This window comes from Lolium rigidum, chromosome 5 (assembly GCF_022539505.1).
Source record: "Lolium rigidum isolate FL_2022 chromosome 5, APGP_CSIRO_Lrig_0.1, whole genome shotgun sequence".
In the NCBI taxonomy this organism is placed as follows: Eukaryota; Viridiplantae; Streptophyta; class Magnoliopsida; order Poales; family Poaceae; genus Lolium; species Lolium rigidum.
The window spans coordinates 20,867,367-20,933,409 of NC_061512.1; the positions used below are offsets into that span (position 1 = coordinate 20,867,367).

Consider the following 66,043-nt stretch of genomic DNA (forward strand, 5'->3'; position numbering starts at 1 on the left):
GTGTGTGGGCGTTAGGATGGGAAGCAAGGCCCCGGTCGCGGATTTCCAATCCGAACCACGGGCGATGGTTTTTCCATTTTCGGGAGTGCCGGAAGGGCTTTTTTTGTGAAGCAGCTACATGGTGCGCATTTCGAGTATCGCGCGGGACCTCCGCGCAGCGGTAGGATACCTCCTACGCACCACCTATCACATGCCATATGCGCGCGAAGCCATCCAGGAATCCCACCCGCTTCCTGCGGTGCCCCGCCGGAATCCGCTGGAAGCCGGCCGGATTTGAACTGGGGCGACACTTTCCTTCGCTCAATAAATGGAGGAAAAATGTTTTTAGCTCTAGAACACGTCATTTTATGTGCTAAATGTTTTCCGTTTCGCGCGTTGGCGGACGGAGTGCAGCGCGCGCCCGTGCGGCCATACCGCATGTCCCGGCGGCCCCGTTTTGCACGATTGGCAAAGCAAACGGAGCCAAAAATTCGAGCGGAGCCGCGTGGCATCATTTTATGTGTCCTAGTAACCACTTGCAAAAGCGGAGCCGGGATACGGCAATTATCTTGGAAAACCCTTCACGAACGAGGGCTATCTCGTCCGGAGTTCTATGGCTTTTAGGGGAAATGAGTAGGAAACGGCCCGTTTCACCACATAGTTTGTCGGAACGAGGCCATATTTGGCACGTGCGTGGGCCTTAGGATGGGAAGCAAGGCCCCGGTCGCGGATTTCCAATCCGAACCACGGGCGATGGTTTTTCCATTTTCGGAGTGCTGGAAGGGCTTTTTTTGTGAAGCAGCTACATGGTGCGCATTTCGATATCGCGCGGGACCTCCGCGCGGTGGTAGGATACCTCCTACGCACCACCTATCACATGCCATATGCGTGCGGAAGCCATCGCGGGAATCCCACCCGCTTCTGCGGTGCCCGCCGAATCCGCTGGAAGCCGGCCGGATTTGAGCTGGGGCGACACTTTCCTTCGCTCAATAAATGGAGGGAAAAATGTTTTTAGCTCTAGGACGCGTCATTTTATCTGCTAAATGTTTTCCGTTTCGCGCGTTGGCGGACGGGTGCACGCGCGCGCCGGTGCGGCCATACCGCATGTCCCGCGGCCCCGTTTTGCACGGTTGGCAAAGCAAACGGAGCCAAAAATTCGAGCGGAGCCGCGTGGCGTCATTTTATGTGTCCTAGTAACCACTTGCAAAAGACAGAGCCGGGATACGGCAATTATCTTGGAAAACCCTTCACGAACGGGGCTATCTCGTCGGAGTTCTATGGCTTTTAGGGAAATGAGTAGGAAAGCGGCCCGTTTCACCACATAGTTTGTCGGAACGAGGCCATATTTGGCACGTGCGTGGGCCTTAGGATGGGAAGCAAGGCCCGATCGCGGATTTCCGATCCAAACCACGGGCGACGGTTTTTCCATTTTCGGGAGTGCTGGAAGGGCTTTTTTTGTGAAGCGGCTACATGGTGCGCATTTCGGTATCGTGCGGGACCTCCGCGCAGCGGTAGGATACCTCCTACGCACCATCTATCACATGCCATATGCGCGCGGAAGCCATGCGGGAATCCCACCCGCTTCTGCGGTGCTCCGCCGAATCATGTGAAGCCGGTCGGATTTGAGCCGGGCGACACTTTCCTTCGCTCAATAAATGGAGGGAAAAATGTTTTTAGCTCTAGGACGCGTCATTTTATGTGCTAAATGTTTTCCGTTTCGCGCGTTGGTGGACGGGTGCACGCGCGCGCCCGGTACGGCCATACCGCATGTCCCGGCGGCCCCGTTTTGCACAATTGGCAAAGCAAACGGAGCCAAAAATTCGAGCGGAGCCGCGTGGCGTCATTTTATGTGTCCTAGTAACCACTGCAAAGACGGAGCTGGGATACGGCAATTATCTTGGAAAACCCTTCACGAACAGGGCTATCTCGTCAGGAGTTCTATGGCTTTTAGGGGAAATGAGTAGGAAACGGCCCGTTTCACCACATAGTTTGTCGGAACGAGGCCATATTTGGCACGTGCGTGGGCCTTAGGATGGGAAGCAAGGCCCCGGTCGCGGATTTCCAATCCGAACCACGGGCGACGGTTTTCCATTTTCGGGGTGCCGGAAGGGCTTTTTTTGTGAAGCGAGATACATGGTGCACATTTCGGTATCGCGCGGGACCTCCGCGCAGCGGTAGGATACCTCCTACGCACCACCTATCACATGCCATATGCGCGCGGAAGCCATGCGGGAATCCCACCGCTTCTGCGGTGCCCCGCCGAATCCGCTGGACCCGGCCGGATTTGAGCCGGGGCGACACTTTCCTTCGCTCAATAAATGGAGGGAAAAATGTTTTTAGCTCTAGGACGCGTCATTTTATCTACTAAATGTTTTCCGTTTCGCGCGTTGGCGGACGGGTGCACGCGCGCGCCCGGTACGGCCATACCGCATGTCCGACGGCCCCGTTTTGCACGGTTGGCAAAGCAAACGGAGCCAAAAAGTCGAGCGGAGCCGCGTGGCGTCATTTTATGTGTCCTAGTAACCACTTGCAAAAGACGGAGCTGGGATACGGCAATTATCTTGGAAAACCCTTCACGAACGGGGCTATCTCGTCCGGGAGTTCTATGGCTTTTAGGGAAATGAGTAGGAAACGGCCCGTTTCACCACATAGTTTGTCGGAACGAGGCCATATTTGGCACGTGCGTGGGCCTTAGGATGGGAAGCAAGGCCCCGGTCGCGGATTTCCGATCCGAACCACGGGCGACGGTTTTTCCATTTTCGGGGTGCGGAATGGCTTTTTTGTGAAGCGGCTACATGGTGCACATTTCGGTATCGCGCGGGACCTCCGCGCAGCGGTAGGATACCTCCTACGCACCACCTATCACATGCCATATGCGCGCGGAAGCCATCCGGGAATCCCACCCGCTTCTGCGGTGCCCCGCCGAATCCGGTGAAGCCGACCGGATTTGAGCCGGGGCGACACTTTCCTTCGCTCAATAAATGGAGGGAAAAATGTTTTTAGCTCTAGGACGCGTCATTTTATGTGCTAAATGTTTTCCGTTTCGCGCGTTGGCGGACGGGTGCACGCGCGCGCCCGTGCGACCATACCGCATGTCCGGCGGCCCCGTTTTGCACAATTGGCAAAGCAAACGGAGCCAAAAATTCGAGCGGAGCCGCGTGGCGTCATTTTATGTGTCCTAGTAACCACTGCAAAAGACGGAGCCGGGATATGGCAATTATCTTGGAAAACCCTTCACGAAACGGGGCTATCTCGTCCGGAGTTCTATGGCTTTTAGGGGAAATGAGTAGGAAACGGCCCGTTTCACCACATAGTTTGTCGAACGAGGCCATATTTGGCACGTGCGTGGGCCTTAGGATGGGAAGCAAGGCCCCGGTCGCGGATTTCCAATCCGAACCACGGGCGACGGTTTTTCCATTTTCGGGGTGCCGGAAGGGCTTTTTTGTGACGCGACTACATGGTGCGCATTTCAGTATCGCGCGGGACCTTCGCGCAGCGGTAGGATACCTCCTACGCACCACCTATCACATGCCATATGCGCGCGGAAGCCATCTGGGAATCCCACCCGCTTCCTGCGGTGCCCCGCCGAATCCGCTGGAGCCGGCCGGATTTGAGCCGGGGCGACACTTTCCTTTGCTCAATAAATGGAGGGAAAAATGTTTTTAGCTCTAGGACGCATCATTTTATGTGCTAAATGTTTTCCGTTTCGCGCGTTGGCGAGACGGGTGCACGCGCGCGCCGATGCGGCCATATCGCATGTCCCGGCGGCCCCGTTTTGCACAGTTGGCAAAGCAAACGGAGCCAAAAATTCGAGCGGAGCCGCGTGGCGTCATTTTATGTGTCCTAGTAACCACTGCAAAAGACGGAACTGGGATACGGCAATTAGCTTGGAAAACCCTTCACGAACAGGGCTATCTCGTCCGGAGTTCTATGGCTTTTAGGGGAAATGAGTAGGAAACGGCCCGTTTCACCACATAGTTTGTCGGAACGAGGCCATATTTGGCACGTGCGTGGGCCTTAGGATGGGAAGCAAGGCCCCGGTCGCGGATTTCCGATCCGAACCACGGGCGACGGTTTTTCCATTTTCGGGGTGCTGGGAAGGGCTTTTTTTGTGAAGCGGCTACATGGTGCGCATTTCAGTATCGCGCGGGACCTCCGTGCAGCGGTAGGATACCTCCTACGCACCACCTATCACATGCCATATGCGCGCGGAAGCCATGCGGGAATCCCACCCGCTTCTGCGGTGCCCCGCCGAATCCGTGAAGCCGGCCGGATTTGAGCTGGGGCGACACTTTCCTTCGCTCAATAAATGGAGGGAAAAATGTTTTTAGGCTCTAGGACGCGTCATTTTATGTGCTAAATGTTTTCCGTTTCGCGCGTTGGCGGACGGGTGCACGCGCGCGCCCGGTACGGCCATACCGCATGTCCCGGCGACCCCGTTTTGCACAACTGGCAAAGCAAACGGAGCCAAAAATTCGAGCGGAGCCGCGTGGCGTCAGTTTATGTGTCCTAGTAACCACCGCAAAGACGGAGCTGGGATACGGCAATTATCTTGGAAAACCCTTCACGAACAGGGCTATCTCGTCCGGAGTTCTATGGCTTTTAGGGGAAATGAGTAGGAAACGGCCCGTTTCACCACATAGTTTGTCGGAACGAGGCCATATTTGGCACGTGCGTGGGCCTTAGGATGGGAAGCAAGGCCCGGGCGCGGATTCCGATCCGAACCACGGGCGACGGTTTTCCATTTTCGGGGTGCTTGGGAAGGGCTTTTTTGTGAAGCGGCTACATGGTGCGCATTTCGGTATCGCGCGGGACCTCCGCGCAGCGGTAGGATACCTCCTCACACCACCTATCACATGCCATATGCGCGCGGAAGCCATCCGGGAATCCCACCCGCTTCTGCGGTGTCCCGCCGAATCCAGCTGGAGCCGGCCGGATTTGAACTGGGACGACACTTTCCTTCGCTCAATAAATGGAGGGAAAAATGTTTTTAGCTCTAGGACGCGTCATTTTATGTGCTAAATATTTTCCGTTTCGCGCGTTGGCGGACGGGTGCACGCGCGCGCCCGGTACGGCCATACTGCATGTCCCGGCGGCCCCGTTTTGCACAATTGGCAAAGCAAACGGAGCCAAAAATTCGAGCGGAGCCACGTGGCGTCATTTTATGTGTCCTAGTAACCACTTCAAAAGACGGAACTGGGATACGGCAATTATCTTGGAAAACCCTTCACGAACAGGGCTATCTCGTCCGGAGTTCTATGGCTTTTAGGGAAATGAGTAGGAAACGGCCCGTTTCACCACATAGTTTGTCGGAACGAGGCCATATTTGGCACGTGCGTGGGCCTTAGGATGGGAAGCAAGGCCACGGTCGCGGATTTCCGATCCGAACCACGGGCGACGGTTTTTCCATTTTTGGGGTGCCGGAAGGGCTTTTTTGTGAAGCAGCTACATGGTGCGCATTTCAGTATCGCGCGGGACCTCCGCGCAGCGGTAGGATACCTCCTACGCACCACCTATCACATGCCATATGCGCGCGGAAGCCATCTGGGAATCCCACCCGCTTCCTGCGGTGCCCCGCCGAATCCGCTGGAAACTGACCGGATTTGAACTGGGGCGACACTTTCCTTCGCTCAATAAATGGAGGGAAAAATGTTTTTAGCTCTAGGACGCATCATTTTATGTGCTAAATATTTTCCGTTTCGCGCGTTGGCGGACGGGTGCACGCGCGCGCCCGGTACGGCCATACCGCATGTCCCGGCGGCCCCGTTTTGCACAATTGGCAAAGCAAACGGAGCCAAAAATTCGAGCGGAGCCGCGTGGCATCATTTTATGTGTCCTAGTAACCACTTCAAAAGACGGAACTGGGATATGGCAATTATCTTGGAAAACCCTTCACGAACAGGGGCTATCTCGTCCGGAGTTCTATGGGCTGGTAAATGGCCATGCCCGGTGTGCGAGCATCGACTTGAGTTCCTTTGGCTAAATAAGGGTCGCAAGTATGTTGGCGTTTGACACGAATCGGCGGTACCTCAAAGGGAGGCATCCGTTCGAGAGAAGACAAAAAGAACTTCAAGAAAGGCAAAGTTGTGCATGAAGTAACGAGAGGTGCCAAAGTTCGATGGTATAGGCTGTTGATCTTGCGAGCTATGTGCTCTCGTGCCCGGCGGCATCGGCAGGCGGCCCATCAATTTGAGGGATATGGTGTAACGCACAAGCTGGACTCACGAGGCAGCCTTAGCTGAAGCTCGAGTATTACAAGGACCTCGAACTTCCCCATAACATCGATGTGATGCACACCAGTAAAGAATGTCGCGGAGTCCTTATTTCACACGTGCCTAAACATTCCCGGGAAGTCAAAGGATAATGTCAAGGCTAGAGTCGATGTTGTAGAAGCTTCTGTGATAGGAAGAAATTACACATGCAACGTCCTACGGCGTCGAAAGAATTGGTTCAAGCCGCACGCCGACTTACTGCCTTGATTCCATCCAAAAGAAGGAGGCATTCAAGTGGCTAAAATACGTTGTGATGTTCCACCGATGGTTATTGTTCGAATATGAGCAAGGGAGTCAATCTTTCGACGGGAAAAGTCACCGGAGCTCAAGAGTCACGACTATCATATATGGATTGAGCGGCTGATGCCGGTGATGCTTCGAGGGTATCTGGGGAGGAGCTGGAGGTGGAGGTGGAGGTGGCTGGGGAGGACCGGACTTTGAGCCACCACCCTCGGCTTCAGGCGACGTTGCTTCCGGGTTCTTTTTGGAGGGGACGTCTAGAGAGGAGGCGGAGACGGAGTCTAGAGCCGAGGAGGACTCTAGCCGCGGGTTTGAGACTCCGGAGGAGGATGGGCGGCCGAAGCGCATCGAAGATTCGTGGGGAAGCGAGAGTCCCCGACGAGAGGAAGGAGCCTAAGACCCATGAGGCGAAGACCCTTATTATTCCTGCCGGCCCCGAGTAAGTGTACTAATTTGGCAATTTCGATTTTCATGTACTAATGTTTGATTTTCATGTGCTAATGTTTGATTTTCATGTGCAGCAATTGGACATTTCCTCCGGGGGTCAAGGGGCGCCCGCCTAGCGAGCATGATTGGAGCTTTGCTTAGGAAGTTCGGCCGGGCAAGTACTATCCCCTCGGCACTCGTCCCAGCTGGCGAGAAGAAGCTAGCCACTACTTGGACGGACTACGAGAGTGCCCCCGGCGTAGGCTTCCCGACGGCTGCTGAGGCCGTGATGAGAAAGTTTTGGGTAAGACATATTTTCTCGAGCTTCGTTCATATTTGATGACCCCAATGTTCTAACTCATGAATCTCACAATTGTTTTTTGCATGATTGAAGTGTTTTTATCGTGTGGCGCCCGAGGTTGAGGAGACGGCCGCGAACAGGACTTTGCGGGCGACTTGTGAGAGGTTGACACCGCAGGTGTGGTACAACCAAAGGATCACGTCCGCGGGTCACTTCGGGCGAGAGAGGCGAGAGGGTCCATAAGCTGGGACATTGTCGGTAAGAATGCTAAGGCCGAGTACGAGATGACGGTGGAGGACTACATGTCGGTGAGTAAAATGTCAATGAGATTCTACATTGCTACTAAGTTGCGATTGCATTAGATTGAGTTGAGTATTGCATTTTCAGGTTATCCCCGATTGGGCCGAGCCGCATGCCGAGGCATGGGAGGAGATGGTTAGGACGAGGTGGCTCAAGATGGACGAGGACTTTGCAGCCGTGGCGAGGCGGAACGCGGAGAACCGAGGCGACGGTGGCACACATTGTGGGGGAAACCTCAGCTACGAGCGCTACAAGGGGAAGACGGTATGTATACATTTTATTTTCCTTCAGGTTCAAAGTTGGTACTCACAACATTTCCTCTCGCGATGCAGAGGGCCGCGTTAGGACCCGAGGAGGAGATGTCGACCTCGAGATATACAACAAGATGCGGCTTAAGAAGCCCGATCTCTCGCAGCCTCAGCCCTCGCTCCCTGAGTACTTCGGCACCTACGCCGAGGACGTCGAGAACTACTGCGAGATGGTGAGGCATCGTCACCCGGAGGTGGATGACCCCATGAGCGCGGAGGTCGACGAGGAGTCGTTGGTCCTGTCGTCCGGAGGGTTGCCGCATGGCCGTCTCGCCATGATGAACAAGGCCGTCAAGCATACCCTCACCACGACCTTCACGCGTCTCAAGGCGGGACTCACCAAGGACAGCCCCCCTCTCCCGCCTCGTCGCCGGGCTCGGCAACCCGCATACGACGTAAGTTTCCCTCATTTCCATCCTCTTTCCGACTTTCGTTCATACATTGCTAAGTGCTAACGAGACATGAATTTGTGAAATTGTAGCCTGACTTCGAGGCGGCCTAGGTGGCCGCTCATCAAGAATATCAGGTGGCCTTCAACCAGCACCAGCAGCAGTTCATGGAGTACATGGCATATATACATGTAAGTTCCAACCTTTGTTTTCGCAAATGATGACAAGTCCCACTTTCCCCTAGTTTGATGCTTCATTTCTGCAAAGACCGACATGTAAACTATCTTGCGAGCGTCGTTTGTGGGCAATCAAACTGGACAGACAGACGGATTTAGGGCCGATGCCTCCCTTTCCGGGGCCGGCGCCAAACATGCCATCGAAGGAGAATTTCGCTGCGGAGTACTATGGGAGAACAACGGTAAGTTCTTCGCCAAACCGAATACTACGGCTTTCCTTTGCCTCGCAAATTGCTAACATCTCGGGAACATGTGTGTAGGGAACGGGATGTTCCGGAAACCGAGGGTGGTGGGAGGGACATGACACCGGTTCATCATGGTGGTCCTTCTCCCGGTGCTACACCCGGTACTTCTCCCGGTACTTCTCCCGGTCCTTCTCCCGGTGGTTCTTCCGCAGCTTCTACCGGAAGGAATCGGCCCGGGCCGGTGTTTAGCGGCGACGAGCTCCTCTAGTAGTCCCATAGTAGCTACTTATGTATCCGCACTATGACACTTGTACCTATGTTATGAGACTACGACTATGTATCCGCAACTATGTTATGAGACTTGAACTTCGTGTTATGTCTATTTGCACTTACTCTATTTCGTGTGAATTAATTTGTGATTTAATGTGCTGCTAATCCTGGGAAACAACCAAACCAGCAAAAAAAAGAAAAAATGGTCATCTCTACGCCGACGGGTTCCCCCTCGGGGTAGCGTCGACATGAACCATATGGCACCCTCTACGCCGACGGCTACCCCCTCGGGGTAGCGTCGAGTGAAACAGGGGCGCGACGCGTGGCAGTCTACGCCGACGGCCACCCGCTCGGCGTAGGATGCGCCACGGCCCGCCAGGACGCGCCGCGTGGCAGTGTACGCCGACGGCCGCGCCCCTCGGCGTAGACTGCAGCGCAGCTCGCCAGGACGCGCCGCGTGGCGGTGTACGCCGACGACCGCGCCCCTCGGCGTAGCGTGCAGCGCAGCTCGCCAGGATGCGACGCGTGGTGCTGTACGCCGACGGCTGCCCCCTCGGCGTAGCCGTAACGGCCGTCAGCACGACGGCGCCCGTTAGCGTGCTACGCCGAGCGCTAGTACGCCGACGGGTGGCCTGGCCCTCGGCCCTCTCTTTCTACGCCGACGGTCGCTGATACGCCGAGGGCCACGTGGCTTCTGCCGAGGCCAACCTTGCCCGAGGAGCTACGCCGAGGGTCCCCGTCGGCGTACCCTACGCCGAGGGCTAGGCTGTGGTACGCCGAGGGCCGGAGGCCGTCGGCATAGGTAGAGATTCCTGTAGTGATATGTTTTGATATTTTTTTAAAATGTGTTGTTATCACATTCAAAACTAAGCCCAACATTGAAAATTAGTAGAAATCCGACTTACTCCTACATACCTATTTAAATTTTACTAAAACCGATTAAATTACACCTCGTGTGTTATCTCCGATATGTAAAGTCTCCTATGAGTCGGTCATACACAAAAGGAGCACACACATCTAGAAAATCCACGATCTGGAATACTCCCTTTTGCGTGAAACACTTCTCGTGGGCAGCTGCTGGAATTGAAGACCATTTGATGCATCAACCAACAGATTTGTGTCAACTAGGGTTTAGGATTTAGGCTGATGGCTACTTACACCTATCAGCTGGAGTAGCCAGCTACAGTACATCTCATGGATCGATCATCAACGACTACCGAATCGATACAATCAATCCGGTCCCATTGATCAGTACCAACCGACGACGATGTGCTTGCTAAGCCAATGCCCACACTCCATCTAGCTACTATCTCGTCTTCCTGCTCGGACTCGGACCCCCCTATTTAAGCCCCTCCCATCGCTCGTACTCCTCACACTCACACTCGATAGTCGATCCTCGTCTGCAGCTATTCAGCTCACCGCAAGCTCTAGCTCGAGGGAAGAGATGGCGCAGATCGTGGTGGTTGCCATGGTGGCGTCGATGCTCCTATCGGTGCCATACGCCGCCAACGCTGCCATCACCTGTGAGCAGGTGAACTCTGCCTTTGGCGGCTGCGTGATGAACATGCGCGCTGGAGTGCCCCTGTCCACGGGCTGCTGCAACGGTTTGAAGAGTCTCGCCACCTCCCTGACGACCATTGCCGACAACCGTGCCACGTGCAGCTGCTTCAAGACCTTCGTCGCGAAGGCGAATGGGGTCAAGCTTAGCGACATTCTTGGCGTCCCGCGCATGTGCGGCATCAGCGCCAACACCACCTTCTCCACTATCCTCCGCAGGTGCTAGATCCACTAAATTAAGGATCGACTGATAGATGAACTACTCCTCGCCGGCGTTACATGCATTTAGACGTATATTATGTATACTGAATAAAGGCTACGAGTACTCCAGCCAGCTCTGCCATTGTATCGATCGGTGTTTGATGTGTTCCTTTTTCTACCTTTGAGAGGCACGTTGTGTATACCATACATACCCTCTGCCAATGTATGTCCCCGATTAGATATTCCACTCTGGTTGTGGAATTGCATCTCGATCACTGCGTATGTCTGGAATTAGTTTTTAAAAAACTAAGTGTTTCAAACTTTCGAATATAGCCATTCATTGAAACTCATATGAGTTGAAAAAAACGGCATCATCATTTCTATGTCATCTGAGAATGTTACTTGTCGGCCCGCCGAGTTGCAGATTTTCATGATCATAGTCCCACCAGAAATTTGATCGAGACTTTAGAAATCAGAATGTGTAAAAATGTGTGAATATCTCGCCTATATACCTTCGACTTATTAGCCTGATTATTTGGGGTGTGACTATTTCTCAGTCGACTGAAAACTAACTTCGTTCTCAGTCAGATGGTACCATCAAATCTCAGTTGCAAGTCATGTTGCAACTCATGACTAACCCGAATCACGATGCAAATCAAATGATGTAAAACTTGACTGAGCACGAAGCTAGTTCTCAAATTCCGATTATTTATGCAAGAAAATGTTAGGTGAGTACAAATAATGTCCCTAACGTTATCTTGTGTGCTTTTTTCCTTGATGGCTAAATATTGTTGTCCTTCAGAACCAGCCGATGAAGGATAGCCGAAAGAAGAGCGGACCCCATGGAGGATCCCATAGATGAATTAGCGGCCAGGAACGGAGAGTTTTAGTTGCCATACGTCCGATGCTGGCATGCTGTGATGCTCTCAATAGGTGACCAGATGAGATCGAAGATCACCTTTTTGTCTTTTTGAATTCGGTTGTCATTCCTCACTCATGTAGTTTTTCTTTTCCTTGGTTCTTTAGATGTATTCATCTCGTATGATGCTTCTCAATTACATTATTAGTACTTCTCTTGAGGATTGCTTTTCAGTCTGATTCACAAGGAGTCTTACGTACGGTGCATTTTGTGACTCACGTCAGGCTGCAATACAAGTAGCCACTGATTGATCGTAGGAGTAGTACACTCGGTAATAAAAGCTTTAGATACAGCAAATACTTCATCGTACCTAAACTTCTATTAAATACAAATAAAATGGTATTAAATTCACAAGATACAAACTTTAGACAGCCCTTAGCTGACGGCCACTTAGATTTATCATCGATGCACTTTTAGATCGATCAACTGGTGTAGGTACATTCGTTCTCTTTTTTTTTTCATTTTTCCATGTAAAGTGGTTTAAATAGTAGCGTTAACAGCATGCTCTAGCGTTTTCATCAATTTCTCGCTCAATGAAGTTCATGTACAATCATCCACTATAGCGTCATATAGCTTGCAATAGCGCGACGCTATATAGCGGATTTTATGGATTGCGCTACTTTTTTATAGCATGCTATTTTTTACTATAGTTGTACAACACACATAATTTCTTGTGTGTGGCATGCTCCTGGCCACACATGCCTAGACTCCGAGGGCCTCATGGGCGAACTCCATCTCTACATGTTTGAATCAAGTGTTGAAATTATGATATGTTTTCAACGGTAGCTAGCTGGGTTTCTCTTACAAACTTTTTAGAATGTCATTTGAGTATGTTTTGATATTTTAAAAAGAACTTTTGTGCTGTTATCACATTCCAAACTTGGCCCAACGGTGAAAACTGATACAATTCCGACATACAAGTTCAAAAGTTAGCGCATTTTGAATTTTACTGAACAGATAAATTACACGCCGTGTGTTCAACTCTAGTATGTGAAGCCTCGTATGCATTGGTTGTAGTACAAAAAAGGAGTAGGCATCTAGAAAATCCACTGTCTACCCCGGAATACTCCCTTGTGCCCACTCTTCGTGGGCGGCCACCGGAATTAAGGAGCATTTGATGCATCGATCCACGGATATGTGTTAATTAGGGTTTAGGCTGATGACTACTTGGATGTACCATCAATGCACTGTCGATCGATCAGCTGGAGTAGCTGGCTAATCCTGTTAGGAGCTGATACTGTTTAATGTAATTACACTTCATGCGAAAACTGCTACTCCTACGTAGCTAGTAGTACTCATCGATCGATCATCAACGGCTGCTGAATCGATAGACTTAATCCAGCCCCATCGATCAGCACCCACCGACCACGATTCATGCGCTTTGCTAAGCCAATGGCCGAACGCCATCGATCTCTTCCTCCTGCTCGGACCCGGACCCCCTATTTAAACAACCCCTCCCTTCCCTCGTATCTTCCTCACACTCGATCCTCGTCTCCAGCGCAATCCAGCTCACCGCTAGCTCTAGCTCTAGTGAAGAGATGGCGGGCGCTGCATCAGCTGCTCAGACCGCGGTGGTCGCCATGGTGGCGGTGGCGATGCTCCTGTCGGCCGCCAACGCCGCCGTCAACTGTGAACAGGTGAGCTCTGCCTTTGGCGGCTGCGTGAGGTACATCCGCGGCAAAGGCCCCCTGCTCCCGGGCTGCTGCGACGATGTGAGGAGCTTCGCCAACTCCCTCACGACCACTGAGGACAGGCGTGCCGCGTGCATCTGCGCCAAGAACATCGTCGGGCAGGCGCGTGAGATCAATACTGGGAACTATCTTGGCATCCCGCGAATGTGCGGCATCCCCTCCTTCACCGTTATCCTCGGAAGCTGCTAGAGATCCACTTTTAACTCATAAATAATGAAGCTCTCGTCTCCGTATGAGATCAAGAGGACTCAGCGGTCCAGCCAGCTCTGCCATTGTATCGGTGTTTCATTGTTCCTTTCTCTCCCTTTGAGGAGAGTTCATATATAATATTCTGTCAATGTTTGTCCATCCAGATTTATGATATCTGCTAAACAACATCTAGCTGTTTTTCAATTCGTGCACGCTCGTTTTTCTGGCCGTACGTCGCTGTCTTTTAGATTCACGTTTAGTCGTCTGCGCCTGTTAGTCTTTTCCGCTGGTCCTAATTTTTACAAAAATTAGAGTTGTGCCTCGTGTCTAGACGAGGAGGACTCTGAGCCGTGTCCGCCGGGAGTGATGCAGGCGCAGGAAGAGCAGACCGGCGCCTCGCCGCCTCCCACGACAGTAAATACAGAGGCGGCGAAGGAGGGTTGAGAAGAGTTCGCCGGGGACGGAGGTTTGTATGCGCTCCCTCGTCCCTCTCGTTCCGTGCGCCCCCCTATTGTTTTCTCGCCGTACGGCCGCGTTGTTGACATTCATCCGCGTTGAGGAGGGGTCTAGTGAATCGCATGGGGTCCAGGTTTGTGTTTCGCCTGACCCTCCCTGTCGTTCTACTTCCGCCTGCTACTGGTCTATATGCACGACCGCGCGCTGTGGATTTTTCAGTCTTGGGGTCAGTATGGTAGTTATTTGTAGGGAGAGGCGCACTGTTTTTATTCAAAGGGTCGCTTGATCTGATTTTAACTGCAGGTGCTAGGTTATGCAGGACTGGGGAAGCTGGATAGGTGGATCGTGGGAGCTATCGGATGTGCATTCAGTTCTCACGCAGTTTTTGATGTTGATGGCTTTGTACCAATGAAATTGCAACAGAAGAGGTACGGGAGGGAGGTGTTGTCTCGTGGAACCCATCGTTTTTGCCCATGGGTTCTTCACATGAATTAGCCATTCTTATCAATGTTTAGTATGCGCAATTTTTTATTTTCTTAGCAGTTTGTCAAGTGGATCGATAAGTTCCTATGCATAAGATGCATGCTGTTCTGAACTTTGGCTACTGTTTTTGTCTGAATGTTAGTTACATGAATTTAGTTGAGAGGAAACATTTGCCCCATAGTGTCAACTTTGTGTGTGTGTACTATTCTGTTCCGTCTATCTACCAGCAAGTGTCTATATGTTTCAGATTATAGTGTCAACTTTATTTGCAGATTCCTGCTTTATTGCATTTGTCATTTTTAGTATTTTATTTATTTTAATTCTCTTTTATTTTCCCACTAGTAATTTTTGATTTTCATTCCAATTTATTCGTGCACTAGTCATTTTCATTATCTTTTTCTTATCTTTCTTTAGTTATTCAGTTTTCTTTGTCATTCTCTAGCCGGTTCAGTCTTCTCTAGCTATAATTCTTCAGTCCTTTTTCTACGTATTCTTTGTATTTTCATTTTTCAATTTTATTTTTAGTATTTTTTATTTATTTTCATTCTCTTTTATTTCGCCACTAGTGATTTTTTATTTTCATTCCAATTTATTCGTGCACTTTTCATTTTCATTATCTTTTTTAAATATTTCTTTAGCTATTCAGTTGTCTTTGTCATTCTCCGGCCGATTCAGTCTTGTCTAGCTATAATTCTTCAGTCTTTTTCGAAGTATTCTTGGTCTTTTCATTTTTCATTTTTACTTTTAAATAGTTCTTGTTGTCTTTCTGTAAATTATTATTTTATTTATTCTCTAGGGCAAGCATGTTACATGGGTTTTCGTTTTCTTATTAATCAATTTTTTAGTCCTTAATTTATGTTTTTATCAGTCCCTCTTTATCCAGTCTCAATTCAGTTTCGTTGGTCATTCTCTTTCTTTTTCAGTGTTCAGCCTATCGTTCAGGCCATTACTACTGTTTCTTTTCATTAGTTCCTCTTCATTTAGTCATTTTGGGCATAGCATGTGCCATTTTGTCATATTTATTTGATTCCGATACTTATTTAACCTATGGTGAGTGTCACTCTCAGTCTTTTACTGAGTTAAGACCTTGTCATAATTGGGGGTTTGGCTTCCGGTTCGTTGCCTCTCTGGAAATATTTTGGCAGTTCCTATTTTACATGTCTTTCACTAGCAAGCTTATGGTTTAGTCATTCTTCTCATTTTATTTCTCAAGTCCTCATTCATAGTCTAAGTTTCTTGTCTTTCATAAGTTTTCAGTCATATCATTATTGTCATTCTTCGATTCTACTTTTTCGTACTTTAGTCCTTGTCCATGTTCATTTTTCTTTGTATAGTTATAGATTTTCACCATGTGTGCACCCGAAACCAATATTTTTATATGTTGTGGCACCATGTGTGCACCATGGTCCGCAATGCTCTAGCTCCGTTGTTGGCTCTCGCCGAGGAGGGGAAGGGGTGGGGGACGGCTAGCACATGGGGTGGGCGTCGTCGCCGGAGTGGCGGGCGGTAGGGGTGGGTTGGGTGGCGGTTGGTTCCGTAGTGGCTGCCTCGCACGGGAGGGGGCGCTCGCGCCCATGACCACAAGTTTGTAGTTTGCTTCACTTTCTTAGCCATGAAGTTTCTTTTTGCTCAGTTTTTAAAAATATATTCATGTACTTAGTATCTCAGTTATGCAAGGCAAAAAAAAAATCAATGTGTAGCATTTTAGTACGTGCATACCAGTTTTGTGTTTCGTTTGGTGTTTTTTTTTTCATGTTCTTTGTATCTCAATTATCTTCTTGAATCTTGGTGTCTTGTTCATGGTCTTTGCAAGGTCTAGCTGGTGGAAGAGAAAGGAGAAAGGTTTTGGATCAAGGCCTGGGAAAAACCAGAACAGAAATAAAGGAGCGTGTGGTCACAGACGGCCAACTGCTGCTGGAGCCCAGAATCACACGAGCTAAACTAGACCGTCAGTCTGCTGCGTTTTTTTTTTTTTTGAGGTGATGTTGTGTCTTTTGTTTTTAGTCTGGACCGTGAAATGCGAAACCGCAGGCTGCTTTATTCTGGTTCAGTCTGGATTAAAAATCACAGCCCATTAACTGACGTGGCCCAGGTTTCCGGTTTTGATCGGTGAGTTCGGGCGGAATGAAAAATGAAACCAAAGGAGGGTTTTGATTGGCTGAAAAAAGTGGCTGTGCACGAATTGAAAAACAGCTAGCTGTTTTTTAGACAGTCCCAGATTTATTCCACTATTGTTTGTCAAATTGCACCTCACTGTGTATGTCTGGATTATACAATGGTGACTAACTTCTATCTGGGTTTGAAAGAAGACGACCGTGAGAAATAGCGCCATTTATGAGTACTCCAGCCAGCTCTGCCATTTTAGCGGAGTTTGATTGTACATTTCTCTTCCTTTTTAGAAGACACTTCGATCCAGACTGTAGTCTGCATACCATGCACACTCCGCCAATGTATGTCCAGTTCAGTATTCCGCTCTTTTTGCCAAACTGCAACTCTCACTGTATATGTCTAGATTATGAATTCTACCTTTTTGAAACTTTTGAACAACACCAAAATTCTACGTTTTTGAACAACACCGAGAATTAGTAAGGAAACAAAAATAAAATAATGACAAAGAAAATAAAAAGGGAAGAAAATACAACCTTAAAAAAATACAGCCTTAAAAGGAAATAAAAAAAGTAACAAAACGGATAACAGAAAAAATGAAACTCGGTTTAATGGGCCGGCCCGTTAGCGTGAAAACCATGTGCATCAAATAGGAATAGGGTATGTGAGCATCAAGTAGGGTTTACCAGCTCTGTCTCGTCCTTTATGTATTCTTGGGCCGTCCGGTATCCAAATCAAGGGGGTCAACTAGCAAGGTATGAATGAATAAAACACCCGTGTTCACCGCCAAAAAAAAAAACTAGCAAGCTAAAGAGTTCTTAGTTTGTTGACCTCAAGAAACCTCTAACCCTAATTCGATAGAAATATAGTAATCTTTTATGCATAGAGAAAAGGAGGTGTGCCTCCATCGGATTAAGCAGTAATCGTAATCAGTAAATGAATGTCAACTTGATTATACTCCATAAATGGATTGTTGAGGTGTAGCAGTACTAATGCACATCATCATATATACAAAAAAAATCGATAAAGGGAATATATTAATATCAATAGATACCAAATACACCCAGCCTCTGCAACAACGCAATAACTAATGGTAATACAGATGCACACAACTAAACAAAACTAAGAAAAAGAAGTCCCACTATGGTAGTCTAGTCTTGGCAACAACAGTACAACCGCCACCAAGACAAAGACCTGAAATCTAGGCTCTTCACCAGCGACGCCTCTAAGAAGGGAACAGTGCACAAGCGTTATCGTTGCCGAATCATGGAGATAGTCCCCGCTTAAGGCCAAACCTTAGATTTTCATCCTGAAAGGGTAGGACCCTGAACTTCACTTGTGTTGCTGCCTCCACTTGCATATTATTGTTATGAGATCCAGAATACCAAGCAAATCCCTCAACAACGACTCAATCCTCCGCTGCTAGTCCTCCAATCCAGCCTTCAAAGATTCTCCGTCTCTGATACACCATGGACAAGAATGTCATATGCTGGCAACATAGAACATAGCTTCATGTCGCACCCTCTAGAACCAAACGGTTGGAATAAAAGTATGGGTGCGCACGACCGAATACCTCCCAAACTAGCAAACTCCAGGCACGAGCACTGTTACATTTGCCAGCGGAGCCTTTCGGAACTCAACATCCAGCCAAATCCAGACGGACATGCATAAGGAAGATCTTCGTCTTGGCGCGAGAGAGATCCGATGACCACCACCTTTATTCATGCCGATCGAGCAACCCGCGACCCGCCAGAAACCCGCAAGCCGCCGCTCCAAACCCTACCAACGGCCCAGAGGCAAGGCCAGAAGGGAAAGGAGATGGCAGTGCAGGGTCGATCCTCCACCGGAACCGGCCCAACGCGCAGTGGAGACCGAGATCGGGGGAGGGGGGGAGGGGCAGCCTAGGAGATATGCAGATCGATATCTGGGATCACCAGCACCCGCCGGCCTAGCATATTTACTCCATCCATGGCACCGGTGGGAAGAGATCTCCACCTCCACCCCGACCACGGGCGCCGCCCTAGACGCTGCATGGCGATGACCCGACCATACCCACCCTAGCGGCCATGGCGAGGATCCCCAGCGACCTCCACTCCCAACCACCTCCGGCGGCTGGGTTCGCCGCCACCGCGGTGAGGGCCGGCGGCAGCGGTGGCGAGAGGAGAGCGCGGAGAGGGCTTGGCGGCGGCGCGGCGAGATCAGCCCCGGAGTTACCCTAGGGAGCGACCCACGGGGGTCCGAGGATAGCCCAAGATAACACTACAAAATGGGAGTGTGAATTTTTATCCAATTTCCGTACAAAATGTACATTCTAATCAATGTTATTCTAAAGTTGTATGTGCCGCACACGGCTTCGGGTTTTCGACTTTTGGCGGTTAATTAATTCAGAAAACATTTTGGGTGCAACCTATAAAGGCATTACAGGATAACATATACTACTTCCATTCCAATAAACAAGATGTATAATTTAGTAAACCCTGAAAGCTTAGTATGTTGGACCAATACAGAAGAAAAACTTCAACATCTACAATATTAAATAAATATATGTTACGAAAATAAATTTTACGGTTAATCTATCGATATTAATTTAGTATTATTAAAAATCATATATTATATATGACATTGGTCAAACTTAGAAGATATTGATGTTTGACTAAATTTATACGTCTTATTCACTAAAACAAAAGGAGTATGTAAGTGATGTTGTGATGCTAACGTCGAAATATGGTGTATATGTTCATGAAAAAATCTAGAATAAATATATGTTATTGACATTACATTGATCCACGGTGCCATGAGAACCCAAAACAAAAATTTAAACACTTACTGAGGAAAAAAAAAAGTAACAACATGCTAAAAAAGAGATCATAACTACAAAAGAAAAGGAGAATATGTTACTCGTAAAAGTTTGAGTTGATGTAATTGCTTTATCCATTGAAAATTTATAAGATGGTTCCTTATATCTTGCCATGTCTAACTATAAATTTTGACGGTATTTTTTATAAATATATATTTTGACAATTTAAAAGATGCTTCCTATTGCAAAAGTTTTTTCTTCCAGAATACGCTATCGGAAGGAGTGTCATTTTCATAGAAAAAAAAAAGACCAAGCCAATATATTTTCCTAAGAAAAAGCAACATAAAGGAGGAGACTGCTTGTTTTTTTTTCAGTATTGATCGACTGCCGATTGGTGCAACCTATTAGGATAGATTTTATCCTACTAATGGCCCACTAGGTAACATGTGGATAAGCCAACTTTCCTGAAGTCCATAACCAGCCCAAATTGACGGCCAAACACTAACAGTCTGCGCTAGGAGATCAAACAGCCTGAAACAAGCACATACATGTGCTGCCTGCCATTGGACCATAGGAGCTGCTGCGATAAGGTAATATAAATCGTTGAACCAACGGGATGGAAAGTTCTGCTCTGGAATTAACAATGCACCAGCACATGCTCTCAACGCGCTAGTTGAAGGGTTCATTTGTTGCGAGGTGAACGCCACTTGTCACTATTCTCGACAAGTCTTGAAAGAGTTTTTTTGTAGGAAGGAGTCTTGGAATATTTCAGTGTGTGAATGCCACTGCAGGTGGAAAACCCTGATCAAGGAAGCAACATGATTTTGAACGCCAAGGCGCTCAACTTCTTCGCTCGTATATCTGTAAGACTAGTCATAATGCATGTATCATATGTATGATACTACTACATGTTACTGTATCCACAATATCATGTACTAGTATCATAATCTTCTTATTTTAATTGATTTGTAGAATCTCAATGCAGATCTATGTACAAGATGTATTTGACATTAAATTTTCTAGTACTACGCGCTATGATACGGTATCTACCTATGATACTACTACAATCCTCTCTCTTATCTTTAATTGCACTGCCACATCAGCTTTTTACATGCATGAGATGCATGATACTACCTATGATATTTCTATTGTGGATAGTCTAATAGGATAAACGAGGAGCTGACATAATGGGACCAAGTGAAAGACGCTCTCTGGATCGGTGGGGTGTAGCCTGCTAGATTATTAGTTAATTTTTGAAGCAGCATCATGGATACACTTGCATACTTATTCATACACATCGAACTAAGCATATCTAGGAGATTTAAATATGAAATAAGTACCAGCATAAAGTAAGAGATAATGGATGCGTACGTACATAGCGACCAGCAGCAGCGAAGCTAGAGTAGAGCGGACCATGGTGCACTCATGGAACCGCATCAGATAAAAATGTTTGTTTCCAGGTGCACACATGGTGAAATTCTGTAACTATACAAAGAAAAATAAATTTTCCCGGGGTCATGTGCACCCCCATGGCCCTATAGGGATCCACCGGTTGCGATTGGAAAGGCCACTTCAGCAGCATATCACCATAACCGTTGTTGATACCGTCCTTAGTATTGTCGGAGTCGTCGAGACTATTGATGAAGCAGCAAGCCAACAGGGAAGCAACGAGTGGTTGCGCCTAGACGCTCCCTAAAAAACCTTATCTCGCACGCAGTCCTGGAATAGAGATGACCAAAGAGCATCACAAAGAAAAGGAACCTCCACGAAGCAGGTTTCTAACTTGACACGCGACGGTCAATGTGGGCATAAAAACCGTGAAACCGAAAACCGAACCGAAGCCGAAACCGAACTAACCGAAATCTCGGTTTTTTCCATTAGCCGCTATTTTTTCGGTTTCCATTTCTACTAACCGAATTAAATTTGGTAGAATTCGGTTTTTAGCCCCACCAACCGAAGAAGACCGAATAGACCGAATTGAGTAACCTACCATCAATTTGTGCATAAACCGATCATTCAATAGAAGCCCAATTGTGTTTGATGTTCCAAAAATTGTTCATTTAACTAGCTTTTTCTGAATATAGCGTGAAGACTGCATAATAGAACACGTCGCTCGAAGTCTTAGCTACCCCTTTTAATCGCTCACGAGTGATGCACCTGTACCACGAGTGTCGCAGCCTATCAAATAGCATCCCTCAACGATTGGTGCTCATTTGTCGATTTCTTGCGCAGTTGATGCTTTTTTTTGTTGATATGTTAATCACTATTTGCTTTCTTCGGTGATGCCTACTATTTGTTCAAGTGAGTAGGTTCATTTGGTTTTAACCGAAAACCGAACCGAATTTGTCGGTTAACCGAATCTTCGCTTTCCTAAATTTTCATGCCAATTTCGGTTACTATTTTTTAAAACCGAATTTGTTCAAAAACCGCAAAAACCGAACCGAAATTTCGGTTAAAACCGAATGCCCACCCTAGCGCGACGGGCTAGGTGGACATGCGGCGGCAAATGAGAAGTGTGTTTGGAGTCCTCCTCTTCCTACTCACTTGCTGTAAATTTTTTTTTAAATGGAAGGCTCGATGAGCCCGACTTTGAGTTAACAAAGCCATCAACCGGCAAGAATTACAACCATTACAACGGAACCAACAGCAAAGCAAAAGAAAAAGGAAAACTGGGGTTGCCAGCTAGAGATACAAGCACAAGGGTGCACAGCTATAGCCTAACCAAGAAAAGATCGAGCGAGAGCGGAGCAAGGCTCCAAACTACGGGATCTACAAACACGCCCAAGACTACAACTAAGCACCGACAGCTCCGCTTCGAGAAACAAGCAACAAGCCGCCACTCCATGAAGCTGCCCCAAACTGAGGTACCACACTAAGCCGCCAAACGAGAGGACCATCGACACCCGGGGGGACTAGCTAACTGCGCTAGTGAACAAACGAGCCTCCGGAGTTCGAAGGGGAAACTTCACGACAACGCCTTCAGGAAGGGAAACGGCGCTCGCGAGCGTCGCCGTTGTCGGCACAGGGGAGCTGTGCAAAGCTTTCGCGGAAGCATCAACACCCACCCCACGGAAGACCTAAGTCAATGCACCTGCCATCAAGACAGTCACCAGCTATTGAGAGCCACCGGTGCCCCCCGTGCCACGACGCAAACTCCGACAGCCCACCCTAGGCTCGAGAGCGGCCGCGCAAAGCCGGAGGCACACCGTTTATATGAAGCTGGTCACAACGAGACACGGGGAATTGACGAGTAGAGATTCCGAGGAGGACCTCGGGGAACCCGCAAGTCGGCGAGAGATAGTGCACCGGGGCGACAACTAGCGGCAAGAAGTGCGTCATGGCCACGCCTCCAAGGAGGTGAACGGCATCCATAGATGTCATCGTCGCCGGCAGTGGCCGAAGCCTTGCGGTGCTTTCGCGGACACAACATCGAGCCGCCTAGCGTCCCTGCAGGCCAACCCCCGGGTAACCAAAACAGTCCTACGGGAGCAGCTACGTGACGCGCCGCCCCGCGGTCGTCACCACCGGCCGTAGGGAAACAAGCAAACGGCAGCGACAAGTCGCCACCAAGCCGGTGAAGCGCTGCCCTACCGGCCCGAGCTCAAGATCTCTCGGGTCGGAGCCAAACCCGAGAGAAGCCATGGTGTCCCCGCCCCTACCGAGACCACCGGACGCTTGTACCGGACCAAGGTGCCAAGGACCAGCCCGGGCCGCGTCACCGGAGCTGCCATGCGCCGGCCTCGACCGAACAAGCGGGGAACCGGCCCGCACCCTAGAAGGATCCAGCTCGAGATGCATCCGGCCGGTCCAGGGCCGAGACAGCCCGGATGCGGCCCAAACCTAGGCCCGCATGCCCGGATCTGGGCCCGCCGCCGCCCCCATGGCCACGGCCGCACCGGCTTCGGGACGCGCCGGCCACCGGCGACCAAGGCCACCGTGCCGAGCCGCCACTCCGCCGAGCTCCGACCGGCGCCTCCCACGCCGGCCGGAGGAGCGCACCGACGCCGGGAAGGGTCGCCCGCGAGACCCTTGCCAAGCGCGGGGAGGGACAGCCACCGCCGCCGGCACCACGCGGGCTTTGCCCGGCGGCTCTCGCCGGCGGCGGCAGCGAGGAGAGGTGGTGAGGACGGCCTGAGGGGGAGGGGAGGAGAGGGTCGCCCCTGTCGCCGCGGGGGCGACGCGGAGCGATCAGCTAGCTAGTTTCGGTCAGCTTGGGTACACATCCACTTGCTGTAAATCGAAACAACTGTCTCTATAAGCTGCTCCAATTGTCTCATAACTTTACTAGACTATAGCCCATATGATCCAACATAACCAAGCATTTCTTTAAATTGTGTTATTGTGTATAGGGTAAGAGCAAGTAGGCAAGTAGGGGAAAACCTATTCATCGCCCGTTAGCGGTCGTTAATACGCTTCGCCCGCTAGCCCGAGCCAGTAGCCTCGGGTTTTCATGTTTTTGTCGAGTTTTTTTCTGGTTTTTCTTGGGTTTCGGTTTTGTTTCAATTTTTACGATTTTTCTTTTTTCCTTTTTAACAAATTTTAAAGTTAACAAAATTTCAAATTCGAACAAATTTCAAAGTAAGCAAATTTTTAATCCGAGTAAATTTTAAATCTAAGCAATTTTCGAATATAAGAAAATTTCAATTCTGAGCAAATTTCAAATCTAAATAAATTTTGAATTTGGGAAATTTTGAAATAACCGAGCCATATGGGCCAAGCCTATTAACCGTTCCCTCCTTAGGGATGCCTATAAACCATTGCTAAGGAGCGATGGGTAGCTCCCTCGTCAAGTAGCCAGACTTTGTGTGTGGGTGTGTTTCTTTTTTGAGAGGCAAATTTTGTTGCTCTTGATGTTGTCAGCCCTACCGCTTTTCGTCACGAAAAAAATATTGTACTACCTCTGTCTATAAATAGATGTCTTAAGTTTATCAAAATTTAAATATATATAGACACTATTTAGTGTATAGATACATCTAAATTTAGATAACTCTAAAACATCTATTTATGCTTTTCGGCTGCTTGGGCGATTCACCCGCGGAGAGCAGCGATGAGATTCCGTCGCCACCAATTGGGGCAACGGATGGCCCAGGATAACCCAATCTCCCACTAGCTCCACATGGCCCGCACAAGAAACGTCCCATACCCCCATCACCCGCGAGGCCCAACACCAGTGCCAGTGGCACGACACCCCTATGGCCCTATCCACTGATCATCCGGTCCCACAGAAACTGCTGTAGACGCCGCCCACCTGGGCCCCACAGCGGCGGGGGTGCTCGCACTTGATTATAAACGGAAAGGCAGAGATCAGATCACGGGACGGAACGGGATCCATCCACATTGCTGTTCTGTTCGGTGCTCGGCTCGGCTGCCTTTGCGGCTACCCACGCGCGCCGCACGTGCGTTCGTGACTCGTCTTCCCCGACCGGCCACGATCGCCGCCTCCTAACTCGGCTCTCCCCCCGTTGCTCCTGCTGTTACAGACTTACAGTTAAGCTTAATTCGAGCTAAGCCCTGCCGCGGCCGTCCCGCCGTACGGCCACTGCTGACTATTCACAGTGAATGACAGGTGGGGTCCAGCGGTGGATGCCCCACTAGCCATTGTCCTGCACCTGCTCTGGCGGGCTGGTTAGTGACCAGGAATAACTAATCACATGGTTAAAGTGGAATTCTGCGGAGCCAGTCACTGGAATAAACTAATTATTACAAGCTGAGCCAGCCAGCGCCGGAGGGGTGGGGGAGAGGGAGCTCCGACTCCGAGCTCGACCTCGCTGCTGCTAATGGCGGAGAGCGACGGCGGCGAGGCGGACCCGGCCGCCGCTCGGCGGGCCGACGCCGCCGGCGACGGCGCCAGCCCCGACCCCGTCCCGCGCCCGCAGCGGCCGCAGCTCACCAAGTCGCGCACCATCTCCGTCTCCTCCCCCTCGGCCTCCTCCACCGCCGCCGACAGGCTGCGGGCCGGCGGCGGGCGGGAGGGCCTCCTCGCCCGCCGCTCCACCACGGGGCCGCTCCCGCCGGTGGACGCGCTCGCGCCGCGCCGGCTCACCGTCGCCGTCGACGACCCCTCCCACTCCGCCTCGCCCCCCAACGGCGGCGTGCTCGACCGCGACTGGTGCTACCCCTCCTTCCTCGGCGCGCACGTCACGCGACCGCGCGCGCCGCGCCAGCAGCAGCAGCAGCAGAACACGCCGCCGCCCAGCGTCAGGCGGAACCCTAGCAACCCCGCTCCGCCGCCCCGCGCCCGGCGGGAGGAGGAGAAGCGCCTGGCGTCCCTCGTCAAGCTGCCGCCGCTGCTGGGGGACAGGAGGCCGCTCTCGCCTCCGCCTCCGCCGCCGCAGCAGGCTCGGCGATTCGATCTCCCACCATACTACCTGCTACTCGTAAGTGTCACCGAAGCTAGCTTCTACTACTTCAACTGTACCATGTATGACTGACGATGCCATAAAAGCTCCCCAGCTTACCTGTAACAGCTGACTTGCTAGTTTGGGCCATTTCACATGAATTGATTGCTCTTGCAGTTGCTGGTCGTAACTGTCACGACCTCCGCCCTGGCTTTCTGGCAGTGGATCAAAGTGTTGAGCCTCCAGGTGATATATTTGCATCTGTCAACATTATCTGATTTACGTCGAAATTGGTTCCGCTGACAGTTCAGAACAACTTACCATTTCGCAGGAAAAGATCAGATCATGCGGTGGTGCCAATGCCGTGGACAGCGAGGATGAAACCTTGCTTCCCAGTGACCCTGCTTCCAGTTTTGCTAGCTCCACTAACTGGAACTTCGTTCCGATGCTTGCTCTGGCGATCCCCGCATTCCTCTTCAAATACGGCGACCAGCTCCGACGGCACAGAGCAAATTCCATCCGGACGAGAGGCACCGAGGAAGAAGTGCCGCTGGAGAAGAGGATTGCGTACAAGGTCGACGTGTTCTTCTCGGGGCATCCGTACGCCAAGCTCCTCGCCCTCCTGCTAGCCACCGTGATTCTCATCGCCTCGGGCGGGATCGCGCTGTTTGCTGTCAGCGGGAGCGGGTTCCTGGAGGCTCTTTGGCTTTCCTGGACTTTTGTGGCGGATTCAGGGAACCATGCTGACCAGGTTGGTCTGGGTCCTAGGATCGTGTCTGTGTCGATTAGCTCTGGCGGCATGCTGGTGTTTGCCACGATGCTCGGGCTTGTGTCGGATGCCATATCGGAGAAGGTGGATTCTTGGCGTAAGGGGAGAAGCGAGGTGATAGAGACAAACCATATACTGATCCTTGGATGGAGCGATAAGCTGGTAATGCTCTGGTAGAAAATTGCTTTAGTATGGATAGTAGTTCCCTTGATGAGATCATTTGGTTTTGCATCAGGTCCTGGTACCAAATAGAATCATTGCAAATTTCATAACGTTCAAACTGATCAAATCTTTACTAATAGATAACAAATCAGTCAGGCTGTACATAACTTAGTAAGCTTTGTTGTGATAGAACCTGATGACCGACCAGTAGTGCATTTCTGAAGTAGATTTGTAAGGAATGCTTGGTATGTGGATGTGTAGGATTTCACTTTCAAGGATTCAAAGCACATTAAACTCTCAATACTTAGTTCTGTATTTTAAATATTTTAAATAGAATCATTACAAATTTCATAACATTCAAATTGATCAAATCTTTAATTGATAACAAATCAGCCTGTTAGCATATAACTTAACGAGCTTTGTTGTGATAGAACATGATGACCCACCAGCAGTGCGTTTCTGAAGTAGACTTGTAAGGAATGTTATGATATGTGATATGTAGGATTTCACTTTTAAGGATTCAAAGCACATTAAGCTTTCAAGACTTAATTATGTATTCGTTTTAGACAAACCAATTTCGGAAGTTAAATGTTGGCCCTTTTCACCATATTTAGTCACTGTAACTCTATGCACTTCATTTTGTACTTTATCCTCCAAACTTACTGAAAGTAGTGCAGTGAGGACTGAAGTTTGTTTGCTTTGACATAATAGAGACCAAATCTATATTGGCTTACTGGTTTTTCACCATGTGGAGTAGGGCTCTCTTCTGAAGCAGCTAGCTATAGCAAATAAAAGTATTGGTGGCGGTGTAGTTGTTGTTCTCGCAGAAAGAGATAAGGAAGAGATGGAGATGGACATAGGAAAACTAGGATTCGACTTCATGGGGACATCTGTAATATGTAGAAGCGGCAGTCCTCTAATTCTAGCAGATCTGAAGAAGGTACTTACTCAAGCAATTCTTCTGATCTTCTTGTCCTACCACTATCAATGCACTACTTGTACTATGTCTTATGTAAGTACCTCTTATATTTTAGAACTTAATTTTCCTTCCCTCCCACAGGTTTCTGTTTCCAAAGCCCGTGCTATTATTGTGTTAGCATCTGATGAAAATGCAGACCAAGTTAGTATTTTCTTCTACCCACATTTACTATTATTTGTTTAGCATCTCGTACAATTATTTGCTCACGTTCATTTTCTCCACTCTCCCCCCAGAGTGACGCACGAGCTTTGCGTGTGGTACTAAGCCTGACTGGAGTAAAGGAGGGCTTAAGGGGGCATATTGTTGTAGAGATGAGTGACCTTGACAATGAACCTTTAGTGAAATTGGTTGGAGGTGAACTAATTGAAACAGTTGTTGCCCATGATGTGATTGGACGTTTGATGATACAGTGTGCACTCCAACCTGGCTTGGCACAGGTACATTTCAATGTAACACCTGTTCTCCAGGAGCTATCTCCATGATTGCTGACCCATGGTATACTTTCTGCAGATATGGGAGGATATTTTGGGATTTGAAAATGCAGAGTTCTATATTAAAAGATGGCCAGAATTGGATGGCATGCGGTTTGGGGATGTGTTAATCTCATTCCCTGATGCCGTGCCCTGTGGAGTGAAGCTTGCGTCAAAAGGTGGAAAGATATTAATGAACCCTGCTGATGATTATGTTTTAAGAGAAGGTGATGAGGTCCTTGTTATAGCAGAAGATGATGATACTTATGCTCCCGCCCCTCTAGCAGAGGTGATTTTTCTGAGTTCTACTTCAGGCTGTATAATATGTACTCTCTTTGTACCAACTATCATCAAGCAAGCAAGTCATACTGCCCAGGTCAAAATTTCTATTTCACCTCAATTTCTATCTGATCAATATAACTTTTTGGTAGGTGCATAAGGGTTTTCTACCTAATGTTCAAATCCCTCCGAAGTTTCCAGAGAAAATTTTGTTCTGTGGTTGGCGACGGGACATCCACGATATGATAATGGTAATTTAACCTGGACATTTTTGCCAGAATCAGTGTACATTTGAACACAATTTTTACATGAATGTTAGTGCTTCTGTGTAGGTTCTAGAAGCATTTCTGGCTCCAGGTTCTGAATTGTGGATGTTCAATGAGGTGCCAGAGAAAGAGAGGGAGAAAAAGCTGACTGACGGTGGTATGGATATTTTCGGACTAACAAACATTAAACTTGTACACAAAGAAGGGAATGCTGTCATCAGGCGGCACTTAGAAAGCTTGCCTCTTGAGACTTTTGATTCTGTGAGTGCTCTGAGTGTTTCTACTCAATCAACTATTCTATTTATGAAACAGCAAACGTGGGCCATAATAGTTTTAGACATCTTTATCATCTACATGTACATTTCCTACTCTAGATGTCAGTTTGCCTGTGCTGAAGACACCAATTGCTAACTTTGAAACCACAGATTTTAATTCTTGCAGATGAGTCAGTGGAGGACTCCATCGTACAGTCAGATTCACGATCCTTAGCTACACTTCTTCTAATCCGTGACGTTCAGGTGAGTAACAGGCAGCCTGGCTATATCTTATGACTGACAGTCCGCATCTAGATGACTTCTGCATTACTGATGTATATACCTTCTACTATAGTCCAAACGTCTTCCGTCAGAGGAGGTAAGATCACCTCTGCGTCAGAATGGCTTCTCTCACAGCTCCTGGATTCGGGAGATGCAGCAGGCATCAGACAAATCAATAATAATCAGTGAAATACTGGACTCGAGAACCAGAAACCTTGTATCTGTCTCCAAAATCAGCGATTACGTTCTATCGAATGAACTTGTCAGTATGGCGTTAGCAATGGTGGCAGAAGACAAGCAAATCAACAGAGTTCTTGAGGAGCTTTTCGCTGAGGAGGTACTATCCATAATGCAACATGATCTGGATTGTGCTTTAATTTTGTAGTAATATTTCTTTCCACGATCTTTATTTAACATTGAAGCAGATTATAGTTTCTAACTGTATGCTATCCAGTGACTTTCCTTGGATCTGATCGTTGCAATCCTCCTATGTTACAGGGCAACGAGATGTGCATAAGATCTGCTGAATTTTACCTGTACGAACAGGAGGAACTGAGTTTCCTGGACATAATGGTCAGGGCTCGTGAGAGAGATGAGATTGTGATCGGCTACCGGCTTGCCCAGACCGACGAGGCAATCATCAATCCAGAAGAGAAGTCCGAGATTAGGAAGTGGTCGCTAGATGATGTCTTTGTTGTGATCGCAAATGGTGACTAATCTGACAATGGCATCTCAACTTTTTTTGAAGTGCAGCCTATAGTCTAACTCTAGTAAAGGTGCTGATAGAAATGATACATGAAAGTACAGTCTAATCTTGTCGGAACCATTTAGTTCTGTACACATTGAGTTCTGTCATCTCAGTAGCGGTCGGTTGATCTCAACATGAGTAATTCCAGTGTCCACAGCTGAAATTTTTGTTAACCAGTAAATAAAATGTACAGTGGATGAGTGGATCAATGCACATGTCTTCAAGTTGTAATTTTCAAGTTAACACTGATTATTGAATCTATCCTACTGTAAGGACACACTATGCTATATGGTGTTCTCAGGGAGATGGCATGCAATATATTCTTTTTTGACTGTAACATGGAATATATTCTTACAAGGCTCCTGTAATGCTATCTAAACATTTTGATCTGTGCATCTTTTTGAGTAAATTCTAATTTTTACCGCTAGTTTGATATTGTGACAACAATTACCCATTTAACAACAATTTATCCTGCTTACTCCATTTAGTGTAAGTTGTGTCTGTTGTATCCCCTTTTCTACTACCATGTTATGTCAAACTAGTTCAGATGAATATGCCCAGAGAAAACTAACTTAGAAATAGTTGTTTCTTCTTTTCTGTGAGGAATGAGTTTCTTACAGTAAGCTAGAAATTTATATGTCGATCTTCTGTTGCCAGTTGCCAGTTGCTCAAACATATGGTTTTCTTTCCTCATCAAACCCCTGAAAATTACAACAGACTAACTTGTGTTCGGGTTCGAGATTGATAAATCTTGTGGGTAATGCGCAAAACAAGTTGGTTTTCATGGTCTTTTTTTAATGAATAGCCTGGGTTGAGCTGTTTGAGGATGGCGAAAAAATTGTGATGATGCAAACATAACGTCCGTAGCAAGCACATCGTTTCATCAATTCTTTGTTGGATTGGCTCATCTCCATGAAGATCGTTAATTTGCAGCTTCGAGAAGTGGCAGAAGCAACAAAAATTAAAAAGAAACCTGTCAGACAACCTGTGAGCCACCCTGGTCAGCAAGCTGAACAGGAACGATCCTCTACAGCTAGAACAGCACCGGCAAGTGCGATCTGAGCCGTTAATCACGCTCTGGCCCACAGGTCAGACTTCATCAACCAGGTTTAAGTGCTTGCCTCCTTATTAGTCAAGGATGCAACGGTACGATTCCTATAGAACAGATCCTGTTCAAGTAAGGTCGTGCTATAGACCTGAAGAGACCGCTATTTAAGCTGGTAGCAATCCCTGTAAACTTCCGAGGTGGTACTATCTTTCGGCAGATGCTGCTCCCACTGGCCCTTTGCTTGATTTTTGCTCCGGTGCACTGGCTCCACTTCGTATTGGGCCGGCCCCTTCAAGCTAAAAGGCAAGCCCAACGTTTTTCCGGGCTCACTTTCCGAAATGAGATCTCTTTCCGTGGTCCTCTCGAACAAGCAAAACTGTGTGAAATGCCCGCTCGAAAAAAAAAACTGTGTGAAATGCTACTTCTACTGTACACAAGAAAACAGTCAAAACACTCCGTACATCAGTTTGTATTCAAACATTTCAACAATTCGTTGGGTGTGTTTTGCCCTGTTGTGTCGGGATTAATTTTTTGCCGGTTCTGGTTTTCTTTTGGTGAATCAAATAGACTTTGTTTCTCGCAGAAGACAGCTTCAACAATTAACCAGATTTTTACTGGAAAAGACAACTTTTGGAGATTTATACCCATACGTGATACATAAAACATTTCGGACGTTCCCCGAAGAAAAAAAAAATTGGACACGTCACGCACTCAGCAATGAAGCTTTGAAAAGGCAGGTTATGGATTTATACACTGCAGGCTGATAACATATTGGACGTTAAAATCTCCCCTCATCCTCCAAAACAACATGCTAGAGCTACATGAGAGAAATTCCATCAACATGCTTACAGGAAACTGCATAAAAAAGTACTTCAACAAAGTGCCTCCAGAAATCAGAGTACAAAATCCATCTCTTGCAGAAAACTAGCCTCATGATGAACCGGGCAACTAGCCAATAGCGATGAGCATAGAGACTTGTTAGGACCATATAAATAAGACTGGTGTGTGTGCATATTTTTGTATCAGTATAATCTCAGAATTCGACATGTTCACCAAAACTCATAGACCCAAAAATGCCTGCCTCAATATCTGAATTACTGTGTAAATTCAGAAATCAGTCTGCTGGTGCCTGGTGATATGTTGTGTTTCAGTTTTCAACTAGTCTTGTGTGCCCTCTAAATTTCTTTCGCGATGCCAATATAGATTCTACATCATTGTTCTTGCTATAACATTTGACGAACTCCATCTTTCGCTTCATCAAGTACATCCTCTTCGAAACAGGCTTTAGTCCCGCCGCTTTATAAAGTCACAAACGGCCCTGAAAAGTAATTGAGCAAATAGCCAAATAGTGGGTGTTTCACTTATTATTTTACTATTACTACTAAGGCTGCAACATCAGAAAATTGTAGGCTTCCTAAAATTGAACTCCGGGCATTGTTCTCTTCTTTATTATAAAAAAAGTACTTGCGGAATATTGCTACTGTCAGCTTGTTTTCTACAACATGAATACAGGATTGAGATATTTGACGCATGTCTCACCGCAATAAAACAAGAAGAATCTAACAATGCTATCTGAAGATTCAAGATTCCCAAATATAGGAAAACGTTGAATCTGAAGGATACATGTTCACCATATGTAACTGTCAGTCTTTCGTCTGTCAAATTAAAATTGCAATTGATCATATCACAATCCGCACCATAGTCTAGGTAACAATATGTAACCAAGGGAATGAATTTCTCTTAACATGCTTGGCTACATCACTCTATGCCGAACCGTCGAGCACCCATCCCTTCAACGCGACATCCCTCTTGGAGTAACATCATATTGAACGGTGCATGTTTGTTAACATTAAAGCAAGTACTGCAGAAGTATAATAGTTCAATACTATAAGATATAGTGACCAAAGTAAGCAAATATCTTCATAGCACACAATAGCCACAATCAAAATGGAACAATCAAACTGTACAAGAACTGAAACTAGAGTAACATGCATGGTAATCAAATGATCGACAAGATAATCTGAAGCCTTCTTCTCTGTTTTGATATAGTAAACTTGGTAAACATGATCAACCTTTCCGATCTCAGCTGTTTTGCCAGTTAGTCCTATTAGATCCGGATGAAATTATATGAAAACATAGATACAAAGTGGAGGTTGCATTAGTCTAGGACAAGTTATCAACACTTCAAGGGATGAAAAACATATAGATGTAGAAGTGAAATGCGAAGATGATCAAGGGATGCAAAGTACATGAAGAACATATCACTTGCATAGTGACCAACTTGCTCAACCATATCTATCTCGGGATCAAATGTGATGAAAACTGGCACAATTTCCATCTTAGCTTTTTTCACTGAGAGCAATTACAAGTTCGAGTTATAATGTTTGGCATATATACAGCATCACGACCAAAAATACAGGAAGCGAGAAAAAATAAACTATGTTTGGAACTGTATCTATTTCTGAATACAGTAATTATAGTACTCTAACAAACTTGCTCCAAACTCCGACAGTATCTCTTTCTGAATCAACGGTGATACTATCACAGTCACACCTTCTAAGTTGCAAGGCAAATATGATGATAGTTTCAACTCCTTCAGTTAGTATCTGACAGAATAATGATGCACTGGACAAGGAGGAAAAGGTGATTGGATACAAAATAAGCATTCTCCTTCAGTTAGTATCTGACAGAATAATGATGCACTGGACAAGGAGGAAAAGGTGATTGGATACAAAATAAGCATTTTTCTGACAGCATCATGATGATAAGCATTTTACACAAAAAAAACTATTAACGCAACTGTATCCAAAGCATAGAAATCAACTTCACCTGTCGATTTTATCAATTGCTGCAGCCATCTTCTGAAGTTCATCTGGAAAAATAAAAAATAATTGGTTACCTGTCAGACAACCTGTGAGCCACCCTGGTCAGCAAGCTGAACAGGAACGATCCTCTACAGCTAGAACAGCACCAACAGGTGTGATCTGAACCGTCAATCACGCTCTGGCCCACAGGTCAGACTTCATCAACCAGGTTTAAGTGCTTGCCTCCTTATTAGTCAAGGATGCAACGGTACGATTCCTATAGAACAGATCCTGTTCAAGTAAGGTCGTGCTACTGACCTGAAGAGACTGCTATTTAAGCTTGTAGCAATCCCTCTAAACTTCCGAGGTGGTACTATCTTTCGGCAAATGCTGCCGCCACTGGCCCCGCGTCCCTGCGTTGTTTGATTTTTGCTCCGGTGCACTAGCTGCACTTCGTATTGGGCCGGCCCCTTCAAGCTAAAAAGCAAGCCCAACATTTTTCCGGGCTCACTTTCCGAAATGAGATCACTCTCTGCTGTCCTCTCGAACTGGGAAAACTGTGCGAAATGCTACTTCTACTGCACACAAGAAAACAGTCAAAACACTTCGCACATCAGTTTGTATTCAAAAATTTCAACAATTCGTTGGGTTCCGCTGTTGTGTTGGGATTAATGTTTGCCGCTTCTGGCTTTCTTTCGGTGAATAAAATAGATTATGTTTCTCACAGAAGGCAGCTTCAACAATTACCGGATTTTTAGTGGAAAAGGCAAGTTTTGGGGATTTATACCCTATACGTGATAGTGATACATAAAAAAAATTGGACGTTCCCCGTAGAAGAAAAATGGACGTCACACACTCAGCAATGAAGCTCCGAAGGGCAGGGTATGGATTTGGGGTTGATTTATACACTGCAGGCTGAAAACATTTTAGACGTTCAAATCTCTGCTGATCTTCCAAAACATGCTAGAGCTACATGAGAGAAACTCTATCAACATGCTTACAGGAAACTACATAAAAAATACTTGCACAAAATGCCTCCAGAAATCACACTACAAAATTCATCTCTTCCAGAAAACTAGCCTCATGATTAACATCAGAATTCGACATGTTCACCCCGAAATAGCGATGAGCGTAGAGACTTATTAGGACCATATAAGTAAGACTGGTGTGTGTGCATATTTTTGTATCGGTATAATCTAAGAATTCGACTTGTTCACCAAAACTGGTAGACCCACAATGCCTGCTTCAATATCTGAATTACTGTGTATATTCAGAAATCTGTCTGCTGGTGCCTGGTGATATGTTGTGTTTCATTCAACTAGTCTTGTGTGCTCTCTAAATTTCTCTCGCGGTGCCAATATAGATTCTACATCATTGTTCTTGCTGTAACATTTGATGAACTCCATCTTTGGCTTCATCAAGTACATTCTCTTTGAAACAGGCTTAGTCCCGCTTTATAAAGTCACAAACGGCCCTGAAAAGTAATTGAGCAAATAGCTAAATAGTGAGTGTTTTACTTATTATTTTACTATTAATACTAAGTCTGCAACATCAGAAAATTGTAGGCTTCCTAAAATTGATCTCCGGGCATTGCTCTCTTTTTTAATTATAAGAAAGTATTTGGGGAATATTGCTACTGTCAGCTTGTTTTCTACAATTAATAGGAATACAGGATTGAGATATTCAACGGATTATCTCATCGCAATAAAAGAAGAAGAAACTAACGATGGTATCTGAAGATTCAAGATTCCCAAACATGTTCACCATATGTATCTGTCAAATTAAAATTGCAATTGATCATATCACAATCCGCACCATAGTCTAGGTAACAATATGTAACCAAGGGAATGAACTGCTCTTAATATGCTTGGCTACATCACTCCATGCCGAACCTTCGAGCAGCCATCCCTTCAACGCAACATCCCCCTTGGAGTAACATCATATTGAACGGTGCATGTTTGTTAACATTAAAACAAGTATAATAGTTCAAAACTATAAGATATAGTGACCAAAATAAGCAGATAATTTCAGGTTGCAGATTATTGATTTTCCTTATGATACGACAGAACTCAGTTTTATCATAAAGAAATATCTTCATAGCACACAATAGGCACAATCAAAATGGAAATCAAACTGTACAAGAACTGAGACTAGAGTAACATGCATGATAATCAAATGATCGACAAGACAATCTGAAGCCTTCTTCTCTGTTTTGATTTAGTAAGCTCCGTGATCAAGCTTTCCGATCTCAGTTGTTTTGCCAGTTAGTCCTATTAGATCGGGATGAAATTATATGAAAACATAGATTATAAAGTGGAGGTTGCACAAATCTAGGATAAGTTATCAATACTTCAAGGGGTGAAAAACATATAGATGTAGAAGTGAAATGTGAAGATCATCAAAGGATGCAAAGTACATGAAGAACATATCACTAGCATAGTGACCAACTTGCTCGGCCATATCTATCTCGGGATCAAATGTGATGAAAACTGGCACAATATCGATTTTAGCTTCTTTCACTGAGAGCAATTACAGGTTCGAGTTATAATGCTTGGCATATATATAGCACCACGACCAAAAATACAGGAAGCGAGAAAAAATAAACTATGTTTGGAACTGTATCTATTTCTGAATACTGTAATATAGTACTTTAACAAACTTGCTCCAAACTCCGACAGTATCTCTTTCTGAACCAACTGTGATGCTATCACAGTCACACCTTCTAAGTTGCAAGCGAACATGGTGATAGTTTTAACTCCTTCAGTTAGTATCTGACAACATCATGATGCATTGGACAAGGACGAAAAAGTGATTGGGTACAAAATAAGCATTTCTCTGACAGCATCATGATAATAATAGTTTGACACAAAAAAAACTTATCAACACAACTGTATCCAAAGCATACAAATCAACTTCACCTGCTGATTTTATCAATTGCTGCAGCCATCTTGTGAAGTTCATCTGGACAAATGTAGAGGCAATGCGTGAAACCTTCGCAAGGTGAAATCGAAAGAAAATAAAGCAGAGTTCATTTTTCCAAAGAAACCCTTTTCGCTGAAGCCTTTCCCATTATGGTTCAGAATCTTTAATGGTTCGCCAAACGCTACAGTGCCTACTGATGGTTCTTTTGCTTCACACAAAAATTGGGTCTATTCTTCAATTATGGGAAATATTGGTCAGGGGAAAGCCATGATAAATTCAACAACATACACAAGCAGGAATACAAGGAGACGAGGCTTCCTTTTATGTAGATTAAAACTCTAATGCTACACCTGTCCTCATCTGTATAATGAATGCTAAATAAAATTAGATACGACTTTTCTGAACCCAGTGAGGAACTCGCCTATAAGGCCTTAGAACTCCGTGTCAAATATGATTTGAAGACAGTGTGCTGGCATTGGTTCCACTGATCTACAAGGGGCTCTGCTGATGTGTCAAGGAAGCGAGATAAGAACAGGATGACAACATGTACATCTCCTATTCAATGGGTTTAATCCTGCTGTTCTTCCGAAGCATACAGGTGTAAAATGCAGCAACTTAGAAAGCAGCTCGAGTGATTACAGAGACAATATAAATGGATCTCTGTTCTTCAGCATTATTATCAGATTTACTTATGTAATTGCCTAGTCAGGCACCTACAGTACAAGGCAAACAAGTTACGAACACATCATATATCTGATATATGGTGCCGGACAGAATCCAGTAGCTACAGTATTTATCATTACATGGCATAAGTTTGTTGCGCACAATCAACAGCGCAAATTGACTTGGTACAACAGGAAACAGGCACGAACAACTCACCATAGTTAACTGGAGTAGTAATCGACCTTCAGTGTGATATGATGCTTCTTCTCTCCTTGCGCTAGTACACAACTGACTGCCCTCAAGAGCCCACTACCTGTCAAATTTGTGCATCTGGTTTCAGGAGACGTCGCACTCACCTCTTCTCCGACGGGTTCCCCGGCGTCCGCTGGATCAGATTCCCCGGTCTGTCGCCCACCGCCACATCCGCCCCGCTCACACCGGGCGCCGCCGCAGTTTACGAGACTCTGAAGTGTGAATCGAGCGGCATCAAGCTCGTAGGAGAAACGAGGGGGTGGATATCGAACGCATGTATCGCCGTCGTCTCTACTCCTCCACCGTGAAATCTTGTTTTTCGACTAGAGATAATTACGTTCCGATGACTAGAGAACCATAATTTAGGATTAGATTTGGTTGGGGTGCGCCAGGCACCGGGCAGTAGTGCAACGCCCGGGCGACACGCGAGGACCCCAGTGGCAAGCCACTGTGGTGGGCCCTCCCCCACAAAAAATAAATTTAATATCGTTGTGGGCATATGGCCCACATATCAGATATTAAACTGATAAGAACAGATACTACACTTGATCTTAGCCAAAAGGCCGAGAAAGGTATGCTTTTCACCGCTGCCCTCCGCCTCCTTTTATAGCTCCCTCGACCGCCTCTTCTCTGTCCGGCAGCGAGGTGGGACTAAACGGTCGAGCAGCAGCGCAGAGCTTGGGCGAGCAACCAGCGAGCTTCTGCGCCTCCCGTTTGGGCTCCAAGGAGCCCAATAAGAAGACCACGGCCCATTTTGATGGCTTACGTTGCCAGAGAGTACAAGGCATCCTTCGGTTGTTCGAGTTGGGCTGCTGTTTAGGCAGTCAAGCAATGTCCCGATAATCTGTGTTTATTCCTCATGTTTCTTCAGTAGTCACGGCGGAGGCTTTGGCCATGCTCAGTCGTTTAAATCTTGCTAATTCCTTGGGATGTAATGCAATTGAAGCGGAGTCAGATTCAATGGACGTAATACAACTATGCTCGGGGGAGGACAGGATATGGGATGAAGACATTGCGATTTATTCAGACATATGTACACAATCTGCAAGTATAGGGAAGGTCGAATTTAAACGTTGTGGAAGAGATGTGAATGTTGCAGCTCATAATATAGCTAGTAATATTTTTTTTCTCAGTTTTCTTGTAATTGGATCGATGAACCACCTATCTTTTTTTTTACTTCAATCTCTTCTAAACGATGTAACTGTTATTTGATATTAATAAAACTAGCCATGATGGCCTTCCATAGAAAAAAAAAGCAATGCCAGATCTAGTCGGCATATGAACAATCATTGGGACCTCGAACTCTTGTCATTCATCATCTGTACTAAAATGTCGTGAATGGGGGAAGATATATCAGATTACTAGGTTCCTCTTTATGTTACTAGCCAGTTCGTGTATCCCCACTGCTTATTCAGAGGTCCCATATATGTGTCACTAGTGATCTCAGAAAAATAGTGTCACTTACGATCTCAGAAAAATAGTGCCACTAGCTACTTTATTATTATCCTTGATCTCAGAAAAAAGGTTTTGTTCTTGATTCAGAGCGAGCCAGTTCTCACATGTCTGAGATTTGACAAAATTTGGATGTATCTGCATATTAGATAGTGTCTAAATACATCCAAATTTTGGCAAATCTCAGACAACTTTGGTGGGACAGAGGGAGTATATAAACTCCATGTTTTAAACATGAACTGCATAGCTATTTCTCAGGGGGCACATAAGCACACGCTTTATATGTACAATCGTTTCTGTCAATAACCAAATACCAGACCACTGAAGTCGCCATGTCCAGGTAAATTATGTTACACAGGAAGGAAAACCAAACAGAAGCAAACTTCCAGCAAAAATTGCATATACCACATCCAGTGCTGCAGTTCCATGATGAGCCGATTATCTACAAGTAACTTACTCCGCATACTTCTTCATATGCGTAGCGAGCTCATGCGGAGCTCCCCGCTTGCATGAACCTCCTTGACTCTCTTATCATATTCATCCTCCTCTTCCTCCTCCTTCTCTTCTGGCCTGTCTTCCTCTTGCTTGTCTTCCTCGTCATCTGAACACTCGTCACCCCAGCCATAGCTTGGCCTGGATGACTTTGGCATAGTCCTTGCCTCTTGGACAATCTTCATGATTTCTTCTGAAGTCTGCTCCGAGAAAGAAGGAACGCCATTATCCCTCCTGTAGTACATAGCTTGCGCCGTCTCCGTCAGCTCCCTTGGCAGGTTCTTCAAGAACCATGGATGACTCTTTATCTCCCTCATTGTGATTCTCTGGACAACATTCAAATTACCACGTCAACACTATGTCACCTGATATTAAACGTGACGACCTTTCCTAAATGGGACAGGTGAAGGAAACAGGCTGAGGTCATTACCCTCGCTGGACTTTGATGAAAGATACGGGACATAAGCTGTTTGCATTCCATGGATATGTGGACATGGTCTGGTATAGTATAACTCACGGACATTATTTTCTGCAGATGAAGAGCAAGCGTGATGAGAGCTATGTGAGGTGCAAAAAGAAAACCTGTAGACATGTATAGGAGATATCTACTCATAAGTCTAGCTTGGTACCTGAATGGTCTTGCGTATATTCTTGGGGTCATCTGGGTCTTCAAATGGGTAGGCTCCCACAAGCATGACATAAAGAGTCACTCCACAGGACCATACATCTGCAAGCTACATTAACAAGGATCCATTTCTGCTAATGAGTACACCTGAATAATAATAATCTCATATAACAATAACAAATATTCATTAGGATGAAGGACAAGAGTTCAGGGCTAAATATAATCTGTTATCAGTCTGTCCCTAAATATAACACGTTTTGGGAGTTCTTGAATTCCCATAACTTCTTATATTTAGGAGGGGAGGGAGTATGTGACAATATGATTGACATTGTTTACTTTCATTTATGCTAATACCATGTGGTTTTGATATAAGTGTTCTAAATATTACGTAATCATACATGAAATTGTGTTGACTTTGGGGTGCCAAGACAAAGAATCATAATGGGACTTATACTTGATCGACAGAATCACTTCCATCTAGTGCAGTCCTGTCCTGCTATTGCATTACCCAGTTAGCCTAAATGCAGGTTCCTTGCATTGCTAAATAAGTTTCCACTTCCTAGGTGGCTTAGCATACTTAATTCATGTAAGATTAGCCTAAATGCAGTTTCCTTGCATTGATATAACAACATTGCAGAAAATTTGAGGCATAATCAGGATAGCTCATCTAACATAAGAAAAACTATAAGCAAAGTACACTCAACAAGTTGAGCAAGAAGTACCAAGGTGACAAACAGAGTCAGCAATACTGTTTCAAGTCGACAAGATGCCCACTGGCTGGCGGGGCAGCTACTGGGGTACAAACAATAAGTCGATACTATAAACTACTATGTACTTATGGTCCTACAATGGTCTCGTGATCTTTTAAAAGAAGCTTTAAATGTACAAAAGCCACGACGGTTCAAGTAGCATCGATAAATTCTGTGGTACCAAATTGAGAAGCTAATTTTGGCTTGCTCGATGATCGTTCTTCAGTGTCCTGATATTTTAAGCATTTGTTTTTTGGGTGGGAGACTATTTTAGGCTAGTTAAAGGTCAAGGCTTTCAAGTTCACCTAGGACTAGGACATGCTTAGTAAATAGAAAACTAACATCAGATTCCACTCTGAAACTTCAAAGGTATGTTAGAACATAGATTAGCAAAACCAACCTGGACATACAGATGACCCTACCCCAGTAGTCATAGTTAATATTTAAAGCAAAATAACTAAGCTGCCCTTACAGTCACTGGGTCAATCAGGAAACACCAATATGACAAAAACTAAGTGAAACAAACATGGCAATACTATAGCTCTCCATTCTTGTGAAAGCTATGGAATAAAGCCCACCATTTGCATCATACGCGCCAATATGATGGATCTTTCTACTAGGCCATGACATTGCATTGCCTACAATGTGGACGAGAATTATACGTTCTTGCATAGTAGTTGGACTGTGCGCTAGATATGTAATTGGTAGAGGTCTATTGCTATAAGTGTAGTGTGCTCTAAAATGTAGTTTCCGTAGAGTAGTGGCTAACTGGAAGCCATGAAAGTAGGCTGCAGAAAAAATCACCACAAACAGGGGTTGTATAAAGGACTTTAAGTTTTACTGGAAATCCTATCTATGAATGATAAAGTTATTAAAACAAGAAACAAGAATCCAAAATTTTCATTGACAGTTAAAAGGTGAGCCATCTCGTAGGAACATGGAGAATCTGTAGGATAAGAACCTATTATCTGGATGGATGGTCTGCGTTCATCAAATAGTCCACTCCACTTTTCGTGTCAACATCCTTTGTTGTACATCTTACCTCGGGAAACCAAACAGAAGATGTTCCAGCACCTCATGCTGACAGTGACTCCTCATCAGACAGATGCGTTCATCAAGGGAATTTCAGATCATCTGTTGGTCCAATGTTTGTGGTATTTTTAAAATAAAATTAACGAATTATCCATACAATTTAATGAATAAAACTAAAGATGAAGTATTTCCTAAGGTCCTTTCCCTGCTTATGTAAACTTTTGGAAGAGACTCCTTTAGCCTTGGAGTGCCCGGTCATCCAAGCTAACTTTAGATTAAATTGAGATGCCAAGCATATGTAACGTCACAATCATGGACACATGTGCATCCACTAAGTGGTTGAGAAGTTTAACTAGCATCAAGGCAGCAACTATTCTATCCACCTGGAAAGACTTGGTGGATCAACAATAATATGCTCAAATACTCCCAGGTTTCAGCCATGCCGTGAGTTAAACTTGCATACTATATTTTGCATATGGAAACAAGAACATAAAAGAGAATTTGCACATACAATGATTAGAAAAGAGGTTTGTTCCAGTGACCTAACAAGATTAACTTGCAAAGTGCTAACAGACGCAAGATGCAAAAAAATGTCATAACACGGTAACTTTTTTGCAAGCTCACCTTTCCATCATACTCCCGGCGAGATAGCACCTCTGGTGCAATATATGCTGGCGTCCCTACTGCTGATTTGGGCCTTGAATGCAATACTGACGACTGAACCAGAAATGGGAAAAACATTTTCTGTGAGAATTTACAGATGTCAATGAGTTTAAGGTTGAATACATGAGTTCAGGAACAACCTTGGAGTAGCCAAAATCGCATATTTTGAGGCGAGGAGCTGCGCTGCCATCCAAGAGAACATTCTCCAGCTTCAAATCTCTATGGCATATTTGCTGGTACACGTGGCCCAAGAATTAAGTAATTAGAAATATACAGTACACTAGAGATTTGTTTATTCGTAAGAGTGCAGATGGTTTACACTGAAGCCAGCAATTGATTTAAGAAAACTTGAAATGCTGTAGTAATTTTGTGCTTAAGGAAAGCGGCTTCTATTTTGAATGTAGATTAACATAAGAATAATCTTTGCTCGTGTGTTTCGTACCATGTGATGGCAGTAGCTCACACCACAGATTAACTGCTGAAAGAAATACCTGGCCTGCATGAAGCAAAAAAAAAACATTAAGTATTGCTCTTCCACCCAAAGAGCTAAGATCAGAAAACTGAAGAAATAAATCACTAGACCTCGTCCTCACTGAACCGCCCACGATCACAGATGCGCTCAAACAGCTCCCCACCTGCTGCGAACTCCATGACGATCATCAGATTTGTTGGCGTCAGTACCACCTGCAGAATTAATTTCCCCCAGAACAATTAAAATCATGTGCGCGTGCTTCAATAAGGAGCTACTACTCCATTAAAATCATGTGCGTGTGCATGAATGAGCAGTAAAGCCATCAGGAGGATCTGATTCCTTGTTCCGTTAAAATTTTGCTACTACAGGGCGAACAGAATGATATGCCTATGTGCTTGGAGCAAATAATTGCCACGGGAAACATGTCCCACGACCAGGCGCATCTGTAACGTTAGATTCCATGCCTAAATCACACGGATAAAAGGGGAACGGTATGAAACGAATTGAGGAAAGGGGAACACGGGAAAGGAGGTATCATGCGGGAAACATCAAGGAAAATTAGGTGGCAATCAAGAGATTCCCCGGTACATGCAGTTGAGAGAATTTGTTTTACAAATATTATTAACAAAACTTCGCCCGCGCCGTTTTTAGAGAACCCGGTATAAACATGAGACAATTTCTGACGAAAACGGGACCAGAATGTTTTCAAAAAATTACAGATACTAGAACAAATTGGGTCATGTGGACGACGAAGGAAGGAACGAAGGAACTGACCTCCTTGAAGCGGATGATGTTGGGGTGGCGCAGCGAGCGGTGGTTGATGATCTCCCTGTACACATTCTCGTCAATCTGCTCAAGGGCACAGATCCCCCAAAACGGGCGATTAAAATCCACCGGACCGAGCAAGCCGTCCCAAATACAGTACTACTACGGAATAATTATTTGAAAAACAAAATAGGTGGAGAAGGCAGGCAGGCAGGCAAGGTAGCAAACAAACAAAAGGAAGGAACGAACCCGGTGGCCGCGCTCGATGCACTTGACGGCGACGAGCTCGCGGGTGTCGCGGTTGCGCATGAGGCGCGCCACCCCGAAGTTGCCCGACCCTATGTCCCGCACCGTCTCGTACTTCTCCATCCCCTCCGCCGCCGCTCCTCCGGCTCCGGCTCCGGGCGGGCCCCGCGCGTCGGCGGCCTCCCGTGCGCGTGCGGTCTCCAGCGAGCCCGTGGGGCCCACGCCGGCCGCAGCCGCGGGGGGAGGCGGCGGTCCCGGAATCTCCGGCGGCGGCGGCTGCGCCCGGCGGCGGGAGGAGGACCGGCGCGGGGAGGAGGTGCGGGCGGTCGGTCGGTCGGTAGGCTGGTTGGGTGCCGTGCGTCGCGTCGATGGTGGATGGTGGTGGTGGCGCGTGTGGGGGCGGGGCGTGGGCGTGTGGCGCGGGCGGGGGATTATATAGTTTGGAGGCGGATCGCGGGCAGTGCCAGGCGGAAGGAAGAAAGGAAGGTGAGAGGGGATGTCCGGTGGGCCACGCCGCCGGCCGTCCGCGTCACGCACCGTGGCCACCGGGCCCAGCTGCCTGCCTCTGCCTGCCTGGCTGGCCGCGATTCGCCGCTGGATTCGATGTCTCTAATTTGGTTTTTGCTCAAGCTTTTTTCTTTGATCAAGGGGAAATATCCTGCTGAAGTAGAGAGGGGAAAAAGAGGAAAATATCCATTTGGTATCCGGCCATGTACCTGTGCCCATCACAGGAATGATCCCACTAGGTTAGTATAATAAATGATCACCTAATTAGATCACAACGTTCTCACATCGTCTTCAAACCTTTGTTTATCTTTGCCTGCAGCGAACTGACGCCTGTGCCTTCCAATTGTTCGAGCTACCAGAGAGATGCCTTTTCCTCAGCCACTTTTGCTCTTTCTTCCGCTGGGATTTGATTCATAACAAATGTCACGGTTTTAGTTAATTTAAAACTAAAATCACGACACTTATTATTGGTCAAAGAGAATATAGCTTTGAAAACGGCGGGATGATTGGTATTAGAAATGTTCCTACTGCATGCTCATGGTCACAGGTTTTACAAGCCTAGGCGAAAATGTCTGCCATACTGTTTTTCTGCATAAATTAATATAAAAAAGGGAGCACCTGGAGCTCAGTCGACTGAGACTTATTAAATCTCAGTCGACTGACGTCATCACGTTTTCTGGGTCAAAAACTGACTCACATCCAGCACGATATGGCCCTGTACAAAAAAATTCGGCTCCCTTTGGGCCTGTACAAATTAATCTTTCTTTCTTTGACGTTGTTGGGCCTGTATTACAATTGGGCCTCGTTACCTGTCATTGTGTCTTGACGCTGAAGAAAACTTGCTGACCAGAACGAGATCCTATGCCAAAAATACCCCTCAACCACTCCCTTCCATCATCCTCTCTCTCACGAAAGTGAACCCCTGATGAGAAAGAACAGCAGATCAGATCTGACGAAAAATCATGAGTAGCAAAGATGTTCTCCATAATTCCTTCTGGTCTAAAATCACAGATCTGAGTACCGAACGAGGATCAACTACTTACCCAGGTCAGACAACCCATAAAATCCTTTTGTTCAAAAAAAGTTTCTCCTGTCTTCTCTTGTTAGAACCTGCACGAAAATGATGAATGAAAAACGTAACTATGCTCCTTTATTTTCTGTAGTTCCATTTGATGCATCAGAAAAGACTTCATGCCAGAAAACAGGAGGCTCAATTACTTACACAGGTCAGGAAAACCTTTTCTTTTAAAACAGGTTCTCTCTTCTCTTGTAAGAACCTGCACGAAAATGATGAATGAAAAAATGGATCTATGCAACTTGATTTTCCTGTATTTTTCAGATCATGCATCAAACAAGACTCCATACATCAGACACGATTTTCCGACTGATTTCCCAACAGTACAAACTGACGGAGAAGATAACAACACATACCAGAGTATGACATGAGACAAGTTCATTCCTGATGTTTGCATCTACCTTGTTGAAACAAGTTTCTTAGTATATATTTGTGGAGCCTGACAAATTTTAAAATCTCTGAACTATTTCAGGCATAATGCAGAACTATGGAAATTACTTGATAGGATCAGAATCACATACAGTACAGGTAATGCACCTTGATCCATACTGTATTGTTGCTACTCATTGGCTAGTGTCACTTTAGATAGTAAGAATTGAGGACCTAGTGTAGCTAAAGTTCAAAGGCAAAAAATAGACAGATGCAACTTTATTTTTTGCTATCATTTCCGAAAAGAATTTCAAGATGCCAACCACATGTAAGTACAGATGTGCTCATATAAAGGTTATGTAACTACAGAGGGAAAGTATTCAGTCATTTACCACCAAGTCTTTCACATTCTTCTTTGCACTGGTTCGCGGGTAGCACATGGCATCAGGGTCCCACATACTGGAACTGCAAATAAAAATCATAGGCTGACAGCAACATAAAAAATATATTTTCAATTGTGACAGTAGCATAACATTACAAATTGACAGTTTGTACCGTTATTTTTCACCAAGTAGCCTGCATCTGCCAGTAAGAAGAGAAATTGACCATCATTTTCCAACTACATGTACAGACAGCAAATGAACACCGAAAAAGCGAAGGATGTCAAGTTTACAGCACACAATCTTATATTGGTAGCCAATTTTTATGTTCAAAAGTAAAACTGCACCCTCCTAGATCATGCTAGCAATGCACATAAGATTACTGTCTGTGCTCCGAAGAAAACCTTCACCAAGTAGCTCTCCAACTGAAGCACTTCATCAACAAAGTCTAGTTGTTTACTGGAGCGCATCTTTGCATTCAGACATGTGTAAAAATGACCGCACATAACACAAGGATCAGAAACACATACAGTACAGGGAAAAACAAACTTGATGCTAATGTATTGTTGTTATAATGGCCCTTGTTATAATACATTACATTTTTTGGGGGACTTGGCATGCATTCAAATTGGACATTCATTTTTAAAAAAAGTATGGGCTTAGTTACCTAAGATTTTTTGTTTTGTCACATTAAACAGAACAAAAGTAATTCAACTATGTTTGCCAGTTAAGGTAAAATTTACCTTGAAATCTGAAATTAATACTTTGAAGTAGCTTTGACAAAATTGCTATTGTGTGCAGCAATTCTCGGATGCTGGTGTGCGCGAACAATCCGCGAAAGGTTCCTGCAACAGTCATGAAGAAGCAGACATTGTGAGTAGCTTGTGAAAAAACATTACAAATTGACCATCTAAAAAAATAGCTTTTACCACTTGACAGTATAAAAATCTTGTCTCTGTATTCTTGTGTAGATGAATTTCTCACAAGATGGAAGCATGTCATACACTCAGATGTTGCTAGGAGTAGAAAGCACAGCAGATTATTACAATCCATTTGTCCAAGGTCCAATGGGTGCTGAGGTATTTAAATTGTTGTTTGGACATTGTATAACAAGAATTTATTTGTATTTCGTTCATCTCATTGCAATGTTATGTTTTTTTTTAAATGCAGAACAAATTATTCATGATCACTGGTAGATATTCAGATAGCAACAATGGCATGTCTCAAGAAAACCGATCAGTCATACATGACACAAGTATGGAAAATTCTTGTGGTTGGAACTTTCAGAATATCACATCGGATAGTGCGAATCAAGACAGGTTTTATCCCGAAGATCCAATTGTTCAAGAAGATAATGTTCATGTTTCCTCTCAGACAAGCTATGACAAACATTCAAAAGAAAACCCAAACAACATGGATCCAGAACTTCATGATTCAGATGATGACATTGAAGAAGCAGCACCACATTATGACATATTTGGTGAAGATCTACCTAATGCAAGCAGTGAAAGTCGCGTAAATCTTGGCAGCAATAATGATGAAGGAAAAACAACAGAGGGTGAACTAACAGAAGAAGATATTGTTACTTTCCTAGAGAATGAAGAAGCTAAATCAGATGCAAAAACAAGCAGTCAAGAAGTTCGGGATCATCATGCTCCTCACCTTGATATGCAATTTCCTTCTGATGATGCAGCTTATAAGTTCTTCAATGAGTATGCTTCAATATGTGGCTTTTCTATTGCCAAGGCAGGAAATTACCATGGAAGGAAAGGTGGAAATACAGGGCACACCCGTGTGACATTTGTGTGCAACCGTGCAGGGAAGCCTGTGGATGAAGAAACTCTAGAAAAAATAAGGAAACAAAAACAATTAAGGAAACAAGAGAGGACAGGGGTTGTTCCCGCGGAAAGAAGAGCAAGGAGTAATAAGATAGAACACACAGGTTGCCTAGTTAAAATGGTTGTTTCATTAAAGAATGGAAATTGGTTGGTAATTTCAGTGCACCTTGAACATAACCATGAACTAAGTCCACCGCAGGAGACAAAATTCCTGAGATCCCATAAGAGCATGACAGAAGATGAGCAGTTGTTCATCCGCACATTTGCCTCTGTGAAGCTTCCACCAAGGAAAATTATGTCAATCCTCTCTTACCTGAGAGGTGGTGATGTACCTTACACAAAGAAGCATGTTAGCAATGTGCAAACAAGCAATAAGAAATGAGTGCAAGCTAAATGACATGACGCGGGTCCTTGATTATTTCCGTAAAAGAAAAGAAGATGATCCTAGGTTCTACTACAATTTTAAACTTGGTGAGGGCAACAAAGTTCTAAGTCTCTTCTGGTCTGATGGAAACTCACGGAGGATGTATGAGTTGTATGGAGATTGCATCAGCTTTGACACAACATACAAGACCAACAGATACAACCTACCGTTTGCTCCATTCGTAGGTGTAACCGGACATGGTCACACTTGCCTATTTGCTTGTGCAATTATACAGAATGAGACAGCGGAATGTTTCACTTGGTTATTTGAAGAGTTCCTTAATTGCATGGGTAACAAATCTCCACAGACAATCATAACAGACCAGTGCGTATCTATGGCTACATCGATTCCTCAAGTGTTCCCTAAGACAGTTCACAGAAATTGCTTCTTCCACATAAGGAAAAAATGTGATGAAAAGTGTGGTAGATCATTTGCTACAAAACCTAACTTACATGCAGAAGTCTCAGATATTCTATGCAATTCTCTGACCATTGAAGAATTTGAGTATCTTTGGCAAGATATGGTTCAGAAATATGATGTTGGACACATAAAATACTTCAATGCAATGTGGAAAAACAGGGCAAAATTTGTCCCTGTATACTTCAAGAAGGATTTATTTCCTTTTCTTCATTCTACAGCTAGAAGTGAGGGGACTAATTCAGTTTTCAAGGACAACGTTGGTTCAACTTACAGTGTTATAAGTTTCTTGGGTGAGTACGAGAGGATCACTAAAGAAATCGAGGAGAAGGAAAGAGAGCAGGACTCAATCACAAGAACTACTACACCTGATTACTGGGTGAAGAGTGAAATTGAGTATCAGGCTGGCAGAATGTACAACCGGCAAATATTTTACAAGTTTCAGAGACAGCTAGGTTTTACAGCTAAACTGCATGTTGATGAAATTATTAAAAATGAAAGATATGCACAAGACAAGAATGCTTGCAGAAAAGGACTTCAGGTCTCGGAGGTTTGTTGTACTGGTTAATCTACCAACTGAAGACTTTTCTTGCATTTTCTGCAAATTTCAGAAGGATGGTATACTTTGTAGCCACATACTTCGTGTACTTGTAAATCTCAACATTTCAGAACTACCAGCAAAGTACTTCATTGAAAGGTGGAAGCCACAAGACAGGAAGGTAGTGAGAGACAAGCAGTACAATGTACCTTTGGAGCTCACAGAGAAGAACCGGCACCTCAGGTTTACTCTGTTGACAAAAAGGCTGGTTGATATTGCATCTGAAGGTTCGCGTGATAACGAACGTTATCTCTTGGTAGTAAAAGAAGCTATTCAGATAGAGGCAAAGTTAGATGCAATAAATGCAGCTCAGGAAGAAGCAGACAAGCAAAAGAAAAATGGGAATCAGACAGAGAACATACGTCCCGATGTAGTTGATGATGGTTTCGGTGCAACCCTTGAGAATCCCGATGTAGCTAAACCAAGAGGAAGGCCTACGAGTAACGGGACGACAGAAACCTTTAGCTGAGGAATTCCGTTCAAAGCAGAAAATAACGTGTAGCCATTGTGGATCACATGCGCATAATATTGCAGGTTGCGACATGAAACACCTAGACAAGTCATGTTTTCCGAAGAAGTCAACAAGCAAGAAAACTTCAGGTTTAACACTTACTTACTTACTCTGTCATTTAAAAATATGAGAAGTAAAAGGATTCAAAATTAATATGCAAAAAAAGAATATATATTACCGTGTCTTAATTTCAGTATTAATCTTTTGCAGCTCCTAATTCAAGTAAAAAGCGATAGACTACTGGCAGCACAGAGAATAGCAAATCGAAGAAAAAATCAAAGGCGCAAGACAGTCCACTTGTGCTCTGAGGGCTTGATGAAGTGAAGCATGCAGTTTGCATTTCCAAAAATTTGTTGGAGAAACTATTTGTTCATAAGGAACCTATCCGCATCTGTAATTTAACAAAGTTGAAATTTATAACATGGGATAGTCATTGGTTTCAGAATGCTTTGTTCAATTGCAATTAGGTTTGTTGCATGAAAATTATGACAGGTTATGAAAGTTTATAGCATGTAGTGACTGTAACAACTTGCTTATGTTTTGCTAAAAAAGAAAGGAGGCGTGATGTGCACCGCTATGTTCACCTGGGAGCTTACAGGATCAGTGTTAGCTTCTCACAGCTGTCGTTAACAGCTTATATATACATTGCGATAACCATAAAAAAGCAGTTACCTGCAATTACAAAACCCAGGTGTCAGTTAACCTAGGAATTATCACAAAAATGTCAGTAAAAAAGGTACCAACACTGAAAAGAGAGAGAAAACATAACATTGGAGTACATAAGAAAATGTTTTGTATATAGCACGGGTGCTTAATGTAGACTCATAGTACAGAGGAAACAACGTTGGTTCAACTTACCGTTATTTTCAATGAGAAAACTACAAAAAGCTAGCTTATTAAAAAGAAGTAGAAAAACAAAATGGCTTGTGCCATGTATTTGTCTGATATATATGAAATGACTAGTATGAAACAACTACACATATATCATGAAATAACGAGTAGAAAAAAAGGAAGTTTACCCTGTTGTCTCTGTCGAAAATTAACCACAACCTGCATTTAAAATGCTCAAGTGCAACACGACATGCATGGTAAAAAAAGCCATGGACATGAAACATGCATCCTATAGTGTCAGATTCAGTTCCCAGGTTCCATTATGCTATTCAAAAATAGGCACAGGGCATTCTCGTCTGACAACTAAAAATAAAAATAATGGTCCTCTTAATTCATAAATTATGCCTATATGATCAGATCCTGGTTTAAGTTCCCCTAAACACATGAAAATACACATAATTTGCCCTACACATAATATCTTTTACATATAGTGAATTTTTTTTCACCAAATAAGTAGTAGAATATCCAGAAAAAATCATGTTGTAGTGGTTCCTCCTCCTTTTCCCGGGCTTGGAAGAACCGGCTATGCATTTTAGTAATGACATAGGCGGAGCTCCCCACCCCCAACGATGAAAAATTGAAAAGAATTCCCAGCAGAAAGAAAGTATTCAAAAAGAAAGGAAAAACATTGAATAAGAAAACATAAATTGTTCCATGAAAAGAGTTTGAAAATTTCTTACTTTTGCACAATAAAATTGGCGATATTTGAAAAATCGGAAGTGACGATGAAGAACAGATGGAAAAGCGCATGTGAATGATCAACAACAACAGCAACTGAATTTTTTTTTGAGAAGAATTGAAATATGTAATGCAAAAACAGCGCAGTTCAAAAACGTGTGACTAACAGAATGACCAGCAGAGTTCAAAACATGTGAGTGATCAACTACAACAGCAACTGTAAAATATTTTGAGAAGAATTAAAATGACTACTGCAGTACAGTTCAACAACAGTTGACAAACAGAATGTCCAGCAGAGTTCAAAACATGAGAGTGACAGAATGATCCAGCAGTGCACATTTTACAAAAGATGGCAACACTTCATACAGTTTCAGCAGATTAAAAAGTTCAGCACTAAAAATGTACAGATAGCCCAGCGCGAAAAGAAGTGCAGAATAAATGAACCCCTCTTGATTTTCAGCACTTCACCCCTTGTGTTCAGTGAAGCCATGACCATCATAGATTGAACTGGATTACTGGTCTGCTATTAATAATAAAATTTGAGTTATATTTTAGACAAAACTTTTCGATCTTAAATGTGATTCTTACAAATGCATCCTAATGTCTTACCCTGATTAACAGAGCTGTTGCAAAATCATTTCTTCAATCATTTCTTCCCAAGAGAACGCTTCTTGTATGACTATATGAATACAAACATTAAACAAAAGGGTAAAAAAAAAACAAGTAAAAGATATTCTTATGTAGAGATGAAGAAGTTACCTCCAAGTCAAATGTACTTATGAAATCCATTTCTTCTACTTGAGAGTTGTAATCATTAAACAGAGTGTCGATAGCAATTTGAACACGGAAATCTGGTATATCACTGGCTGGAAAAGAGCATGAATTGGGGTTCCTTGTGCAATATCGTTCCATATACTTGATGAGGAAAACTCCACAATCGTTCCTAATTTAATAGTTTAAATAAATTTAGCAAGACCATGTCATACAAGACAAACAAATCAGAGAGCAAACAGAAAACTCAATGAAGGTGAATAGAATTGTACGGTGTTCTTTGTTTTGGCAAATTTGGGTATGCTTTGCCAAATGTTTCGAAATGCATATCCTTTAGTTTACACTCAGCCCATGTTTTCTTGAAATTTGTAATCTGGAAAGAATGAAAAAGGAAAAATGCATGCAAAGATTAAATCAAAAAAAAATAAGAACATAAAATGAATAACATCATTTATTAGGAAAAAAATATGTATCCATGGTTTGTATATGGCATACCATCATATCATCTACTTCTCTGTGTAACTCACTTGCTTCTCCGCAAAGTGAATCCATGAACAGGAATTTGCGTACTCTCATGTCAACAGCAAATAGAAACCAATGACGATTATACAATGAAGGGAAGTGAATCTAATTGGAATAACAACAAATAAAAAATAATTTTAGGATAAAGTATATTGATTATGAAATAACATTATAGAGCTAAAAAATAACAATGTAATACTTAATTTACAAAAACCAAATGAAATAATGAAGTGACATATAACTTGCGTACCCGTTCTGATAGGTGCAATTTCCTAGCTGAGTCCGCACCCTGGAATCCTTTGATTACGTTTTTTTGCCATATTTTTCTCATATATTCATTAGGCCATTTTTCAAGGAAATATTCCTAATAATGAACAATAAAATATTTCCATTAAATTTTTTTAACATCGAGTCATGCAAATACATAAAATAAAAAGACACAATGAAAACTCCAGTGTAAACATTTCATACCACTGTTGTATGGAAAAAGAAATGCTTTTGCGATTTCTTTGGATGGTTATCCTTGAAAAGCTTTCTACAATAGCAGTTGATGACCCATGCTTCTACCCATCCCTCTTGTTTCATAGAACAACCAAGCTGTTTGAGTGACACTCTGCAGTTATTCATGTTTATAATCCATCTACTACAAGAAAACAAACCAGAGAACAATTAGTTAACATATAAAGAATGATATTTGTTACAGCAAATGATTAAATTTATGAAAATACAGAAAAAGAACATGTAAGCTTGTATAACTTGTACGTACTCATGGTATTCTGGATCATCACATAGTGTTGTTATTGTTTCGTACAACTTCATCTCATGAGGTCCATGTTTGGTTGATATTGTGCTATTGATTTCAAAAGGTGAACAAAGAAATGAACTGCGGTTAACAACTCGCTTTGGAGGCTTATTTTCCTTTCCTCTTGAAAAACTAGTACTCCCGAGGCTCAAACCAGCATTGTACAGATTATCACTCAAGTCAGACATGTCATTGGATAATTTGTTGATGTTTCTTTCACCCAGGAGCTGTGCTTGTGATGCTGGTCCAGAAGGATTACTTGATCTCTCACCCATAAACTGTACTTCCGGTGATGTTTCGACAGGTTTACATAACTTTACACCCATGAACTGCACTTCAGGAGAGTTTGGTGGAGTTGCTTCTTCATTGCGAAGGTTTTCGTACATGAATTCTACTTCAGGATCCATCTATTAAAAAAAGAACAATTAATAAGTTACATACGACCAAATAAACATGGCAACTCCACATCAATTGCAAAAAATAGTTAAATTAAAATTCTGATCAATTGCAATCATAATACACCAACAAAAAGAAATTTCCTAACAGTGGTTGACACTTTTTATAAAATTTCAGACATGCCTACATTTTAGCATAACTATAAATTTTCATTGACATGCCTAAAAATTTGGATCCAGTTATACTGTACCTAACAACTGTACTGCAAAAACTTGTTAAATCAACACAAAAAAAAACCCAGTTTCAACCTAGTTTATACTAGGCATAATGAACTAATTTTCAACCTAGTTGCAACTGGCCATTAAGTAAAAATAAAAAATACACAGTAATACACTTTGCAAAATGATAATTAATAAGCACTAAGGTTGCAAAGAAAGTACTTGTTAGGTACAGTATAGAACACATGGAATTAAATATGAAAAGACAGTAAACTTACAGGTTGGCTCATCTTTGAATCAATATTTAGAGGACTTTCATCAAAGTCATCTTGGAACAATTTTCTTCCTGTGATATTAATTCTTGCATTCTTTTCAGTTTTTGGCATAGGTTGGGAATGCTGAGAAGGTTGAGATGGCTACAGGAAATGAGCAAAAAAATAATTGGTATTAAAAATTAGTTATCTTATTTATTCCTATGATAAAAAAATGTGTTTAAAAGAACAATGAGAATTCTCACATCTAAATCAATGAAGTCATGTTGTTCTGCTTGAAAATTACTGCAATGGTCATTTAAATGTGAGTAGCTTTTCTGTCGTTGACCACATTGTATAGAACTAAATTCAAACTCATTGTCTGCATTGTGCTGCCAGAAATTAAGAGAACAACATTATAACATTATCGAAAAAAGAAATGAATTTAGGAGCATAGAAATCGAAGGAAGCGAATTGTTAGGGTAAACTGAGAAAACCTTCTAAGCTATCGATTCATTTTTGTGAGGGGAACAAACATAGCTGCAGTTTGCCTACATGAGAAAAATATGAGAAAATTAACAAAAAAGAAAAGATGTGGTATTACCTAAGACAGGACAGGTATATTCAGTTGAATACCTCGTTTGGTTGACCCTCATTTTGACCTTCATTCTACTTAACCAGAGAAGGTAAAAAAAGAAAACACAGAGCCAAGAATTAGAGATCCGTTATTACAATCAGTTTCCAAATAAGACAACATAGAAACAAACAAAAAAATCAGAGCAAAACCTTATGCTGACTTCTTATCAAGTTGCAATCTACTGGCCTCCGTAGTTCTACTTCATCAATGAATTTGCCATTGTCATCATGCCAGTCGACCAATCTGAATGAAGGAATTGAAGGATCCAAGAAGAAATACTTCTTACTAGCTTCTTTGAGATATTCTTCCCTGCTAACCGGAGTATTTGGTTTTGATCCTATTACTTCATTCTCTATTACAGGGGTATGCGTAACCACAATAGCTGATGCACATTTAGATAACTCTGTAAAAAGAAGGGGGAAAAATCAGCAACATGCACCACTATAGTGTCAAAAAAGATTCAATTCCCAAGTTTCATTATGTTATTAATAAAAAAAGGTGCAAAGCTTTCTTCATCATTTACCTTCATTGTGATGAAGTTGTTTTTCATTCCCTTGTTCCATTGGTTTCAGTGAAGATGAATTGATACCATCATCATCAGAAGGTGCGTGGTTCAAGCTTAAACTTCTTTCTGGTGTGTGATTTAAGCTCAAAATCGATGAGTCCCTCACATTACTTTGTGATTGTTTGTTTGCAAGATTATTTCGAGTCTATGGTCACATCGCAATTAAAAACATATGTTATTACAAAAAAATAACAGGAAATAGAACAATTAAAGTGCGTCTTTAAAAGTAACAATACAAGATAAATAATTGTTACCTCAGATTCAGTAGGGGAAATATTCATATGAGACTCACTGCGATTGTGACATTGTTGGTCAGCATGTGTGTCTGAAATGTGTCTTCTCTTCCGATGAATAAGATATGATATTACATAAAAATGTGAGGCAATTAATTGATTGATAAAAATCAAAGTTTGTCGCCTCTCAGGGAAAACAATAACTTTACTTGAAAACAGAGAATTATACCTTCGTTCTCATCTTCTTCAAGGTTACTACCTTCAGTTTCCAGAACTACAGTAGTTTGTGATGGTACTGTTTTGCTTGTTTCTCCAATTATAATTTTCAAACAATCTAGCACAAGAGTTTGGGCTCTGACAAATGTTGGTCTGTCTGCATCTATCATGTGACTCTGGAAGGAATCGTAAATTTCATTTCTCATCTACAGAGAAAGTAGGAACATGAATTAGTTTAAAAATAAAATTAGAAGACACAAAATCCATAAAGACAAAAGCACATCTCAAAAATCAGATGATGCATGGAGAGTGAGTCAAAATTAGTCAACAAAAAATGAGAAAGGATTCATACGTCATAGGTCATACAATCCGCAGTTAGTTTTTCAATCTCCTTTTTGAAGCATAGAAGATCACTTGCATTATCTAGGCTGGATTTAGTAGATTGTGCATAACATTTCTGCGTCCAATCTTTTATCTGCAACCATTTGTCAAAACTTTGGACTATCATAATACATTACATGAGCACACACTTAAAAAATGAATGTGTAGCCAAAACATATGATATAAACGAATATAATAATGCTGTTCATAACAGAAATGAGAAAAAGTTTTACGAAAACTTACAGAAGTAACACCATATATTCCGTCTGTTCCCTTATCAAGCTCACTGAAATGTTTTATTAACTTCCCTTTCCAAATAGAAATCCTTGGTAATGTTGAAGGTAACTGGATTCCTCCAAAATCTAGGAAGTCAAGATACCGCACCTTTATATGAAAAAAGAAAATTAAATATTAGATTGGAACAAAATATGATGAAAAGTAATTTCATTGTGGATAAAATATAACAACAAATCAGTAACTGTAGTCCAAAACCAAAAAAGAAATTACCGTTAGTTGATAAATGCAGCCTCCTAGTGTCAGTGACAAATGGGTATGTTTAGCTCTTTGTTTCTGATACTTCTTGATATACAGCATCAACCAATCATGCGCAAACTTACACTAGTTGTGTTCCTTAATCTTGTCAACATCAATTAAAGAACCCATATACTTTGTGCTTGGTCTAGCTGATGAATTTGGACATATGAATACTCCAAGCAATACAGACATGAAGCATCTACAGAAATCATCATCTGATAGATCATTGTTCTCGATGATCCTATCACCAAAGTATCTAATTGTAGGAACCTCAGACAATCCATACAGTGCAAGAAATGATAACTTCCCTGACTCTTCATCTGTCTCAACTGGTAATAGACCTGCGGGAATGCCAAGAACATCTTCAAATGATTTGGGATTAATTGGGATTGCCTTCAGACCAATCTGGATTTCTTGAGTATCAGTATTTGTATTGTCTGCTATCCACTGTGCAAAAAGCCTGGGTACATTGCAATCATCCAGTCCGAGAAAATGAGAGAAACCCAAACCCTTGACCAGATTTTTCCTATGCTCAGAAGACAAGATGCTCTTCAAAACTGTTATAAGGTATGGCACACTGCATCTGCTATATGCTTTAGCATCATCATCACTATCAGGATGACCTTGACCACAAATCTTATTTGTCTATGAAAAATAAATTACAAATGGCATAAGAATATGAAGTTTAAGTAGCTTGAAGACAAAAAGGAAGCTTGAAGAGTAGATAAATATATTAAAACATTTCACAAAAAAAGTATATACCTTCCTTTTCCTTTTATGTATTGTTCTTCTCTTCACAATTTTATCTACACTTCTCTCGACCTGAAACAAACAAAAATAGAAATGATTACATAAACTACGAATGATAAAATTCAGGAAAAGAAATTAGTTGTTTGTGTGAATAATTACTTACAAGTAACTTTATATCTTCGACTAACTCTTTTTGAGACAAATCTGTTTCTGTGAGTTCATGTTCAACATCGGATTCATACTTTCCATCCTCTGTAACATTGTTATGTATCTTCATTTTCGAAAAAAGCTAGAGAACACTACATAAAACAAATAAAATTATAAGAAGATGTTAATATGAGAACTACACATATGTAGTAACTTCTTAAAATTTGTAATCACTTCTATTTCTCTCAGATACATGGCATAGAAAAGAAACTAATATTATAGATATTATGAACATACTCAAAAAAAATCAAAAGGTATTAACATGAAAACACAAAAACAACTAAAGCAGTTAGTACAGAAAACGTACAACACATGAATCAGCGAAGTCAAGATGGTGAAGTTGTGTGTCGAACAAAGGAGCAGGGCAACAAAAAGGAAACACACCAAACAGTGGCATATAAGAGATTGTATGACAAAAATAACCAAAAAGTTGACATAATACTCAACTTTTACATCAGTTATCCAACTATAATAGGTAAACTTTGACATAAAAACCTGTTTAAATTATCATATTTTTCCTGAACACACATGTAAAAATACATTCTAATTATGTCACTTGTGACTTTCGGAAATGCAACAAAACCTATAAGACTAGAGGATTCAGAGATGAAGACAAATGTACAGTGTTTCACCCATAGGGTGAAACATTGTACTTCAGCTACATATGATCTGATCTCTTTGCCCTATATATCATTAATCCATTATTACCTCGAAGGAAATCATTTTAAAAGTGTCTCTTACTGTCTTAAGCTTAAACATAATCACCCATAGGGGGAAAATCCAGTATACTTAGCCTTTCAACTGTATAGTGAACAAGTGGAATAGAAGTATACATACAACTCAAAAACTTAGTACTAACTGCTTAGTACTAAAACAATCAAATACTAAAGCAGAGTCACATGTCCTATCTGAAATATGAGTCCAAAACAAAAACAAATGTAGTTTAAGATCATACTGTCCAAGTATAGTAAGAGCCTTGCAGCTTTAACAAATCTAGTGAACAAAATCTAGTGTAAGTTGAGATTTAATAAGCCACACTTAACTCAAAGAAAAAAAATCATATATGTTCATTATTGGATAAGGAATTATAAAAATTCCAGTACACTAAGAGCCTTGCAGCTGTAACAAGCAAAACAAGATGATGCAAAAAAACATGGAACAAAGTCTATACAAAAACTTAGCAGAGGTGTGTAAGAAACAACAAATCAAGCACTTCCTATTCATCTAAACTTGAACTACAAATCAACTTCAGAACTGTATGTCAGATATAGGATAGTAGATGCATACCTCAAGTTCAGAAAAGCTTTTGAACAAATAACTCATCATTACATACGAAAAATGGAATAAAATGTATATCAGACAAAACCAAATTATCTGCAATGACTATTGTCGTTCAGAATGAAACTAGCTGTACACACAAAACGATAGTAGATGCATATCTCAACTTGAACCCTAGAAAATCTAGACGAATCTGCCTATATGTCTACTCAATCGCATCCAAGAAGAACAAACTAACCCAGAAACCCTAGATGAACATGCATGATTCTCTGGGCGCTTTATAACAGACAGGAAATCTCTGGTAAGAAATGGGGGAACAAATTGAGGAACTCACAAAAGGATGAAGACGCGCGCGAGTGAACGGAGGGCCGCGCGTGTGGGCGGCGGAGGTGTGCGCGAATCGGCGACGCAGGCGCGCGTGCCGCCGTCAGATGTGCGCCCGAGTTGTCGGCGAAGCGGCCCGCGCGTCTGCGGGAGAGGCGCGCGCGAGCGTGCAGCGAAGGCGCGTGCGAGTCCGCGGTGGAGGCTTGCGGTTGTTGGCGGCGGAGGTCGCCGGCGGGTGGAGGAGACCGCAGCAGCTGGCTTCGCCCAGGTCGCCGCCTCCGCGGCGACGAATCGCCTCCTGTGACACGTGTGTCGCTCGGTGAACCGCTCCCCTGAAGACAAATGCTAGTAGTGCTGGTGATAAAATGCTACGGCTACCGCTCCCCCCTGGTTAGGATTTTCAAAAAGAAATCACAATGACATGCTGGGCCCACAGTGCTGAAAATAGAAAAAATGACTACACCTATTTTTGATTAATGACAACTTTACTGTTTATAAAAAAATGTACAATCATTAAATAAAAATCATACATTTTTTTCAATTCATGTGGAACCTAAAATTATTTTGAAAAAATATGCAATGTGCAAATAAATAAAATTTGAAAAACACATGCAATTTGAATCACTAAAAAGTTTCGAATTGGAGGTTTTTCATGTTGATGTGATTTTAAACATTTTTCTATTTTCCTCATCTTCACACTTGGCCGTAACTTGTCACTCCTTCCCGCTCATCCTCCCATCACAACTAAATTGGATCAAAGGGCAAACCGGCCAAGTGTTTGTGCGGAAATAGATGTACTTGCATGTCAAAATAAACGATGTTACCAATTCTGAAAATGCAAGAACAAGTCACTTGTGAAAAGACTAGTTTCAACAAGTACTTGTGAACAACCACTTGAAGGAGAACGGACACGAGCCCAACCACAATATTGATAGACTAGCTAAAAAATGGAAAAAAATGCTCATGCAAAATACGCAAAAAATGAAGGAGAATGGGCACGAGTGCAACACATCTCATGCACGACAGCATGGGGGAACGAGCCCACCATCTCGCAAATCATGCAAACTGCACCTTCTTTCACACTTAAAAAAATAACCTACCCCCACTTGGGACAGACATGGTAAAATCAAGATCAAGAAATATTAACTATGCACCCGAAAAAAACGTCAGTTGCATCCCACGTGCAATTGAGGTTCTAACCGCCCCTCCCCCAATTACAACACACAAGAAACTAAGATTTTAAACCAATTGTGACCTAATTGCAACTGAAGTTTTACCGATTTTGCAACTACAAACTCAAAAAAAAAGCTACCCATTGGAACCTAAAGAAGAAGTAGCAGCCTACATGGAACTAACACAAAATATGCAATGCATATGCAATGCACCCGGAAAAAAAACACTGATAAAAAATAAAAAATGGAGAGTTATCCCACTTGCGACCCATATGCAATGCAACCGAAAAAAACACAGTTGCAACACATATGCAACTGAGGTTTAAACCCCCCCAGTTGCGACACACATGAAACTGAGATTTTAAAACCCAGTTTCGACCCAATTGCGACTTAGGTTAGACACATTTTGCAACCCCACATGAAAACTTATAGTTTAAATCAAACTCAAAAAACTAAAAAAAAGCGGTGCTACCCCACATATGCAATTGAAAACACACATGTGCAAATACCACTTGCAAAAACCGAGGTATAACCTCAGTTACAGGCCGCTTAAAAACCAGGTGCGGTCCACATGGAAATGATCCAACATGCGACCCCGCATGCAAATGAGGGTTAAAAATGCAATCAAAAAGATCTAAAACCCCAAACCACTGATAAAAATAAAAAATGGAGCGCTAGCCCCCTTGCTACCCATATGCAAATGCAACCGAAAAAAAAACAATTGCAACACACATGCAACTGAGATTTTAAACCCCCCCCCCCCCAGTTGCGACACACATGCAACTGAGATTTTAAACCCACCTAGTTGCGACACACATGAAACTGAGATTTTAAAACCCAGTTTCGACCCAATTGCGACTTAGGTTAGACACATTTTGCAACCCCACATGAAAACTTATAGTTTAAATCAAACTCAAAAAACTAAAAAAAAATGCGGTGCTACCCCACATATGCAATTGAAAAAAACACATGTGCAAAGACCACTTGCAAAAACCGAGGTATAACCTCAGTTGCAGGCCGCTTGCAACCGACGTTAAAAACCAGGTGCGGCCCACATGGAAATGATCCAACATGCGACCCCGCATGCAACTAAGGGTTAAAAATGCAATCAAAAAGATCTAAAACCCCAAACCACTGATAAAAATAAAAAATGGAGCGCTAGCCCCCTTGCTACCCATATGCAAATGCAACCGGAAAAAAAACAATTGCAACACACATGCAAACTGAGATTTTAAACCCCCCAGTTGCGACACACATGAAACTGAGATTTTAAACCCACCTAGTTGCGACACACATGAAACTGAGATTTTAAAACCCAGTTTCGACCCAATTGCGACTTAGGTTAGACACATTTTGCAACCCAACATGAAAACTTATAGTTTAAATCAAACTCAAAAAACTAAAAAAAAATGCGGTGCTACCCCACATATGCAATTGAAAACACACATGTGCAAATATCACTTGCAAAAACCGAGGTATAACCTCAATTGCAGGCCGCTTGCAACCGACGTTAAAAACCAGGTGCGGCCCACATGGAAATGATCCAACATGCGACCCGCATGCAACTGAGGGTTAAAAATGCAATCAAAAAGATCTAAAACCCCAAACCACTGATAAAAATAAAAAATGGAGCGCTAGCCCCCTTGCTACCCATATGCAAATGCAACCGAAAAAAAAACAATTGCAATACACATGCAAACTGAGATTTTAAACCCCTCCCCCCAGTTGCGACACACATGCAACTGAGATTTTAAACCCACCTAGTTTCGACACACATGAAACTGAGATTTTAAAACCCAGTTTCGACCCAATTGCGACTTAGGTTAGACACATTTTGCAACCCCACATGAAAACTTACGGTTTAAATCAAACTCAAAAAACTAAAAAAAAATGCAGTGCTACCCCACATATGCAATTGAAAACACACATGTGCAAATACCACTTGCAAAAACCGAGGTATAACCTCAGTTGCAGGCCGCTTGCAACCGACGTTAAAAACCAGGTGCGGCCCACATGGAAATGATCCAACATGCGACCCGCATGCAACTGAGGGTTAAAAATGCAAATAAAAAAAATCTAAAACCCCAAACCACTGATAAAATAAAAAAATGGAGAGTTAGCCCCCTTGCTACCCATATGCAAATGCAACCGAAAAAAAACAATTGCAACACACATGCAACTGAGATTTTAAACCCCCCCCCCCAGTTGCGACACACATGAAACTGAGATTTTAAACCCACCTAGTTGCGACACACATGAAACTGAGATTTTAAAACCCAGTTTCGACCCAATTGCGACTTAGGTTAGACACATTTTGCAACCCCACATGAAAACTTACGGTTTAAATCAAACTCAAAAAACTAAAAAAAATGCGGAGCTACCCCACATATGCAATTGAAAAAACACATGTGCAAATACCACTTGCAAAAACCGAGGTATAACCTTAGTTGCAGGCCGCTTGCAACCGACGTTAAAAACCAGGTGCAGCCCACATGGAAATGATCCAACATGCGACCCCGCATGCAACTGAGGGTTAAAAATGCAATCAAAAAGAGCTAAAACCCCAAAACACTGATAAAATAAAAAATGGAGCGCTAGCCCCCTTGCTACCCATATGCAAATGCAACCGAAAAAAACACACTTGCAACACACATGCAACTGAGATTTTAAACCCCTCCCCCCAGTTGCGACACACATGAAACTGAGATTTTAAACTCACCTAGTTGCGACACACATGAAACTAAGATTTTAAACCCCCCAGTTTCGACCCAATTGCGACTTAGGTTAGACACATTTTGCAACCCCACATGAAAACTTACGGTTTAAATCAAACTCAAAAAACAAAAAAATGCAGAGCTACCCCACTTATGCAATTGAAAAAACACAGGTGCAAAATAGCACTTGCAAAAAACGAGGTATAACCCCAGTTGCATGCCGCTTCAACCGACGTTAAAAACCAGGTGCGGCCCACATGGAAATGATCCAACATGCGACCCACGTGCAAACTGAGGGTTAAAAATGCAATCAAAAAAAAATCTAAAACCCCCAAACCACTGATAAAATAAAAAAAATGGAGAGCTAGCCCTTTCCTACCCATATGCAAATGCAACACTTGCAACACACATGCAAAATGAGATTTTAAACCTCCCAGTTGTGACACACATGAAACCGAGATTTTAAACCTCCCAGATGCGACACACATGAAACCGAGATTTTAAACCTCGCAGTTGCGACACACATGAAACTGAGATTTTAAACCCCCCAGTTGCGACACACATGAAACTGAGATTTTAAACCCCCCAGTTGCGACACACATGAAAACTGAGATTTTAAACCCCCCAGTTGCGACACACATGAAACTGAGATTTTAAAACCCCCTAGTTGCGACACACATGAAAACTGAGATTTTAAACCCCCCAGTTGCGACACACATGAAACTGAGATTTTAAAACCCCCTAGTTGCGACACACATGAAAACTGAGATTTTAAACCCCCCAGTTGCGACACACATGAAACTGAGATTTTAAAACCCCCTAGTTTCAACCCAATTGCGACTTATCCAAGTTGCGACCAACATGCAACTGAGAAAAAAATACAGATCTAACCCACTTGCGACCTATATGCAATGCAATCGAAAAACCTCAGTTGCAGCCAACATACAACTAAGGTTTAAAACCCAGTTGCGGCGCACATGAAACTGAGATTAACCCAATACTGACCCAATTGCAACTTAGGTTTTTACCCAGTTGCAACCCACATGAAACTTAGGGTTAATTAGTTGAAGAGCAAACCCCAATTGTGACACACATGCAATGCAACCGAAAAAACATCAGTTGAAGAGCACATACAAAATGCAAACGATAAAAATCTTACAATGGAACACCGCATGCAACTGAGGTTTATCCAAGTTGCAGCCAACATGCAACTAAAAAATAAATGATATGCAGAGCTATCCCACATGTACCGAAAAACCCTCTGCTTACGCCGCAAAAAGGATGCCACGTGGCTTGCTATCTGATGATGAGACATGGACCATGATACGTCTCCGACGTATCGATAATTTCTTATGTTCCATGCCACATTATTGATGATATCTACATGTTTTATACACATTATATGTCGTATTTATGCATTTTCCGGCACTAACCTATTAACGAGATGCCGAAGAGCCGATTCTTTGTTTTCTCGTCGTTTTTGGTTTCGTAAATCCTAGTAAGGAAATATTCTCAGAATTGGACGAAATCAACGCCCGGGGGCCTATTTTGCCACGAAGCTTCCGAAGACCGAAGACGTAAGCGGAAGTGGGGCGACGAGGCGGCGACACGCCGGGCGGCGCGGCCTGGGCCCTGGCCGCGTGGCCCTGTCGTGTGGGCCCCTCGCGTCGCCCCTTTACCTGCCCTTCCGCCTACAAATAGCCTTCGTCGCGAAACCCCCAGTACGGAAACCCACGGTACGAGAAACCTTCCAGAGCCGCCGCCATCGCGAAGCCAAGATCTGGGGGACAGGAGTCTCTGTTCCGGCACGCCGCCGGGACGGGGAAGTGCCCCCGGAAGGCTCCTCCATCGACACCACCGCCATCTCCATCAACGCTGCTGTCTCCCATGAGGAGGGAGTAGTTCTCCATCGAGGCTCGGGGCTGTACCGGTAGCTATGTGGTTAATCTCTCTCCTATGTGCTTCAATACAATAATCTCATGAGCTGCCTTACATGACTGAGATTCATATGATGATGCTTGTAATCTAGATGTCATTGTTCTAGTCAAGTGGATTTTACTTATGTGATCTCCGGAGACTCCTTGTCCCACGTGTGTAAAGGTGACAGTGTGTGCACCGTGTGGGTCTCTTAGGCTATATTTCACAGAATACTTATTCACTGTTATGAATGGCATAGTGAAGTGCTTATTTATATCTCTTTATGATTGCAATGTGTTTTGTATCATAATATATCTGTGTGCTACTCTAGTGATGTTATTAAAGTAGTTTATTCCTCCTGCACGGTGTAATGGTGACAGTGTGTGCATCGTGTAGTACTTGGCGTAGGCTATGATTGTGATCTCTTGTA

The 66,043-nt window shown here is 43.8% G+C and overlaps 2 protein-coding genes and 3 non-coding genes across 5 annotated transcripts; 1 reads left to right on the plus strand and 4 right to left on the minus strand.

The window, feature by feature from the left end:
- The first annotated feature begins 25,082 nt into the window (after window positions 1-25,082).
- LOC124655700 (probable ion channel POLLUX) lies at window positions 25,083-30,234 on the plus strand. Its single transcript, XM_047194553.1, has 12 exons — window positions 25,083-25,682; window positions 25,815-25,889; window positions 25,975-26,574; window positions 27,332-27,514; window positions 27,635-27,694; window positions 27,787-27,990; window positions 28,064-28,312; window positions 28,455-28,553; window positions 28,635-28,829; window positions 28,994-29,086; window positions 29,178-29,441; window positions 29,603-30,234. Exons 1-12 carry the CDS (start codon window positions 25,083-25,085, stop codon window positions 29,819-29,821), a joined length of 2,841 nt encoding a protein of 946 aa, XP_047050509.1. The 3' UTR covers window positions 29,822-30,234.
- Window positions 30,235-30,822: 588 nt separating this feature from the next.
- On the minus strand, window positions 30,823-31,039 carry LOC124658593. Its single transcript, XR_006989307.1, has one exon. It is a non-coding gene; the product is annotated as a small nucleolar RNA U3 (small nucleolar RNA).
- A 2,757-nt stretch (window positions 31,040-33,796) lies between these two features.
- Window positions 33,797-34,013, minus strand: LOC124658594. Its single transcript, XR_006989308.1, has one exon. It is a non-coding gene; the product is annotated as a small nucleolar RNA U3 (small nucleolar RNA).
- Window positions 34,014-37,919: 3,906 nt separating this feature from the next.
- On the minus strand, window positions 37,920-38,117 carry LOC124658614. Its single transcript, XR_006989322.1, has one exon. It is a non-coding gene; the product is annotated as a U2 spliceosomal RNA (small nuclear RNA).
- A 1,087-nt stretch (window positions 38,118-39,204) lies between these two features.
- On the minus strand, window positions 39,205-44,190 carry LOC124655284 (serine/threonine-protein kinase SAPK4). Its single transcript, XM_047194203.1, has 9 exons — window positions 44,041-44,190; window positions 43,801-43,875; window positions 43,137-43,238; window positions 42,997-43,050; window positions 42,695-42,787; window positions 42,516-42,608; window positions 40,115-40,219; window positions 39,916-40,014; window positions 39,205-39,811 (listed from the first exon to the last, which is right to left on the minus strand). The coding sequence occupies exons 1-9, from the start codon at window positions 44,158-44,160 to the stop codon at window positions 39,464-39,466; spliced, it is 1,089 nt and encodes a 362-aa protein (XP_047050159.1). The 5' UTR covers window positions 44,161-44,190; the 3' UTR covers window positions 39,205-39,463.
- Window positions 44,191-66,043: the final 21,853 nt, after the last annotated feature.

What these genes read in the sequence shown, in the direction of transcription:
- LOC124655284 (XM_047194203.1), bottom strand. Translation starts at nt 44,160, where the DNA reads ATGGAGAAGTACGAGACGGTGCGGGACATAGGGTCGGGCAACTTCGGG. An exon ending in ATATACGCAAGACCATTCAG is followed by an intron (nt 40,015 to 40,114) that starts GTACCAAGCTAG and finishes CTTCATCTGCAG; the next exon opens with AAAATAATGTCCGTGAGTTA. An exon ending in TTCATCAAAGTCCAGCGAGG is followed by an intron (nt 39,812 to 39,915) that starts GTAATGACCTCA and finishes AATGTTGTCCAG; the next exon opens with AGAATCACAATGAGGGAGAT.
- LOC124655700 (XM_047194553.1), top strand. Translation starts at nt 25,083, where the DNA reads ATGGCGGAGAGCGACGGCGGCGAGGCGGACCCGGCCGCCGCTCGGCGG. An exon ending in TTCTAGCAGATCTGAAGAAG is followed by an intron (nt 27,515 to 27,634) that starts GTACTTACTCAA and finishes TCCCTCCCACAG; the next exon opens with GTTTCTGTTTCCAAAGCCCG. An exon ending in AGGAGCTTTTCGCTGAGGAG is followed by an intron (nt 29,442 to 29,602) that starts GTACTATCCATA and finishes CCTATGTTACAG; the next exon opens with GGCAACGAGATGTGCATAAG.